At 44.4% G+C, this 61,286-nt stretch overlaps 2 protein-coding genes across 5 annotated transcripts; both read left to right on the top strand.

Moving 5' to 3' along the window:
- Window positions 1–2,809: 2,809 nt before the first annotated feature.
- On the top strand, window positions 2,810–16,022 carry COQ3 (coenzyme Q3, methyltransferase). Of its 4 annotated transcripts, XR_012041432.1 has the most exons (10): window positions 3,388–3,790; window positions 4,479–4,602; window positions 4,984–5,136; window positions 5,304–5,403; window positions 6,957–7,199; window positions 8,289–8,448; window positions 9,888–10,734; window positions 11,374–11,438; window positions 13,564–13,607; window positions 14,253–15,698. XR_012041432.1 is itself a non-coding variant. In XM_072855563.1 (7 exons), the coding sequence occupies exons 1-7, from the start codon at window positions 3,112–3,114 to the stop codon at window positions 10,082–10,084; spliced, it is 1,065 nt and encodes a 354-aa protein (XP_072711664.1). In that variant the 5' UTR covers window positions 2,810–3,111; the 3' UTR covers window positions 10,085–16,021. The 4 variants fall into 4 exon arrangements, 2 of the variants coding, with proteins under 2 accessions (XP_072711664.1, XP_072711662.1); XR_012041431.1 differs by having other exon boundaries at window positions 11,374–16,020; XM_072855563.1 differs by lacking the exon at window positions 3,388–3,790 and adding an exon at window positions 2,810–3,199 and having other exon boundaries at window positions 9,888–16,021.
- Window positions 16,023–22,954: 6,932 nt separating this feature from the next.
- FAXC (failed axon connections homolog, metaxin like GST domain containing) lies at window positions 22,955–48,606 on the top strand. Its single transcript, XM_072855544.1, has 6 exons — window positions 22,955–23,229; window positions 23,857–23,992; window positions 29,489–29,685; window positions 36,691–36,908; window positions 42,625–42,741; window positions 44,332–48,606. Exons 1-6 carry the CDS (start codon window positions 22,955–22,957, stop codon window positions 44,613–44,615), a joined length of 1,227 nt encoding a protein of 408 aa, XP_072711645.1. The 3' UTR covers window positions 44,616–48,606.
- Window positions 48,607–61,286: the final 12,680 nt, after the last annotated feature.

The raw sequence follows: 61,286 nt of genomic DNA, 5'->3' as shown, positions 1-61,286 counted from the left end.
TACTCTGCCAACAACTGGAATTCTGTCACTTCCTGTAAATATGAAAATTATTTTTTGACACAAATGCACTTATATGGGTAGTGACTGTATGCCAATAAAAAGAGCATACAATCTCTGTATTTAACTGTTTTGGAAATCTTACTAAACAGCATACTCAGCACACCAGTAATTAAAAACACATCAGTACTACGTCAGCTACACATACATTAGACTTCTTCATGTTGTAGTAACTCCCTTACAAATGTTTTTCAATGGGAAAGGCTGAAGTAACATCCAGTCTTTAATTCCATACATCTGAAGTGATCTTAATTAAAACATGCAAATATATAAAAAAATGGGAATGTATCATTTTGGGAAAGTCTAGATTGGGTTGTTGCTCTATTCTTTTACATTTTGAAATAAACACTGCAAAAATATTTCAGTGCACTGCAGGAGAACAAGACATACAATTTTGAATATCGTGCAGCAACATGACCTTCAGAGGCAATTCCCTTGAAAAAAATTTTTAAGAAGGAAGGGATGGTGTGGAATCAAGTGAAAAATGGTTTCCATGCAAATTGTTTTGAGGATGAATACAACAAAACCAATGTGAATATGTACCCCAAGGTACCTGTTATGCCATCTAAGAACAGGAACCGGCTGTGGCCATGGATAGGCCAAAAAAGAGTAATTGGGTAAAATATTCTAACTTTAAAGATTGAGCAACTACACACTTTTTGAAATATGGCATAATAACTGGTTTGGGAAAAAAGATCTGTTATTTGTGTCCTTGAGGCCCTGTCTAGAAAATGGAATAGCTACCTCTAGTTTAAAACCAGCTTATCCTGTTAAGTAAGATACTTGCCAGTGTGCATGTATTTAATTGCTTGTTACTAAATTTTTAAAAATCACAAATATAAAAGCAATGGCAACGTAAGGATTGGCTCGCTCTCTCCAGATTTTGCATTTGCTTTGCTAAATAAATGAAAAGTAATAAATTAATTTGCATAAGTAATATCGAGAAGCACACTTTGAAGGAAGGCTTAGTTTTGTGTCTTACGGAGACCGTGTGTCTTGGCATAAAGGATCTCTTCAAGCTCTGTTTCTTCAGTAGCTCTGAGGTGTTACTAGTGACTCTTAAGTCCACTGCATCGTGAGCTTTGCTGGATGGAAAGCAGGTGAGTAGAGAAGCAGAGCACATACACACTAAGCAGGTTTGCCATATTTTTAATTGCTGCTGAGACAAGCTTCTTTAAGATCTTTCAGTAGTCTTTATTTAGCTTTAAAAGAAAAAAAAAATCCGAACTTTAACTACTAGATGAATTATACTATATTTACAGGAGACCTGTAAATGGGCAGATTTCAAGCAGTAAGGGTTGTAGCACTGAGCAAGGTCAGTTAGTAAAACAGACTGGCATTAGATAGAGTGAGTCAAACCAGTGGTTGTACTAGTCCAAACCTCCTGCTGCCTGGAGGGTGCTCCTGCCCCGGCTTTGTGCAGGCCGTGCCCCCCGCCTGCGGATGCCAGTGTCCGCACGGCCGGGCAGGGAACCCGGCCACTGCCATCACCTGCCTGGAAAGCATGGGAGCACTGCCGGCTGCTGCTTTCGTGGCTTACCCCTGCCTTGCTCCGCACTGCTCCCTTCCAGCCAGCTGTGGTTTTCATGGGACTTTCTCATGAGACCTGCAGCTCAATAAAGTGTCAGAAAATGATTCTTTTTAAAAACTGCCGTGATTCTTTACCATTTAAGCGTGTTAACCTGGCTCACTATGGGGATCTGAAAATGCTGAAGCCCGCCAAGGGGAAAGAGGAGGGGAAGAAGAGCTCCCTGTGTCTGTCAGCTCTGAACCGCCAGAGCTGCTTGCGGCCGTGGATGGATTCAAACCCCTCAGCTGAACCTCAGTCCAGGGCCCGGGGCAGCAGTGCCTGGGCGAGGGAGCAGGGAAGGCAGCCTCGTCCCTCCTGGGCCGCAGCCTGGGCTGTGCCTGCAAACCGTGGCACGGCGGCCTCCGCAACAGGCAGCAAACCGGCTTGGATGGTTCCCAGGGGGAAGCACTCAGGAGTTGGTCTCAAGCCCGGCCATCTTGGGGGCCCAAGAGCTCTGCTCCATGCCACGGATGCGTAGTGCAGGCTGTCGGGTATCGCTTCTCTCCTGTGCCTCCCTGCTCCCAGAAATGAGGAGACTTGTACTTTGGGCCCTCCCTTGCAAGTCCAGTGGTTTACTTGGTAATAAAAGAGACTGAAGGCTGATAGGTAATCACTGTCTCATCTGAGCAAGCCTCTGCTGAAGGAGTGTTTTCTTGTTCCAAGACACTCAAGGATCAGGTCCACATGCAGGATTATAGGGGGCATAAATTTAAATAAAATCACTGTGTTAATTTCCAGCAGAGCTTCCAGGCGAAGGCATGGCGATATGTGCCACAGTGCACCCACGGGGCAATACGGGCTGGCATTCGTACAAGCCGGGTCTTGCAGGCAGGAAGGGCACCAAGCCTGCTCTATGGGCAGCGATACCGTGCCAAATGCATCGGGACACTGTGCGCTTTACCGCTGTGAAGGGAAAAGAAAACGAAGTTGTTTTTCTTGCTTGCTGTACCACATCTTCTTAAGCTGGAATAATTTTTAAAAAAACAAGCTCGACTAAGTGCTTGCAATGGTCTGTCCAGCGTTTTGTTTTGCTTCCTTTACATTTTATAAAATAAATACTTATAAAAATGTAATAATAGGTAAGTATCTATAAATAGATTTTATAAAATATTCTGAACGGCAGCGTTGCCCCCGGCCGGGCCCGGGGAGGAGAGGCCCCGCGGGGCGGCAGCGCCTCGCCCCAGCCGCTGCTGCCTTCCCCCGCGGCGGCCCCGCCGCGAAGCCGCACCGCGTCTGACACAGCAGCGGCTGCTGCCTCGGGCTGCGGCAGGAGACCCGGGCCGGCACCGCGGCCAAAGGCGAGCGCCGCCCGGCTGCCAGGCCGCGGGCTGGGGACCAGGCCGGGCCCTAGGGCCAGGCGGAACCAACCTTCTCGGCGCCCGCCCCCAGAGGCAGCCGGCACCGCGTCGCCGCCGCACGCCCGGCGCTGGGAGCGGAGCGGAGCGGGGCGGGGCGAGCGCGGCGCTTCGGCGGCGGCCGCGACGATGTGGGGCGGCGGTGGGGCGGCCCGCGCTCTCACCCGCGCCCTGGGGCGCCAGCGGGCGGCGGCCGCGCTGCTGGGGGCTGCGGGCGGTGAGCAGGCAGGCGGGCAGGCGGGCGGGCGGGCGCGGAGGGCGCGGGCGGGAGGGCGGGCGCCGGCCCGGCGCGGTGCCCGCGGGCGGCGGGGCCTGGCCGGCCCGCGTCGCACCCCGCGGCTGAGGCGGCCGAACGCGGTGTCGTTTCACCAGCCCCCTCACAGGGCCCCAGCAAATCTCCTACCGCCTTCGACCTGGCGGTCGTTTCTGGCAGAGCCTGGCGGCGTCCCACCGGCCCCGCCGGCCGGCCTGGGCTCGGCGTTCCGGCCGCGGCCTGCCCCGCTCCGCCCGCGGCCCGGCGGGTGCCCGGCAGCCTCGGCGGGAGCGGCCTGGCCACCGGCGGTCTGCTGGGCTACGGCACTGCCGCTCGCCTCCCGCACCGCACCGGCCTGTCTCACCCGTCTCAGCTCGCAGTCGTGCTGCTAATGCTGCTCTATGAGCCAGCCCAACGCCAGCCCGCCAGGCCTTGTGTGGCAGGCCCTGGTGGGCTCTCCGCACGTCCGACAGAGCTCTCCCAAGGGAGACGTCCTTCCCTCTGCCACCTCCTTGGGCCCCCGTGCAGCCCTTCAGCGTGATTGTATTCCCAGAGGTATCTGTAGGTCTCTCTATTGCTCACTGGGGCCTCAGGTCATCTTCGGGGGGCCGTTACTCGGGGGGCAGTGAGGTATTGCTGTGGTCCGGGGATTGCTGGTGACCAGGCAGCAGCTGGATCGTGAGTGACTGTACATTACGCCTGGCAGAGCTGAGCCGTACGTTGGCAAAACAGGCATGGAGAGCAGTTTTTAAGATGGTGTCCTTGGCCTGTCTCTGCACTGTCCGTGCGGTTTTCTTACCTATGTTTCCTTACCAATTCATATGATACAAAATGAGTGTGCAGACATATATTTCTTGTTCCAATATGTAATGAAACAGGAATCAGAGCCCTGCATTGATAACTATGAGTGTGTGCGTGTGTGTGCACAACTTGCGGTCAGAGTAAACATTTTGGTGAAATTCTCACTAACTGAAACATTTCAGCTGCATGAAGAGTTCCTTTTCATTCAGGCTCTGAAAAATGTCATTGTACATATTTTGAGAAGTAACTGGGATGGTAAACTAGCATGTGCTCTTTTATTTAATCCCCATGCACTCCCTAAGTACAATAGTGAGCAAATGTGTAAAGATTTGCACAGTTAGTATTGTTGGTCTAGAGCAGCATTGTTAAACTAGATTTTTTGCCTGTGAGCTCTCATGAAGCTGATGTTTTCCATTCGGTTGCTTTTCTTCTGTTTATGCAGATGACCGTGCTGATCTGTCTTTTCAGACAGGCCTGAGAGGTACCCTTCAGAACTACAACTGGAAAATACAGCTGAAATCCAGTAGTACTCCGCCTGTCTCTCTGACTGAAATAAAAAGCAGCATGTAAGTACTGTATCTAAAATAATCCTATGTGACAAGGGCTATAATTTTCTATAACAGTTTAATTTTACTTTGTGACAGTGTCACATGAAGTCATTTTTAAACCTCACAAATGTTTAAATGTTTGATGTGGCCTATTTTTGTTTTACTAATTAATAACTTAAAAATTACAGGTGTGCAGCCATCTGTTTTGGAAGATATGTTATACATACAGTGCATAAAATCTGTTTGTTTTTAATCAAGTATAACTAGAATCTTTAAAGGAACATGAGTTTTATCTTTTTTTTTTTCTCTCATTTTCTGATGCAGAATTTGTTTTTCCCGTATTTCAGCTGACATGAAATATTGGTATTAGTTTCATGACATTCAGCTTTCATTATTTAGGCTCACCATGAAGAGACTTTTCAGCACTTCACACTCATCGGTGGATTCAAAGGAAATGAAAAAATTCCAGCTCCTTGCGCATAAGTGGTGGGATGAAGAAGGAGAATATTCAGCCCTTCATTCTATGAATGATATTAGAGTGCCATTTATTAGGTATGATTTTGAAGACAGATTTTTTTTTCCATATATATTTACTATTTCTGCATAACCTCAGAAAACACTGTAAAAGAAAAACAATTATCAGTACTGAAGATAACTGCGTATTACATCTACTAAACCACCTTCCATGTTTGCCCTTAATCACATCCCTTTTCTTTCAGAGATACTCTGTTGAACATGAGCAGTAATTATCATCTGGGAAACCCACTTTCTGGAGTAAAGATTCTCGATGTTGGCTGTGGCGGTGGACTGCTAAGTGAAGTAAGAAACAGTGTGCTCCGGTTTCTCTTGTTAAAAAGAGTACAAAGTTTTTGAAATGTTTTACTGTTACACTGTTTAATTTCTAATCCTCAGAGGAGGATTTTTCTCATCTAGGATATATTTGTTACTGAATGTTTTGGAGTGCAGCGCATTCTACAAACCTCATAGAATATTTGGTTTGCATAGTGGTGGTGGTTTACAGAAAAGGAGGGAATTGGTAATGAGAAATTCTAAAATCCTGGGGTTCATCAGAAAAATAAGATTTCAAACACTGTAAAGAAAAGGAGAGGGGAAGAATGACATAAAAGTCTTCTAGCTGTCACAGTATGACAATTCCCCCCCCCCCTTTTTTTTTTAATTTGGAGCCTAGGCAAGAATACTTTAATCATGACAATCTTAATTACCAAAGAAGTATTTTCAATTATAAACCTGTTCTTAAACATTCATTTCTTTGAATTGCTTATCTTCAGTTTTTTATAGTGGGGTGGGGTTTCTTGCCTTTGCTTTGCTCTCATGGGAAAAGCATGGAATAACATAAAACACCTGAGACATACCTCCTCTCTGCCAGGAGAGATTCTCGTGGTACAGGGGCTGATGTTACAGCGGCCTCCCGAGGAGTCTACACAAACGTGGCACTGAGGAATAACTATTTGTGGTGGAACCCTTTGGCCACACAGGCTCTGAACAGTGCTATATCCTATCAATAGACTAGGGATGGTTTCCAAATTTAGGATTACAGATCTGGCTGAGTTACTCTGGGAACTTTATCACCATCTGAAACGAGGTGTTACAAAAGGACTTGAATCTTTCCCCATGTGTGTTTTTTTTTCTTGTCTTCTTTTATTCTGAGCAAAATCCTGTAGTTTTGCAAGAGCCTGCTCTCCAGCAAGGCTGGCAAAACTGGTGCGCTGCCTTACCTTCTCAGGCTGAACAACTGGTGAATTTCAGGTTGGAATAACATACGTGTGGTCATGTTCTGCAGCCTGTTTCAGTTTCAAAAGAGGTGATGGCTGAGGTGTTAACCCATGAGTAAAAAGACACTGGAGAACCTTGAGTGACAGCCAAGCCTGATGCTATCCTAGTAAACATCAGTGTTTAGTTCTCAGCAGTGAGAAAGTCCCAGAGATAATAATATATTAAGTAACCATTAAAAAGATATAAGGATTTACCATTACAGGTGGATGTAGAAGAAAGTAATGACAGTAATTAAATACAGCATTGTTTTCCCCCCTTTAAGTACTGTGTTAATTTTGCTCCTTTGTTTTTCATCTATCAGAGGGTAATAGTGGAGGAAATTTATTTGGTGTAAAAAAAAATGGATTCAGAACAATTTATTCTAAAAGACAGTTTAAACGGGTGTATTCCAGTATATGATTTTCTTTGTTTTAATAAACATTTCAAAGAAAACTGCTGGATCAGAGCTCACCATTTACTGTTGTTTGTCTTGTTCTCTGATAGATGTTTTCTGCACCGTGTAGGTACATTGCAAAGTTGCAGGCACCTTTAAGTAAATTGTTTTCATGCAGAGAATAAATTATACCCTGTATTATTAGCCTCTGGGTAGACTGGGAGCTTCAGTTACTGGAATTGATCCTCTGGAGGACAACATTAGAACAGCAGATCAACACAAGTCATTTGATCCGGTCCTGGCCAAGAGAATACAGTACCAGTCCAGTTCACTGGAGGAGATTGTGGAAGAGTGTATGGAAACCTTTGATGTAATCGTAGCTTCTGAAGTAGTGGAGCATGTGGCTGACCTTGAAATGTTTATCAAGTGTTGCTCTCGGGTGTTAAAGGTAAGAGGGTTTTTGCTTTCATTATTGGGAATATTTATTCTTTTTTATTATTAAGGTTTTCATTTGAAGGAATGTGAAAACACCTACATCTGCGTCCATTTCTCCACCTTGAAGTCTGAACCATGCTCCAGAGGTGCCTTCCATTCTCCTCCATGGTGCAAGTACATCTTCCCAACTTCAGTAACTAAAGTTAGAGGAAATTTATTTCCCAACGCTGCCTTCAAAAAGTGCTAATGGCATTACCTAGCACTGCAGTGTTGCTTTGCATCAAGACTTTAAGAAGTCTGGTTGCATCTGGTTTCACCTAGGTGTGAGAGAAGACGTGGCAGTGCTGCTGTTGATGGATGGCTATGACTCAGACTGCATTGAAACTGACTGTAATGATGTTTCTGACTCACAAGATTCTATTCCAGCTCTAGTATCACATCATATGTGCTCCTGGATTGCTTTTAAAGGGTCATAGTTATGCTTGGAGATAATCAGGTGTTTTTTAATTCCTCTTGATATTATTTCATTTGTAAAGAAGGATGGTAGGCTCAGTACACAAGCAGCAGCTTTCCTTTAATCTTTTGGTTTATCTTTCTGGTCATTAGAAGGAATATAGATTATTTGAATGGAACGCTTAACTAATTTTCAGCCTGCTGGGGACATAGAAATGATCCTTTATTTCTACCAAACAGTCTCTTAAGTACTTAGAATTAATTTCTGGCTTTGTTTTTTGACTCTGTAATCATTAAAACAAGCACGACATTCAGCAGTCTCAAAAATTAGGCAGTATTGCACATTTTACTTTGGTTTTAATTTAAAAAAGTATTTCTTTTTACAATAGGTATTGTATATACCTTAATATCTTTTATTTATCCATTTCCTGGGCAATGTTACATTATAAGTGACTTTGTTAGATGTTTTTTGGTTAAGGAAATTGTTATCAGACCATCCAAGACTTTGATTTTGTTGACTGTTTTGATTATGTTATGAGGAGCTTGTAGACTTGTAGATAGACAAACTACATGTTTTAATGCAATTAAATTTACAATTTTTTTAAAAATTAAATATTATTCTAATTGAACATTTTAATCTTTTAATTAGCCTGAAGGTTCTTTATTCATTACTACAATCAATAAAACGCAGTTGTCCTATATCCTGGGAATTGTGGTTGCAGAAAAAATAATAGGCATTGTACCGGAAGGAACACATGAGTGGGAGAAGTTTGTTTCCCCCGAAGAGCTGGAGCGCCTCCTGGAATCAAGTAAGTTCCAGGCCAGATGATGGGAATGCAGAGAGATACTCAAATGCTCCCTGTAGAAATGCCAAGGGGATAAGATAGGTGGGGTGAGTGCTGGCAGCAATACACAGCCTTTCCTGTGTGAGTTACTAGTCATATATTATGAGTATCATTTCTGGTTTAAAGACACTACTGCTTACTGGATTTTGCATAAAATAAATGAACTAAGTGGAGTCCTAAGAATGCAGAGATTACTCAAACAAAATCACCATTACAGGTGCCCTGCTGTTTGATAGCCTAAGCGAAAGTGCCAAGGTTTTCCATCCTGTTCTGGTGGCAGAATGTATGCTCTGAAGTGGTTCATATCCTCTAGGTCAGGCTTGAGAAAATAACTGTATTGGCACTCCAGAGCTGCACTGCTGCCACTCCATTGTTTGTCATCTTCCCCTTGGGAGAGGGCGTTTTTATTTTTGGTTGCTGCTCCATGTTCTTTATTCACGTTATGTTACTAAAATATTTCTTCAAAAATGTGAAGATGAAACCTACCACAAATTCATTAGTCAGCATGATACTGATTTTAAGAAATAATTAAATTGCCCGGGTTTGATTGCTTTTAAAGTAAACAAAGCGCTGAGCTGGGAAGAATTCTGCCCATTGCCCTCCTTCCCTGCAGATGTTTTAAAACCCTCTCATGGAATATTTCACTTTGCTTTAGTTCACTGTAGAGAAGCTGAAGTATGAGTTGAGCTATTCTCTTGGCAAGGTCTTCTCCTGGCACTTTGCAGTGATGCAGTAAGGAGCATGACTAATACTGGTTCACATGCTGGTGGTTCTTTCTGTGCTCCCTTCAGAAGGAGAAGCAAGTGCAGTGGAGTGATTTGTTTTGATAGGGTGTTTGTTTTCTGCCTTCCCTCATGTATCCTGCCATCTCCCAGCAGAGCCATGCAGTGAACTGAGAGCTGCTCAGCAGGGAGTGCTAAATCACTCTTTACTTGCACTGAGTCCTTGATGGCCTCTTTCTTATAGTTTCCATTCCTCAGGGGAATCTGCAGAATCCTTCCAAAGATATGCTTAGGTTTTAATTTTGAAGTGTGTGACATCAGTCTGAAGAATGTCTCCACCTACAGAAAACATTACCAGTGTGGTAACACCCAAATATGGTGGTGTGAAGTTGGGGTTTCTAGCGTACCACTTTGCTCACCATATAGCGTGCTGATGGTACGTGGCCTGGCACAGAGCTGTTGCTGCCACTGCCAATAGCAGGACCCACTGTCACCAGTGATGCCAGTGGTGATGCCTGTTGCCACTGTTTGTGGTGTCTGACGAAGGCCAGCTTGTGAAGCACTGCTCCCCAGCTCGGAGGAAGAAGCGTGTTTCAGACTTGCTGTTCTAAAGGGTTTGATGTTGCGGTGACTTACAATATTTAAGAACATCAGTTGCTTTATGCCGCCTTTCTTTTCTAGATGGCTTTTCAGTCAAGACTGTGAATGGGATGTTGTATAATCCCCTCTCAGGGTCGTGGAGCTGGATGGAAAGCACAAGCATTAACTATGCAATGCACGCTGTGAAATCTGGGGCTCAGGGACAGTCAAGCCCAACAGATGCCCTGTCAGAAATGGAAAGTGAACAGCCCTCAGCCACAGCTGGCACTACCACGTGACTGTCAGAGATGTGTGGTGATGGACTGCCACCAGGAGCAGAAAAGAAGGTTTTACGCAGATGGACATAATAAAACCTTTTGTAACAACAAGCTTGCTGTTTGCATTAATAATGCTTATGCTATTTTTGGCCAAATATTTTAGGGCAGTCTCAAAAAAAAAACAAGTGCCCATTATCTCGAAAATCATTTAAGTTTGAAATGAGCAAAGCTTTTAAAGAATAAGTATTTTTATAAGAAAGTAGTTTCAAATTGTTGGACAGGGAAATGCAAATTATTCTGTCAGTAGCTTGGAGGAAGCTCTTATATGTGATGGCATTTTCAGTCCTACCAGGAAAACTCAGATCTCCATAGCATAATAGCTTAAATGTAGACTGAGTTTAAAAATACAATAGTGTATGATAAATAAAATGCCTTAGATATTTAAGTTACTCAACTGAGTCAGTTAAATATACGAAACACTTAAAACCCACAAACACTTGTTTCTATATTATGCCTTCTCCCTGAGAGGAGGAAAAAAAAAAAAAGAGCAGCAAACCTTTTCTGTTGGGTCATGCTATTTCTACAGTTGATGTGAGCTAACTGTGCAGTAGTGGAAGAAGAGTCTCCTAGGCCAGAGTGCCTCACCTGTCAGAAGACTCTTCACCATCAAGGTATGTGTATCTGTGCCTATTATTTCAACTTTCTCCTTCTACCTGAATAAAGGGAAGTAAAGTTGCAGGTAAAATTTTACTAAGCAACCAGAGCTTTATGCTAGAAAAATGATAGATCAGCAGTCTGTCCTAGAATTGAAGTGCCATACCTGCTTGGTCTTAAAAGTCCTAGTGCCAGGTTAAGGAAAAGTGTTGATCTACAATGAAATAGGACTTTATAAATAAAATGTCTTGTGTGTGTCCATGGCTGTATCTCTTTCCTTCTCTGTTCTTCTCTTCCTCTCAGGTTGTATACAGGTAGAGAGGTGGGCCAGCTGTGTTTTCTAACTTACAGTTTGCAGGGATGAAAATTACTTGTTTGTTTGGGATTTTTTTGTTGTTACTTGTGCATTTTTCCTGCTGTAGATGTTTGGTGGGCTAAATTATTCTATTACACATTTGCATTCTTGTGGCTTTGCTACATCTACCTGTTGCCTTGCGATCCAAGTTTCATGAAAGATCTGATGATGCACCGAAGAATATAATTCATTTATAATGGAAATAATAGTAATTCATAGGTATTAAGACTGAAAAGGGTTATCTAGTGTGATCACTTCCATGACAGTAAATTCTGCTTTGTAATATCTGTTTGGGCTGTAGCTTGGCTTTGGGAAGAAGATTCATCTTCATATAAACAGTTCAGTGATGGAGAAGCCACTCTGTGGGTAAGTAAATTGTTCCAAAAGTTGATCAGTTGAAGTGGTCTAACCTCAGATCCCAGCCAGTGATGTCTTAACATCTTCATTTTTTTAGGTTAATGACCGCTCTGTCTTGTAGTTGGTGTAGTTTTGAGTTAAGTCACCCCTTAATTTTCTCTTAGATAAATGGACTGAGGTTATCTCTACAGTGATTACCACTACAGTGTAAGTTTCTGACTTTGTATAAAATTTAGTGGTAAACATCCTTTCTGAAGCATGACAGTGGAAATGGATGCAGTATTTCAGTAATGGTCTCCTAATGCTGTTTGCAGAAGGAACACTGTCATTCTCCTTGTGCCTGACCACCTTTTGCATGGGAGTCTCTGCTCCGTTGGTCATGCATGCAAAGCAGCACATAGCGTTCAGGAGAGGAGTGACACTGGGAAAAACATGGAGCCAGAGCAGATAACCAGCGGTCTTTGTTCCTAACAGTGTGTTTAGGCATGTGAGTTCCCTTAGCCAAGTAATCAACTTCTATCCAAGTTATTACAACTGTATGACTGTTTCAAATTTTACCAGCAGTGAATTGAAAGAAACAGCATCTGCAAAGCACTGAGACCTGGACAGATTCCTGGGGTAGCCTACTAGAAACATCCCCCAAGGGGGACAGTACCCCCTTCACCTACTTGTTTGGAGACCTGTCAGGTGAAATAAAACTAAGGTAGATAAAACTAGGATAGAACAGCTGAATTCTGTTTGCATTAAAAGTCCTAAATCCAGATGTTTATGTAACTAGCTGTTACCCTGGCTTTTTCATCCTTTCTTCCCACTTCCTTGTATTTTTTTAATTAAACTGTGAGCTACCTGGGGAAGGAACTGTTTTTTTCACTGTTATTTCTATTGCACTTAGCACAAAAAGCCTTTGATGCTGCTTGGGTTCTCTGTCCAGGCTCACGGAAGGGCTCACATACCTAATTAACAATGGGTTGCATTCAAGCAACAAGTACATGGATGTGATTGTCCATGGATACCCCTGGTTTTGGCAAAAACCTTATTGCAAGCACCTGACCTTTTGCTCCTGCGTGTGTATAGGAGCCCGGTCAACCTGGGAGGGTTTAGTGAGTGGCATGGGCAAAGGAGCGGGGACTGCTTGAACAGGTCCTTGTACCCATGGCATGTCTCCAGACGTCCCGATGGGATCTATCCTCAGTCTCTAGCCCTCAGTTTTCCTCTCCTGGTGGAGTGTCCTAACTTTTCTGGCTGTTTTTCGTCCCTCTGGTTAAAACAACCTCTTTTTAAACTAGAAAGTAAATGATTGAACTAGAGATCATTTTAGTGAGATATCAAACATTGCAAGAACATCCTACACCTTGTTTTTTAGCCAAATTTTTAAAAATCATTGCATTATTCATAAATGTGCATCTCTGACACAGTGTAATCAAATTCAGTACTGTGCACTGAATATGTACTACATATTCGTGCTGCAGAAACTTTTTTCTTAAAATCTGTGCATGAGAAACCAAGAGAGATTTCACGCTTCTCTTAGCCCAGTCGCTGTGGAAATTTAATATATGCTATTGAAATGGACAGAATTTAAGTCAAATAAATTTGCAAATCTTTGGCTTTCCTGTTGCAAGTTGTTCATGAGTATGGAGCCATAGCTTCAACGGTTACAGGAATAGTGGTGGTAGAAGGAAAAAAAAGTAATGTTATAGCACCAGGGATGCACCTGGGACTAGGTGTGAGGTAAGAGGTGATTCTTGCCTTGAGATTGGGAAAAAGTCATATTTGGGCTTACGTTTTTCAGCCTGTGTGTTTATTGGACTAGATGATCTCAGACGTCTTTTCCAACCTTACTGATTCTATGCTTTGTGGTTGTAGGCCCTTGACTCTCCTGTTCCCAGCCATTTGTTTCTGCAACACAAATCAGAGCAAGGAGCTGATCTGGCCAAAAAAATCTAACAGAGCAAACTACGTTGTTCTGGGTGGTCTCAGCTATTCAGCTCTGATGTGGCTCATCGTGTTGTCTTATCTCCCCCATTGGTCCACACGGTCCCAGTCCCACCCCCTTTGCTGAGACTGATGTTTGTCTGTTTTAATTTATTTATTTTTTTTTCCCCCTTGCGGTGCTGGTGGTGGTTGTGCTGTTCAGGGAGCTGAATTTTCCCACTGTCAAGGACTAGCGCCAGCCAGCAGGTAAGCAGTGGGAGCACATGGCCAGGGAGAGGGTAGGAGCTGAATGGGCTGGCTCACCCTGTCTTGTTGAATGGCACTTTCAGATAACTGAAACACTAATTGCACTCAAGCCCAATTTGAGTAGTATGAGAGCCTCAGAGGAGATTTGCATTTAATTTCCTTTTTAAATAAAAACAGAACTTGAAGTTTCCATGATGTCTCATTAGGGCATCTCATTGCCCATTCCCTGGTGGTCCAGTGACATTTCATGGCTATTTTTACAGAACTTTACAATTTCTTTACATATGTTTCCACAAACATGCTGTGTCGGGTTCCTGGGAAATGGAAAAGAGGAGGGAGAAAGTAGTAGGAACAGAAATGTGTAGTGGCTGTGAGTGGAGATAAGAATAAAGGCTATCTTGTAGAAAGTTTTTCTGAAAACAGCTTCTCAACTTCTTTTATTGCGTTGAATTCTCAGCTTTTAACTAAAAAAAAAGCTTATTTTTCACACACTTCTAAGAAATGCTTTAAAGGAATAACTGCATGCCGTCTAGAAGTTCAGAAGGCAAAGGGCTCAGCTTCTGTAATTAGCCAGCCTGATGAAGCAAATTGGAGGAGAAGAAGTGAGACAGAACATGAATCATCACGTCAGTGTTGATACTGTAGTTGCAGGGATTTGAGAGGCACCCAGGAGTACTGGGAATGGGGGACAGCACTGAAAAGCCAGAAGTTGTAGAAGGAAGAAGAGTGATGCCTGGAAGATAAATGTGATTCCAATGGAGACGAGAAACGTGAAATAACTGTATACAGGGCAGTCAGGTTCAAGTGTGTGTTCAAAGAGGAACTACAGATGGTTGGGAGAGTGGCTCTATCTCAGATGGAAGCATAACAGTTCAGGTATTCACAGCCTCCCACTTGTTTTTGGATGTTAACCTCCAGTGCCTTATTCTAAATGCCTACACCCTTGCCGATGTCCTGTAAAGGAAAGGTGGGCTCCTCTCGCTTCAAACTGAATATTGGTCACTTAGTACTCATGGGTAGCTGCCAGCTCCCTCATTCATGGTGCTCCCTATGTTTGTGTAGAGGATCTCTTAGCCCTGCCACATGCAGGTGTATTCCCACTGTACTTCTTTGCTTTTAATTCCCTTTTATCAGGAGCATAAGCTAGAGCAAAACTTCTTCACTATCCCAAGATGCCCACAGGTATGAATAACTTGTATCCTAAAATTGCAACACCGTTGACTTGAGTCAGCATTTGTTTAATAAAATCACTAGCATTATCTTGTTAAAGGGAAAAATGTGGAAACCCAAATGCGTAATTCACCTTCTTGTTGAAGTTCTCGAACTGCTCAATGGCCCTGCTTCTCCCTTACAGCCTCTGCTGGGCTTTGCTGAGCCTGCGAGGGAGTAGTAACGCTTGGTGTACAATTATCCTTCAGTACCTTTAAAGCAGACTTTGGGGTTTATTCGGTTCTGTGCTGTCTCAGGATAACTTTCTATTTTTCCAAATCGGGGTGAATTATGTTGCATTGTCTCCTGCTTCATGATGAGTGACCAAAAATAGTTCTTTTTATGTAATGCACTGTCTTGCCATCATGACCACATATTTTCCCCAGCCCCTTTTCCAATGGAAAGTAGAACACTGCTTTTATAACCCTTTAAAAATCATTTGATTCTGCTTAGACTGACCAGTACCATAAATTTGAATAAAAATAACATTATTTTCAGATTATGTTTTTGTGATAAAAATCAGCCTGTATTTCCCCTGGTTCCTCCAGGTTAAAGGACAAAATTCTAATCATTTAAAGTTTGTGCTAACAGTAGACTTTATTTGTATTGACACACCATCCCATTTTCTTGAAGCAATATAAAATGATGTCATGTTTTATTCTAGCCAGAAGGGCTGGGATTTCACCTAGGATGTAGAAATCACCTGACCTGTCTTGACTTACACATGCATTAATTGCACAGCCACCTCTCAGTGCATTAGGAATTCAGGATGTATACTCTGATCTGCATTTTATTGTGCTTTTATTCCCACATGGAGTCACTCCAGAGATATAATCAATATTCACTTTTTCTAAAAAATAAAATTGTTTTCTGCTTAAAAGCATTGTGAAGATCATTAGTGTTCCATTAATAAATCTGAAACCTCTGTTGTGTCCTCATGAGATGTGTTAACTTAAAAAAACAACCCTGAAACAATTTGGAGATTAAACTACTAATACTGCCTTGTACAGTAGTTGTATTATAAAAACTTGCAATAACAGAAGATATGGAAAAAGATCTGGTGTTTATTTTCCTGAATTAGAATAAGCACATACAATCTGAAGACATAAAAATGAAAGTAAACAAAACATACAATAAAAAGGAGACCTCAGAAGAATGTATCCAGCTCACATAGGTAACTGTAAAAGTCAGCAGATTCACCCTGAATGCCCTCTGATGAAGCATAGCCCCAGCATTGAAACTTGGGATTTAATTCCCAGCTTTGCCTTCCTGCTGTTGGAGAAGTGGCAGCTCAGCGCCTCGCCTCCCTTGAGCCACCTTGGAGCTAGACTTTACAAAATGAACGGGACCTGGCCACCCTGGGGCATCTTCCCTTAAGGGTGCCCCCTGCCCCGCTCCCCAGCTGTAACAGAGGAGGTCCTGACCTGGATGGGCATATCCACAGCCACCGAGAGCCTGCTATTGCCACAGAACCGAGGCGTCTGTAGCAGGTGGGTGGTTAGATGCGCACAAATGCAGTTGTGCAGAAGTCAGGTGGACAGAAAATGCAGTAGAAGATATAAACACAGACCTCAGAAGGCGGTGATGTCTGCAGGCAAATGAGAATTCACAGGCAAGTAACGGGCAAGCACAGCTGTGGCACCTGGGAAGGCTACCAACAGGTTTTACAATGTTTTGCACTCAACATCTGTAACACTGAGTATTGTGTCTCTCCTATGCCCAGGGATGTGAAAAACCAGTAAGCCCCAATGCTGTTCTTTCTAAACAAAGCAGTACCAGATTTCCTTTGAATGTCAAAAAGAAAGGTGCCCGCATGTTCATTAATCCCTCCCCCACCCCAGTCCTGGTGAGACCATCTGACCATCTAACTCCTTGAGAGTGCAAAGCTTTTGAACACAGGGATGCCTCCCTGATTGCAGGCTTGCCTGGAGGCCTCTGCTCTGCAGCCAGGGAACACACAACCCTTTGAATTTTGAGTCACCAGGACAGCATTTCTCAGCACGCCACAGTAAGAGAAGTCCTGCCAAAGCTGCCAAGAAATGTGCGTGGGGAGGATGAGATCTTGCTCACCCTGCTACAGCTGTTGACAAAGTACTGTGGAGGCACCTTGGTTTTTTCCTTCTCCAGAGGAAGCGTGAGACCCCAGGTGAACCTAGATGCTGAAGTTTCTGAAGCTGTAGTCAGATGAGATGATGTCCCATTGAAAGGACAAGAAAAGGAGGAAGCTACATGTACTGAAGGACTTCACAGCGGGTAATGGAAGAAACTTCAAATGGCCTGTCTAGGCAGGACAGCATTCCCGTGCAGGTTGTGCAGCATGTCTCCTTTATTGAACCCTCCTACAGATACAAAAAACCCTTCTGTCTACAGGACTACTTGACAAGCACCTTTTTCAGAACCAAATTCACAATAAACCAAAATCCTGCTATCTGCTATGGTGCTCATCAGTTCGCCTTCTCAGAGGATGCAGACAGCAGGCCATCAGCTCTGCCGCTGTCTCTCCCATCCGTCTTTATTTCCAGAGCTCTCGGGAGATGAAAGCACAGCCTCGGCCTCAGGGACGTGGCCTCTGAAGGGGCTCTCCTCCTCCCTGTTTCCATCCCTTCTCGTTCTCCTCCCACTGCCTTCAGCTGGGAGTTGATTTGTAGACAAATGTGTCATGCTGGAATGATCTTCTCCTCACATTTTATGGTCCTATTGCCCTGGATTGACAGGGTTTGTGCTCGCTAATGGTACATTGCCCCGTTTTGCAGGGTCTGCAGCAGCTAGCGCTTTTATCTCTGCCATTACCACCTTAGGCTAGTTGCTAGCTAATCTAAGGCAGATGCATTAAACAACTTGTTTTCCCACAGAAAACACCTCTTACTTACCAGGGTTATATCTGAAGACTGTATGCATCTTTTGAAAAGAGTAAATATGGTAAGGAAAGGAAATCTGTTTAAGGAAATCTGCAGAAACTTCATATATCTCTATTATTAATCAAATATGAACTGAGACGCCAACCAGGTCACAGCAGTATGTACTGCAAATATTAATTCTTCTGATCAGAGGATGCTGTAAATGGGAGAGGAAGAGCACTTACAAACAGGCAAAAATTGGGAGCCACTGCAGCGGGCTACGGCAAGCAATCTGTAGCTGGTTCCCAACACTATTCTGCTACTGAGCAAGTTTTACATGAAAGATCTGACTATAAAAGTGTGTAACCACCCCCACGACATTATGAGGGTTGTCAGTCAGCCAAAAAGCTTGTAATAAAATAAAAACAACTAAAGGATCGTGAGACTGTAGGTCTATCAGCTGAGTATCTTTTTCTTTTATCTGGCTCTGTATTAATAACTTCTGGAAGTGACCAACTTAGCAGTGAGCTGTCAGCCTGAGTATTTGCACCTGCAGAAAGCAGGAGGTTTCATGCAAAGCCTTTTTTTTTTGCGAAAGCAAGGAATGCTGAGTTATCTACATCATTTGGGGCAGCCTCAGGGTACGAGTCACCTCAGAAAGTGTCTTTGTTTACCAGAAAGTGCAAGGTAAACTCTAGGGAACTGCTGGAATTGCACATAATGTGTGCTTAGATATAGGTACTTCTGTACAGCACAGAAGTAGTTTAAATTCTGGATGTTTGGCACTTCCTATGTATTTGTACTCCTGTATGTCACTGAAGTTCTCATTAACCCCTTTTCTAAATCCAAGCTGAAATGCAGCATGACTGTTTTGCAGCTTTACCTTGGCTATTTTTATCTGAATAATTAAAAAGATGTGTATATGAAACTCAAGGTGCCCAGAGAGATCATTAATATTACAACAAAACCAATCCTGGCAGCAGTCAGCGATTATTTCAAAAGGATCCTGGAGAGCCTGTCAGTGATGAAAAAGCCTTTTTTCACCCTCTCATAAACTCAGCCCTCGCCACAAAGCCCTATTAAATTATGCCTTCTGCAGACAAAGGCTATTTCAAAGAGAAGGAAACCATTTCTGTACCACTGGAGGATGCTCCCCAGCACACGAAGCGAGAGCCCTACCTGGGCAGGGGTGTCACTTTGGCTGGGGACAGTTGGTCACTGTGCATGGGCACAGCGAGGCACTTCGCTTCCGGCAGAGCAACCCGTAAAAACAACCTGTACCCATTAACAGAGTTGCTAAAAGCTTTGTGCTGCCCAAACTCTGTCCAGTTGGAAGAGAGAAGGCAGTGAGTAGAAGCCGTGGGTGCTACTGGTGCAGGAGACAAGCAGAAAATGGGTGGCCCTATTTCTTGAAGTCCTGTGGGAGATTTGGCGCGTGAAGCTCCGCTGTTCAAACCCAGTTGGCAGCAGTATGGGAAAGCAAAACTCAGGGCGAGGCATTCAGTGTGAGCCCTGATTTTAAAAAAGCTTTGTTAGTTCTCAGCCAAAATACGGACAGGACAGCTTCTGCGGTGGGACTCCACAAAGACCCATCGCAACCACCAGGCTCACAGTGCGGTTTTGACACCCGCTGCCAGCTCCGCGGGCAGCCCGCTGTACTAACCTGTCCTGGTTTCGGCTGGGACAGAGTTATTTTTTTGTCCTAGTAGCTGGTATAGTGCTGTGTTTTGGATTTAGTATGAGAATAATGTTGATAACACACTGATGTTTTAGTTGTTGCTAACTAGTGCTTGCACTAGTCGAGGACTTTTCAGCTTCCCATGCTCTGCCAGGCACACAAGAAGCTGGGAGGGGACACAGCCAGGACAGCTGACCCCAACTGACCAAAGGGCTGTTCCATACCATATGACGGCATGCTCAGTATAGAAACTGAGCATGCTGTCATATGCCCTGGAGTTGGCTGGGGGTGGGGATCGCTGCTCAGGGATGGGCTGGGCATTGTTCAGCGGGTGGTAAGCAATTGCATCGTGCATCACATGTTTTGTATATTCTTTTATCATCATTATCATTATTATTTTCCCTTACTTTTCTGTCCTGTTAAACTGTCTTTATCAGAACACACAAATTTTACTTTTTTTTTCCCGATTCTGTCCCCCATCCCACTGCAGGGGGGGAATGAGTGAATGGCTGTGTGGTGTTTAGCTGCCTGCCGGATTAAACCACAACATACCCGCAGGCTTTTTTTAAAGAGGTGCAATGAACCCAAAGACATTACAGAAAAAAAATAGATTAATGTAATGAAGATCAAGCGTTTTTATACCAATATGCAGAATCCAGTAATACTAATGAGTTTATTAGTGCCTCCCTGCTCCCAAATCAGACTGCAGACTTCAGCAGAAAAACTTGACTTGGTATATAATGAAGTAGGCTTAGGTTTATGTTAACTGGAAAAACCTACTTATTTTATTCCATTATTCTCTCTTCCTTTAGGCAGCCACACTAGAACAGATTACAGATAAAAGCATACTTTAAGGTATAGATCTTGTTTTGCTCTGCACGATGTATCTGAGGGATGATTGTTCCAGACTGTGCCGCGCTCGGTGTGTGCAGCCAGACAGGCGTGTGGGTGTATCACTGCTAGCTCTTATTTTCCCCACTCAAAATAATGAAAACTGGTAATTTAGCAAAGATGCAGAGCTGGATTCCCACCCTCCCTGAGCGAGAGAGTGAGGCAGCTATCAGTCCGGCGTGCATCACCTGTGAACTTCTTTGAGGCAAAGTGGGAAAACCCGAACGTATGCCAGGAACCAGTCTGAGACTGCAGCACCTGCGATGTGCAGGAGCAGAAAGCAATAGTCACTGCTGGACAAAGTGCTGCAGCTTGGGTTCTTGGGCACGACTGCCATCTAATAAGCCTCTCTAATACAAGTCACTGGTCACAGGCAACAGTGCTGCCTTGCGAGGCTGTGCACCTTCCCTGGAGGAAGGGATACTGCCTTCTTCCACAGCCAGGGAAAAGGTGGGCTGAGGACATGCTCTTTGCTGTTTTGCCAGCAGATAAGCTTGGCTACCAGACTGCCAGGCCAAATGGATTCAGTACCTGCTGGTAGGAGACTTTGAAAGCGCGAGGAAGAGGCTGGCAGAGCACTGCTAGCGAGTCATGTGTGTGGGACAGGTACAAGGGTACAGAACTTGTGTTTTATCGATGTTCTTTATTTGCTGTTGTTAAACTCTGGCTACCAGATGTGACATTCGGACATGCACCTTTTAAATGGTCAAGAGGTGAATGGTTTAATACCTCTTTCACACCCTCCTCTCCCTCACAGGCCTTCTCTGCTTGTGCTGGTCACTGATTCAAAACAGGTTTGAGGATAGCTCATTTGCTTCTGGAAGTCAAGCGGTGGCAGCAGCTGGGATGTGGATGCCCAGGACCTTTCTCTGCCCTCACATAAGCTTAGATCCCATCTGTAACTGGATCCCTCTTATCTGTAACACAGCAAGCAATTCCCTTGCAATAGCAAAAGCTGAGACCAGCTACCAGGCTGTGACAGTCCAGATTTATTAGGCTGTCTGCCACTTGAAACAAATCTTCAGCCTGAGACTTGCAGGTGCTGTAGCAGAGAAAAAACGCTTTTCTTCTTTGTCTCTTTGCTGCCCTGTCATACAACTTTAACAAAACCTCACACTGCAAATGATCAGCCATGGCACGAAGCAGCTGCTGCTCTCACTTTCCACTCTTACTTCATTACCTGTGCATCATCTGTAGTGTGGAGTTGCCCAAAAGCTGTGAAGAAGGTGCTCAGCCAGCACCTCACTAAGGATAAGGGCAAAGGAGCACAGAGGGTTTTGGAAGCAGCAACCTGTTTGTGGAACAAGATTTACCAGGTCCCTGGGACCTCTCTGATCCCATTAATTCCTGAGAACGGGCCATCAGCACAGTATCAAACACATGCTATGTATCAAACACAGGCTCTTGCCTGTGGTTACTGAATACCTGTAAACAAGAAGTTAAAAGTGAGGGATAAAACAAAATGCTGCAAGGAGCTACCGCAGGAAAGTGTCAGAGCACAGCAGCCTTCCCGGTGAGTGCAGGCAGGAGGCAGAGACCCCTGCTCTCACTGACATTGCACACCAGTGCAACTGGCCACCGCTGGCACTTGGACAAGTTGGCACAAGATCTGAACTCCACGGCTTTGCTCAGGGCTCTCCTCTTCCTCATCTTCCTCCTTTGTCTAATCTGCCCCATACCCTGAGGTAAAGCGTCTACAAAGCCCTGGTCATAGACCCCATCTATCCCCTACCAGACACTGAAAGTTGCTCCGTTTGTGTGAAGAATCAGGTCACTTCTATTGCCCCTGATGGTGCAATGGAATATCTAACTTTAGGGAGCTTTTTGGAGCAGCTGTGTACACACCACAGCATTTAATGAAGGACTAAGTATTTGGGCAGTGGTATTAATCAGAGAACAAAGGGCATCGTTAGCGTTTTAGGGTCAGTGTGATGTGCAGAGCTGTGGATATTTGGCAGAATATGAGGTGAAGTCCTGCTCATACCAGCACGGGGCACCCAAGGCTCCCGCTGCAGCAGGGAGGCTGCAGGCAAGGAAGCACTGGGACCCTCAGTGCCAGATAAATCTCGAGGATTTTCTTTAGGGTCACTTTGCTTCCCTTTCTCTGTACCCTTCTGCTTGTAACGGTGTACTCCTCAGTCACCTCAGCGAGCATCAGAATAGAAAGAAAATTGCCGCCGGATGCCAGGTGTTTAGGGACGCGTGTGGTACCGTTCAGCGGCGGTCAGGCCCTGGGCCGCGATGGCGTGGCGTCTTTTGTCCCAAATACGGGATAAAACGCGAGGCCTCTGTTCCTCCGCAAAGGAACAGCGCAGTGATGCTCGGAGCAGCAGACCACGGATATTTTAACAGGACCGGCTCACACGCAAAACCCCAGGCGTGAAGCGCGGTCAGCAGCACGGCTTTTCGCCCTGAATTTTGGAGAACGGTTGCCGAGCCGCGGCGCGGGGCCCGTCCGTGCACCCCTCCCGCCCCGGGCCCGGCGGGGGGCCGCGGGGCGCCTCGGCAAGGGCAGGCCCGGCCCGCCCCATCCCCTCTCCTCCCCTCCCTGCCGCCTTGCGCAGCCGCGCAGCGACGGCTGAGGGAGCCGCCGGAGCCGCCCGGCGCGGCCCTCCCCGCCGCCGCGGCTGGGCTGGGCAGGGCAGGGCAGGACGGGGCAGGGCAGGGCAGGGCAGGGCAGGGCAGGTGGGGGCCTCCGCGGTGCGGCGGGGGATGCGGGGCCCGGGCGCAGCATGCTGTGGGGGGTGGGCCTGGCGGCGCCCCGCTCCTGCGTGGCGGACCTGAGCCGCAACCGCAGCCTGTCGCTGGGCTGGTGCGCGGGGCCCGAGGAGCCGCCGCCCGCCCTCTATGGGGGCGAGATCGTCGCCTTCCCGCTGGCGGGCGGGGGCGCGGGCGGCACCATGGCGGCGCTGGGCTCCGACTCCTGGTGGAAGAAGACGCTGTACCTGACGGGCGGCGCCCTGCTGGCCGCTGCCGCCTACCTGCTCCACGAGCTGCTGGCCATACGGTGAGGCTGCGGGGGGCTCCCGGCTGCGGCGGCAGGCGGAGCGGCGGCAGGCGGAGCGGCGGGGGGCCTGCAGCGGCGGGGCCTGCGCCGGGCTGGGCGCAGCCCGCTGTCAGGGAGCGGTGGAAGCGAAGGGCGCTCTCGCCGCGGGGCTGAGGCGGCGCTTGGAGGCGCTTACCTGAGGGGAGAGGGCGTTGAGGCCTGGTGGGTTGGTTTCTCTGCTTCACCGTGGTTTTGCCATTTACCCCCTTTTTTTTTTCCCCTTTTTTTTTGTTTGTTTTTCCCCATTGACCCTCGGCAGCAGTGCAGGAGGCGGCTCTGAAGAGGTGCCCTGCGCTCGCCTCCACAGGTGGCCCCGGCGGCCGCGGGGCTGTCAGCCCCCGTGCTGGCGCTGTGCAGGGCTCTGCCTGCTCTCGGCTGCCTGTGGTGCAGGCGAGCCAAGCCCGCTGCCTGCCACGGCCGCCTGAGTGCTTCTCGCTGGCTCTGGATCCCGTGAAGCAAAAACCTGCAGCAGTCCACTAAGGGAGGATGCGTGTGTTGCCTCGGCCAGGATTTCTCCTTTGTCTGTTTAATGTACTGATGTGCCTGTTCATGTGTTTTTATTTTTTAATTCTATTTTGATTTTGATAGGAAGGAGCAAGAGCTTGATTCGAAAGATGCTATCATACTGCATCAGTTTTCAAGGCCTACCAATGGTGTTCCAAGTTTATCTCCGTTCTGTCTGAAGATGGAAACTTACTTGAGGATGGCTGATTTACCCTACCAGGTACATTGTACGGTTTTCCTTTACATTGCAGCTTGCTATAATTGCATGAAATGGCAAATAGGCATCCTGTCTCTTCTCCCCCGCCAATCTGTCTCACCCAGGGAGATGTAAACATACACCCACAACTAGGTGGGTACACCGACACTTTTGTGTCTCCAGTTAAATTTGGTGTATAACCTTTAAAGATATGACTTGAATAACATTGGTCTGGAACAGCTCTAGCTTTAACTGGCAAAGCTAAATGAATTTTAGAAGCTAACTTGGCTGGAAATGCTGAAGTGGGAGAGTAGTGCGGAGTTTATATAATGCTAAATAACACCCCAAAACTAAAGCATAACATTATTTGGTCTTTGAGTGTAACCATGCTAAAGAGATCAAGATTAGGCAGCTGCAGCTTCTTATTTTCCTGGAGGGTTTCTCTTTGAAGCTCTACTGGGAAGACGTGCTTGCCTTTTGCTTTACCTCCCATCGCTGGTGCTTCCCCTCCAGTGAAGGAAGACAGGATTGCTTTTAGAGGTTGTGAATACTGCTCCTTACTTGTGGCTGGGTGCATCCCGTGCCATCTTCCTGCAGGGGACAGAGCCTGAGCTTCTCGAGTGAATGAAAACCAGGAGAGCAGAGATTTGAATCTAGCAGTCTTGCCTGTTTGTGTCAAGGTTTAGTTGTGATGCTGCGAGTCTGGCATGCGCCTTGTTGCGGTGTCGTCAAGCTGTACAGCATGCAAGCTCTTTGAAACATGGGACAGGTTTCTTTTCTGTTTGTGTAAAGCATTGAGTGCACTTAAGATGATACAACAGCGGTGATAATTATAATGAGGATCTTAGGTAGAAGAAATATCTCTATCTCTTTTTTTCTTTTTTTCCCCAAGTGATGTAAAATTGGCATCTTACTTTGTCTCAAAGAGGCTGAGCTGTGGGTAAGTTGTGTGCTCACCCCATATGGGTTCAAGTCACTTTTTACTGCTGCATACCGAGGTGTTAGGAAGAATGTTTCGTTTATGTCCAGTCTTTTACAGAGGGAAAACAACCATATTACGTTTTTTTTTATATATTTGTGGTTGATATTCATTCAGCTTTGTATGCGAGTAAACTCCTTTACGTCGGAAGTGAAAGGAAACCTAATTAGTACATTTTGCTTAAGTCTTTAAAAGCCTGAGTTTAACGTTCATTATCTTGAGATTTAATGGTGCTTGAATCAGATACTTTGGAGCGTTAAAGAGGGAGATTTCCATCCTGTGGGATGTATTTTCCTCATTTAGGTTTACAGAACCTGCAAGATACTGAAGTTTGAACATGTCATTGGAGCAGGAGGACTTAGTGCATATCGCCTCTCCACCCAGAGTAATTTGGGTAGAAATTGCACGTTTGAAGGGAAAAGTATTTTGATGAGATCTCTTTTCTTTCTAATGGCAGTTGATGTGGTTCAGAGGTTTGTGATGATCAAAGTTGCTCTGGTGGAGAGTAATTAAACAAAGCTGCAGTATAAAAGATGGTTGTCACAGGATACGGTCACTTCTAAAAGATAACACCGTGCTTTCATGTGATTCAGGATGGAGTCGTTTAGACAGCTAATGATGGGTAGAAGTGAGTCACCCAGCTTTTTGGAGAGAGAGGGATTTACAGAGGGTTATCCTCCCCTCTTTATTTTCGGTACTGAAGGTCAGCATTGCTTTTTGGTGTTGCATGTCTCTCTATCCATGCTCACTAACTGTGAGCACACTAAGCTGGTGTAGGTCAGCAGGACCACCAAAAGCAACAGTCCTACCTTCAGCGGCTCCCTCTTGTCCCTTCCTGCACATGCTTTTCTGTGCCAGATCAGGCTGGGCTAGAGCTGGCCTAGCTGGAACTATGAAGGTTTAGTTTATTTGGTTTTAATCCAGCTCGGTTCCCCACATGCTCCATGTGCCACACTGCAGGAGCAGGAATGGGTCCTGTGGGTGCTGGGAATGCCAGGTTGCTGCTTTTGGCCATGCCGGCTTATATGGGCTTACGGTGTTTGTGGGGTTACCTACCCTATGTAGGGTTTTAGAGGTAAGTTTGGTGGAGCTAAGCTTATGAGCTGAGGACACAGCTTTTTTTTCTGGAAAAGGCAGATTCTGTTTCTGTCCTTGTGTTAGGAGTATGGTGCTGCATTTGGCTCTGGTAGGCGGAGGAAGGTATGGATGCCATTGTGGGATTAAGCAGTAGTGGGAGGGGAGCCAGCAGGCAGTGTTGTTCTCAGCTGGAGTTAAGAAGTTTCCTATACTTGGACCACCTGGAGACTTTTACTTTGTTCCCTTGTGGCTGTGTTACCTGTAGGACACTGTAGGTGACAGAGACATCCGATGGCCCCCCCAGCAGGCAGCAGGGTGGGTGTGTAGGGGGGTAATGGCCAGATGCAGGAGGAAACGCCTCAATTCCCCGTGCGCCAGTGGGTCTGTGATGGAGAAGCGATGGCACTCTGGGTGGCAGCTGGTGCTGGGGCTCGCCTCTGGAGACTTGCTGTGGTCACCACCTTCCTGGGGAGGGGATGCTTCGAAGGGAGGGTGATGAAACAGGGTGAAGAAAAGGCAGCGGGGTGGTCAGACTGCTTTTACTCTTTCAATTCCATGTGTTTATACTTTATTATAGTGCATCAGGCTATTGAATAACTTGCTGTGTGTTACACAACATGCTTTAATGGCATGTAAGAAGTGGAATTGAGTGACACATTCCTACCTTACTCTCATCTGAATTTCTCCCAACAAATGCACCCTTGTACTGTGCTTACGTTTTCTTGAAGCTGCCTTTCTAGGTGCGAGTTCTCCATCAAAAATAATTCAGGCAGCTCCATCCCAGCTGAGCTGTCATAGTACCTAGCTGTTGTTTCAAAATGTGTGATGCTTTTCTTTTGATAAAGCTTGTTTTGAAAGAGCCCATTCTGGGTGCTTGTGGAGATCTTTTGGGTATTCCTTCTTTCCCTCACGAATATGAAGAGCTGAGCGTTTATGTAATCTGCTAAGTAGCACAGCAGAAATGTGCCGTTTTCATGCCAGGTCTGTGAAGATGGTAGCCTCCTTGGGAAGAGACATGAGTAAAAGTAAAAGCATAAGCAGCAGTAATTGAAAATGTGGAACCTAATTTCTTCCAGATAGTACTATAAAATTACCCCAGAAGTGGCCTATGCCATTCTGTTTATAAATTCCTTTATAAATGAGGTTCTGGGGAGCTCTTGTTATTGTTGCTTTGCAGGCTGCAGTTCAGTTAAATGTACTATGAGGTATGAGGGGATATTTTGGTTGTTTTTGTTTTTTTTTTAATGATAGGTTTTCCCTGCTTTGCAGCTGGAACAATTTTTAAGTGGAAAATTGATAAATATTTGATGGCAATTAGTAGCAGCCATAAGGATATCAAGGTTTCAAGCCTAAAAATACCCTTTTGAGAACAGTGGATACAAGAACAGTAAAACAGATTTGTCAAGAGACTAAGGTTTTCTCAGGTCATTGAAAGATGTTTCCTCTTTTGTTTGATAAACCGTATGTAACAAAACATGAAAATCTTGAGCAGGTTTTTTTTAAGTTTAGGTAAATCTACGTTCCTATAAGAACTTTAGCTCTCATTTGTGTTTTTGAGAGTGTAATATTAATGTACTACTAACAAGTTTTTATGCAATGTATTTATATATGTTATACATATATGCGCTTGAAGAAACATGCACTTGAATTATAAGAACTTGCCTTTTTTTCTGGGCTGCAAGTGATATGGACTACAGTAATTGCAATATGTAATAAACACATCTTCAAGTCTAGTAGCTTCTGCAAAACATCAGTGTTTGTGCACAAGAAGGGAAATCTCATACTGAAAGGGCTTAACAAAGATTAAGCCAGCAATGCTCAGTGCCATATAGACACACTATGTAGTTCCAGAAGAAGCTTATGATTCTGTAGTAAGTTCATAAGGAAAAATTATGGAAACCTATCAGTCAGTCAGAGCGCTGAAAGAGCCTTTTTGATGAAGGAAAGGTCTGGAAGGTGGAAGGATGGGGCAGTACTCTCCTTTCAGTTTCAGGTATTCAGCAGTTTTAGAGTTTCTGCCATGGACCAGAGTAATAACGCCAGTGCCACCCACACGTGCAAGTGGGGTGGATTCAGTTGCTTTATTCACCCACGCAGGGATGCAGTAGATGAGACATTATATAATCCGGTGTCCCTACCATGCTGTTTGTTTGGGCAGAAATCCCAGAAAAGGCTACAACCAGAAGGCATTGTTTTCCCAGCAGCGTTACCCATTTCATCTGTTTTCATCCACAAGGGAAGAGCCTCTGGGAATGGCCGTGCGTTCGTAGTGCATTGCACATCCGCGTTTTGAGCGGTAGCCAGGATGCTGTGCTCTCAGACTGAGCTGGAGGCGCATTGTGGTGTATGCGCCTTGCTGCGAGAGGACTTTAATCCATCTTTAGTGGATTCAAGAAGGGTAACTTGAGACCCAAACAGGTCAGTCCAGAAATGCTAACCCTAAACTTCCAGCAATTAAGGAGCTAGATCCCGAAATACTTAGAGTGACTGCCAGAGGCTGAGTGCAGAGCCTTTACTGTGAGCATTTATGGTTTGGCTTTCTGAGCTAGGGTTTTTCATTCATTAAATAACAGGATGCAAGGATGGGAATCACAAGAAAGGAAGAAGGTTCTGCCTTGTGTCTCTGTCTTCAGAAGTAAGAGAGAATTGAAGTCAAATGTCTGATCATGTTTTGAAAGCAAGCAATTCCTCATGTTTGTCAGATGAGACACAAGTTCTCTAATTTCTGTGTTTCACCTTTTCCAACTCTAAAATGGGGAAAATCCATTGCTACTTATGCGTGAGTGCTACGCTGAGCAGATACACCAGTATTCAGTGACGCAGTAGTGCTGTACTGGTGCTGGGCTCTTGGAGACCCAATTGTAATAAGTGTGTGTGTAAATGTATGAGATTTTTAAGTTTTGAAGTTGCAGAAGCATATGTAAAGGCAGACTTCCCTCCTGCCCAGTGAAAGAATGATATGCTTTTCATTATATGCTTGTGACTGTGTGTTTTATCCTTGGAGGTAACGCAGCTGAGATAGCTAGTGAATTAATCTTTATAAAGAACTTCCAATGTGAAAAGTGCTGCTCTGTCCGAGAGCCACATTTAGGTGTCAGTCCTGTGATTAAAAGCTGGTTTAGAATAACGAACCCAATCTTCTGGCAGATCTGAGCATCTCCAACCCCTTAAATAACCTGGGTATTTGAATAATACTGCATCATGTGGCATCCAACATAAAAGCATATAACACCTTGCAGGACCTGGAAATAATTTTATCTGAATTGTCATATAGGGTAAAGTTGTTGCTCTGATTGAACAGCTGCTACTAGTCAACAGTATTGATTAAAAAAAAAAGTTTTGTTGGATAATGTTGCCTTTAGAAACACAGAAAAATATTTTAAAAGCTTTATTCTCATTGAATCAGGACCTGAAGGGCCTTTTTTGTCTGTACGTTTGTTTGTTTACTTTCTTTTTTTTCTTAGAACTATTTTGATGGAAAACTTTCCCCTCAAGGGAAAATGCCTTGGATTGAATACAATCACAAGAAAGTATCTGGCACTGAGTTCATTATTGACTTTTTGGAAGAGAAACTTGGAGTGAATTTAAATAAACACCTTGGTCCGCATGAAAGAGCTGTTTCCAGAGCTGTGACAAAAATGGTGGAGGAGCACTTCTACTGGTAAGCTTGCATGGCAAAGCTAGCTGTGTTCTCGTGCTGTCAGATCTGCCCCTGCGCTTGTGCCTGGACGTGAATGCTTATTTTCTCTTGCAGAAAGCTTGGGTACCCAATTGTCAATTTCAAAACTCTCTTCACCCTAGAAAACTGCTGCTTCTTTCTGTGTATGCTGGTATGAGTCGGGGGTAATTCCCCTGAAAAGTTGTCATGCTGTGTAAGCAAGATAAGGAGTCAGGCCCTTCGCCTGCAGCTCTGCAGAAGGGAGCAGCAGTGGGCTGTTCCTCCGTCCTGTTTCATGTGACCTCTGTATAGAAACAGCCTTATTAATAAAGAACAAAAAATCAAGATGGCTGAATACATTTGTGATTTGGGGAGTGCAGGGGAACAAATCTAGTGTTCGTAGTGAATCTGGGATATTGTCATCTTACAGTTACTGATTTTAATTATCTGTGTGTGTGATTACAATATGAATTATTGCCTTTCCTGTAACACAGGATACACCTTTTAATATGTATTGTTGATGACACTGCCGGTTGATAGGATGCAGTATTAGTCACAGTGTCCTGAGAAGCTGAAGTATGTATATGAATGGAAAATATAAATATAACTTTGCTGGTACCCTATGCATTTTACTGACACCTTTCAAAATAATACCTGTGATTCCCTGCTACTTTACATTTCAGTCCTTTTTAAGTGCCCTTTCCAGTCTGGATTCATAGAAGTAGAGGGTGCACTTTTTTCTTCAGAACAATGTGTGATTTAAATTGAATGCATTTACCTACCTTTTCTTTCACCTTGTGATTGAAGATGAGCAGCAACATGTGTACATATAGTTCTTCAAATAATTTTTAGTGTTTTCTGGGAACAATTTTAGCATTCAGTAGGCAGATTTAAATGATATGGTTTAGAAATGAAATCCCTGCCATCCAAAAAGTGTGACCTTCACCAATTATACCCATCTGCAGTGCCATAGCCTCAAAAATCTGACTCAAGTAGCCTGCAAATGTAACTTTTTTTTTTAATTCATTTTTCCCCCCTCAATTATTATAGCTGCCAAAGGGAAGATGAGGCCTTTTAATCCCCTAATGCTCCATCTCCTTGCCTTACTGTCAGTTGTTTCACGGTCCGTAGACTTAACTGCTTTAAATGTAACATCACTGATGACAAACTTATACCACTGCTGTGTCTCAATTGCAAATTGTGCTTTCCTCTGTGAAGCTGTTGTGCATCCATCCAAGCTCCCTCTGAGCTGACTCAGCACTGCTGGGCATGACACAGGGGAGCATGTGGGACAGATACTGCAAATTCAGGCACTGACCCAGGGAGGTAGCATTGAAATGGGTGGACAAAGCTAGACCAAGTAAGAATAGAGATGTGCATGCCTGGCTGTATATCTCTATTGCCTTTCCTGTTTAGTCACACAGTTGAGTTTCCCTAAGGCATGTATTTTTGCTGCAGTGTAGTAAAACATCCAACTATAAGTCTTATTACATGTCCCTGCTGTGTGGCTGTACCAGAGGCTTGCTATGTTGGTGAGGTTACACCATGCCAGTTCTCTGTACTAGGCAAAGCCTGTGCTATGCGGCATTGGAGTTGTACTGCTGTAATTCCTGGATAACAGCTTTGACCATCCTGTAGTTACACTAAAATAAAATCAGGCTTTAGCTGTGTAGGACCACCTTCCTCCCTGACAGCATTGCATCTGTGGTTGTGGGATCCCTTCACGTTGGTCCTTGAACCTGTCCACTAACCACCAGAAGCTTAGGGTTTGTTCATGGTGTCCTCAGGTCCCACAGTGGGAAATTTGTATCAGTGATCGCCTTTCTGCAGAATAAGGTTTATAAAATCAAGCCTCCAAAGCAGTGATATAAAATGTGATTCATACTGTTCCATTGCCAGCAGCATGCAAAGTAGCTTCATCATAAATAAGTAATACTGTAGTAACATTTATCGAACAAAGATGCAAAGTACATCCTGTGGTGTGCTGTCTCTGGATGGAGCTAATCCTGGTGGATGCTCAGCATCTCCTCCTGAACCGTTTTACTTTTACCAGGGTAATTGCTCATCTTCACCAATTAGTGCCTCTTGCAGGTGGAAATTGCTGCTCTGGCTGGAGCTGAGAGCAATGCAGGGCTGTTGTGAACCTCAAGCCTCTAGACACACTGCCTCCACGCCAGGCTGCAATGTGTGGCAGGGGTCAGGCAGAAAGACAGCAAGCGAGTGAGCATACCTATTTTAGTGCCGGGATTAGAGCATATCTCCGAGATGCACAAGACTGATTTGGAGCTGGCACTGGAGCTCCTGTCCCTGGAGAATGCCATAACTATTAGGCTTTTGCTATGTTTAAATCAGCAAAAGAAAAAAAGCTTGCTAACCTGAATGGGTGTTGGGCTGAGTCAGCAGGGAAGAGATGGGGCAGACCGATTTTGTGGCTCTTGCCCCAGGTCCTGGATCCGGTGCAGACCTCTGTCATCTGCTGAAGGCTTGCCCTGGGTCACTTCCACTGCCTACAGCGACCTGTGGGCCCTCAGAAACCAACAGGGCACCCACAGCCATCTTCAGGATGCGTTGAGTTTTTGGTGTATCTGCAGCAGGTTCGTGGGATTGAACCTCTGTGTAAGACGGGCTAGAGGATGTCAGATTCTCACGTCCTTCGGGTTCTGGCACGCTGGGCTCGGTGGCACTGCTGGCATTCAAACCAGGCAGCTCCTGGTGCCTGCATGGCTAGCAGTTGCTGCGAGGTGCTTTCTGGCACTTTAATCTCAGGAGAGGGATCTCAGGTCGATGCCACTAATGTGTTCAGTGAGAAACAAAAGCCTTGAATATGCAGCTTAACCAAACTAACCTGTTAGATTGGTTTAGCTGTATTGTCAAACACAACCGTAGTGATTTATAAGAGTGTGTGTGTGTGTATATATATATGTATATATATACACACACACTACATATTTAAGTCATTTCTTGCTTTGTCTTTCAAGAAGACCATGTAAACGTCACATGTGTGATGAGTGCTTGAAGTACAGGAAAAGCATGGTATGGTATGAGAATACAAATGAATGTGACTTTAGTCAGTATTCAGACTTGCCATTTATTAAACATAAAATATGTTTGTAATATAAATATGTTTAAATACATCAAGCTAATTATAAGAGCGGCGTCTCTCCTGCTGTTAACAGTGCTGCCAGGCTTGAATGCCACTGGCAGCTTAAAAACCAGTTGCTCTGGGACAGTGCACAGCAGGTGGGGGTTTCTACAGCTGATTGTGGAATGAATTTGTTATAATCATTTTGGATATCAAGAAATTCCACTCTGCACAGGTTCAGATAGGAAAAATAACCCCCAGTTCACATCCTTGTGAACACCACCCCCTTGCCTTGCTGTTCAGACAGTTTGGGGATAATCAAGCAAGCCGCTGTTGATGAGTCACTTTATCCATCTCCTCTCCTTATTTAGGTATTGAGGCCAAAGCTGCTGTTACATTTAGACTTCAGATTTGCTTCACCCCCACAGCATTGCTCTTTAAAGCATTATTGTTTTATTTATACTCTAAGATTTGTACAGATGTGCTGGCACAAATGAGAATGTTAATGTTTCCCAAAATGCTCAGTTCAGGCCACTATTTAAAATAATTATGTCATCCTGCAAATACAAACTGTAGTTTAAAATGTATAGTTATGCTGAAGTAGATTATGTAGACTACCTGATTTCTGGCATTTTCTAACCTTTTGTAATGTTGATTTGGATGAAAACCTCTAGTAAAGTAGTCTGAGCAGAGGGATGATGGGTGGGATTAAAGGCATCTTTTGCTAGGAAGCATCTTTTGCTAGGAAGCATCTTTTGCTAGGAAGCATCTTTTGCTAGGAAGCACAGGTTAATGAACCTTTGAATAGAATTATTTTAACAAAGTGCTTGTAAAGCCAGTTTTAAAAGTGCTTTTAACTGTCTCTCTGAATCTGAGCCTGCTTTTTTCTTTGCTTTTGCGTGCTCAGAGCCATAAAATTTTAGGAGTAAACTCTGTGGTTGTCTATTTAGCTGCCTTCATTGCCCATGTACATTTGAGATTTGGGACATGTGACAACTTTACTCATTCAAGGTGACAAGCAGATATCTAAGATTGTGTTTGACAGTTTAGCAGGAGTAACTAAATCCTGTGCAGTTCTGCTCTTCCTGCGTTGCTGTCCTGATCGTCAAACACTTCATCTGATCTCTGCCTCTTCCAGACCCAAAGACCTTCTGCCCCAGAGCAAGTGAGTGCTAGGGAAATGTAATTTTGCTTTAAAGTAAAGGCTAATTAGTTTTGTGGGAAACCTTGTTCATCCTGTCTCATGAAATAAAGTCATCCTGGACGTGGTTGATCATTCTTGGTGCGGTGACAGCTCACTGGTGTGGCTGGAGTGAACAATAGTGATGGCAAGTTCATAGGGCCAAGTTAGTCTTGTGCAACTGGGGCGACTTTTAAAAAATGGTGCAGCAGAGTCTCCTCTCTTCTTTTTCTGTTTTGGCTTCTTTTTCTTGTTGTCCCTCTCTGTGGTCAGGCCTGTTGTCCTAAAGCAACTAAGTTGTGTTGCAGAGTTGCTGGGTGAAAGCGGGTCAGGTCCACGCTGGGGAAGGAGGATCTTTGCAGCGAGACACGCAGCAGTGCTCTCAGAGAGCAGGTTTTTCTTAGCTTACTGAAGTAATAAAAAATAACTTACAGATACAGATAGTATTTGTAATTATTTCCCAGTGTTTGCATCGAGACCGGAGTTTTTCTTCCCATTCAGAGCTGTACCTGCCCAAGGGATCGTGTCCTTTCTCAGGCCCGTGAAACACGACTTCTGAAACGTGACTTCCGCTCTATGGAGCGCCCTTATGCTTTCAGCCCAGTCTTCCTTCCATCCTTCTTAAATGCTGTTTTACCTTTGTCCTGGAGCAAGGCAGTCTCGCACCACATCTTCTAGCCAAAGTTAATACTTCTGGAGTTTCAGTAGCTGTTTGCTCCTGTGCTTGCTAGCTTCACGTTCCCCCTTTCGTGCTGGTGCCTCTCACTAAATCTGGCTTTGTTTCAAACTCTGCTGTGCTGAAACCAGCCCAATGACTTGAGTTGATCTATCCATTTTGAAAAACAAGGATTGTGCAGAACTCCCCCCATTCGAAGAGTGGTGCTGAAGCGTGTGAAACGTCAGCTGGATGCTTTTGTCATATTAATACAGTGCAAGAGGTTAGGGAGAAACCTGTTGAGGATAAAAGCCATCAGACACATAGCAGGTGCATTTTTGTTCTTCACTGTTCATGCATTTGGAGCAAAACCTGCACATGCCTCATGGTTACTGACTTTAATGAAATCAATTTGAGCAGAAGGCATTGTCCTGCAGTGGACAATTTTTAATAGAATTAAAATGCCTTTCACCCACTCTGTTGGGAGCATTCTAAAATTGAGCTGTAAGTGGATTTTTTTTCAGCTGTCATGCCAAATACTCTCCTTTTACCTCATGTTATTAGTAATTCAAGTAAAGAATCTCTTTAAGTAAAGAAAACTTAAAGATTAGAACATTTTCATGGTGTAAACTTAGTTGTTCCCTGATGGTACTGCTGAATTCAACTGCTGTTCATGACATACAGGAGTTTGATAAAACGTACGTTAAAAAAAAAAAAAATTCACAGGAGTTCTCCAGGAGATACTGCTTTGTTTTTTTTTTTCTTTCTTGAATTAGGCAATCCGTATCAGCACTAAGGAAATTATGTGCAATTAGAAATATGTACAATGATAAAACTGAAGTCATATTCCAAACTAAAAAAAAAAAGAGCTCTAATCATACTGGAAATGGAAAAATTTGATTATTAAGTTAATATAATTGCATACATGAACTTGCAGCTTCTGCTATTTCAACTTTTTGATCTAGCTTCACTAGTTTATCATGTCTCAATGAGCCTGTTTTCATACGATCTCAAATATGTAAATCCACTTTTAGATTTTTCAGTTTAGAAATTGCTATAAACATAATGGAATATGTGTATCAACTCCCAGTGTTTCCGAGACCCTGTTGGCTTCATATGTTTGTCATGTCTACTTTGAGATGTCTTTAGCCCTTTTTCCAACATCCCTTGAACTTGGTGACAAAAGTCACATGGTCTTTTTGGTTTTTTTGTAGTGTCAGAAGATGCTAGATATTAAAAAAGTTAATGTTTATTTTTTCATAAGTTTGTTGAGTAACGACAGCAACAAATCAATTTTTTGTTTGCCTACAATATTAGTAAAGAACAAAAATTCATGTAGGAAACAAATTTCAGCTGGTAAGACAAATTTTTATAAAAAGACCTTTCAAAAATAATATATTTGCCATTCAATAAAGCTGAAATACAGCCCAAATACAACAGAGTCCTTTAGAAATGTGTGTCTCAAAATCAACATTTTGAAGAGAAGAAAAAAAACCTAACCCAATAACCACCACCCCTTCACTTTTTGAAATTTTATTTTTAAACAATTGTGTCATTGTTAGTTTCTGAGCAGAGCAGAGATCTTCTGAAAAATGACTTCTACAATATTTATGTTGGGGCAAAGTTACTGCTTGGCTAAGTTTCAGCAGTATAGAAAGCAAGGAGAAAAGATTGGTGGGAAAGACTGGTTTCTTTGTGGGCTGTTTTGTTGTTGTTTTCCCAGGTCTGTGCAGTCAGTCATCTTGAGCTAATAAATCCTTTTGGCACTGCATTTTGTTATGCAAGTTTAGCAGAATTCTGCAGCTTTTATTTTATATTTCAATGTGAATCTCATTTTCTCCTGAAGTGAGTAATGATTTACTGAGAGAATAAGCACTGGGCAGTCTGCGTAAGTATTGCAAAGTCAGTTTTCTCTGATGTTACTCTGAGTTGCATCAGGGTCTACTCTTTACTGGAAACTACCTCTCCATCAGGGCACTGAGCACTCGACGTTAAGAAAGCTCTCTGCCTAACCTTTGTGCGAGCCTTTGCAGGGTGGTGATGGGCTGTCTGGGTTTTGCACCGCTATAACTTATTTTCGCATCCTTCTAGGACTTTAGCTTATTGCCAATGGGTGGAAAATCTTCATGAGACGCAAAAGATGGTTTCACTTTTTGGCCCCTTCAGCGACTTGCTGAAGTGGATCCTCTGCCACCTGACCAAAGGGATCGTGAAACGGGAAATGTATGGCCACGGCATTGGCCGCTTCTCAGAGGAGGAGATGTACACGCTGATGGAGAAGGACATGCGGACTCTAGCAGGCCTCCTGGGTAATGTACAGCGAGTTACGCGCATTCTGTTTGTTCACAGCCTGCTCTCCACAGGATGAAATCGACCGCGAGTACTTCCTGGCATCCTGATCACATACACAAATAATGTCATTTTGTCAGTAGGTAGAGCCCGCACTGCTGCTGTAATTCAGTGCCATCCTCACTCTGGCAGGGACAGTGTTTCTTTCCTCACTGTTTGTTACCAAATTGTGTCTCTAGAGGGGTAAGTGGCTTTCTTCTCTGAGCACCAGGTATGTGTATCTAGAGGAGCAGAATGTGGCCTGTGATTTTGGAAGAGCATTTTGCTATTTGAATTTAGGAAAATGTGGTGTTCAGTTCTACAAATGAAACCTCTTATTTATGTTTTTGGGGGGGGTCTCATTTTTTCTTCATGGGACTCATGGCTGTTTGATAGATCGTTATGAGGCTGCCATTTGAAAACCCTTTGCAGATGTTATTTTGATGAGCTGGACTTTGTTGTATTTGGTTGGTGTTAGCAGCTTTATTCAAAGCTGCTAGTAGGAGATGGGTCTGTGTTGTCCAAATAGGTGGTTTTAGGCTTCTTGGTTGTGATGGGTGGATCCTGTAGGTTTAGTCTTAAGGTTGACTTCCCTTAGCTAGAACCACATGAGCCTCATTTCTATTGTGTAGCTCAGGCTGAAATCCGCACCAGAGCTGTCTACGCTGTGCTTCTCGCCTTGCAGTCTGCTGAGAGCTAACTGTATTATGCTCCTGTGTAAAATTTGCATTTTGAGGAATTGGTTTGGGGCAGGTTGTTTTTTCCCTTGAGCTTGTGTCTCTCTTGCACGAGGAACCAAGAGAGATGGTACCTGTGTGACTGCTTTGTTACCTGTTGTGATTGCTTTAAATAGGTGGCTGAGTGGAGGGCAGGAGGGATGCCTCCCTGCCCTGCGCTCCAGAGGGAGGACATATTGCACATGCTATAAATAGATAAGCGTGGAGTGGATGGAGGCAGCAAGGTGAGGAGAGCCCAGCAGAAGGCAACTGAGTGCTTGCTGAGAAGGGGAAGGAAGAGAGATGCTTCTGGACTTCCAAGGTGTTTTGGAAAGGAAGATACTTGCAGAGGACCTCGATGGGGCTGTGTAGAGTTTTCTGTAACTTTGTTTTCTGAAACAAACCTGCTGAAATTGCTGTATTGGGAGCAAGGTGGAAAAAAAGGTGATGCATGGGCACAACGAGCAAGGGGGAGATTTGTTGATAGCTCTTCTTCTGTCAACGCTTTCTCATGCTGCATTTTGTTTGTTAACAAAAAAAGTTACCTATTCTAGTGCCTCTTCAAGGAGAAACTGGATTTGGAGCTTAAGAGGTCCCTTTTCTTTCTGAGGGAGGGAGCAGCTCATTTTAGAAGAAGAGCGTCTGGGCACATCTGCTGCAGAGCTGTGGCCAGCTCAAGGTGCCTTCAACTGTGGGACAACTGTTGCCGTAGCTTTGAGGTTCACGCTGCGTGGCTCCATGTACCTCGTAGAGAGGAATGGGGTTGGGATGGGAGCTGGAGAAAGTTCAACCTATGACTTGGGAGCTCAGCAGAGCCTCCTGGTTCTGGCTAGACAATGCTGGCAGGCTGAACGGAGCAGCAGTGGATGTGTCTATGCTGAAGTCAGCCCTGTCTGCCAAGAGTAGACGTAGCCTTCAAGAGAAAACTGAAACACATTCCCAAGTACCTGTAAAAGTCTCTTGGTTTGCTTATTTGAAGTCTGCATCCTTCTGTCTCTGGAGTCTGTACCGACACTCAGATTTGTAAAGTTTTGAGTTCAAAGGGATCATTAAATCATCTAGACGGATCTCTGTGAATTGGACTGCTTGGTTGCTGTCTTGAGGCCTGTGTCTTTTCTGGCTGAAGCGTGTCTTTCTAAAAGGCATCCATTTTAATTATGAGATTTCAGCAGGCAGGGGTGCTACCACTTTCATTAGTAATTGGTGTCAGATATTAATCACCATCAAAATCTGTTCAAAATCTGACCTGTTTCAAATCGGAGTTTGTCCAATTCCAGCCTGCAGGCAGATGCTCCTCCTAGTTCTTCCTTCCTCCCTGGGTGGCCTGGGTCATCTCCTTGTGAAGGTAAATGCTATAATCAGTCTCTTACTTTTGTTTTTGGTGGGAAAAATAACTGGAAATCCTCAAGGATAAGGTATTTTCTTCACTATATCAATTTTTTAAATTGGATGATACATATGTTATCAACAGGGGTTTTATTTTTACTTCCAGATTATTGATGAGAATGTTGTACCTTGTGTACTTCAAAAAGCCCTGATGGGCATCTGCTGTATTCCTGTTATTTTACTACATTACCAGCTGAATATTGCACATTTTTTTCATCTCCCCCTCTGAAATGGATGTCAGGTTAGTCAGTGTGCAGTTCCGTGAATCATTATATTTGCTCTTTTGATTATTGGTGCATATGTCTACTTTTCTACAGTTGCCATGATTTTTCATTAACAGCAGCATGCTCAGGTTTTCTCCAGCCAGCTGTTTATGGTTGGGTCTAGTAACTGTGGCCTCCAGGTAGTATCCTGGGATAGGGACAGGAGGTGGGATGAGGACCTCCAGCCTGACTGGAGACTCCTGTTTCACAGGGGGGAAGGAGAAGGTCGTCAGTCATCCTATTGCCTGCACAAAAATCTTTGTGAGATTCCTCTCCACGTATATGTGTCCATGTATTTTCCCAGAAGAGGAAGCAGTTGGGATTTTAGCTGTTAATTAGAGGGCAATCTTAAGAGCTTAAAAAGGATGCCTGTCATGCAGAAAATAGCTGCACATACCAAACTGTAGCTGTCAGTCATCACCTATGTCAGATGAATTTAATGCTCCCCATTTTTTAACAGAGACCATTCACATGGGAACAAGAATAACACTCAAATTCCAAGAGCTGCTTCCAGAGAATGATAACTTGGCAGCTGCCAGGTCTTGTGACACTCATTTTGACATTCCCAGTCACATCTTGGGTGCTTTTTTTCTTTCTTTTTCATTTCTGAAAATCAGTTTTCCTTCTCCCATGTACCTATTTCCCTAACAGACTCCTCCAGATCTCTTATAAACATGGAAATTGGAACTAATCTTCCTGTGATGGATCCGCCTGCCCCGTTGGTATCATCTTGCTCTCTGTCTTGCAGTCTTTAAACCACAAATGTAATTTCCTTGTGTTGTAGTAGTTTCCTACTGCCTGGTAGTAGTGTAAGGAAGTGGGGGGAACTGGGCATATGAACTAGCAATATATAAAAATCTACATTTTGGTAATTATTAAAAGATGCAAGTGAGTGAGCAGTGCCCATAAATCTGTTGATGCCCTCTCAGCTGTCTGCCTGCCTCAGGCTTTTGGGTAAATGGGGATTTTGAGCAGGGAGTTGCAGCAGTCAGCTGCCTGAACTGACTTTTGAAAAGCATTTGATGTTTTGTGGAGGGCAGGGGTGCTCAGAGCTGAAACACAGAGGTGGGACTAACCTGAACGTGAGCCTCTAATGCTAGTTGAAATGCCCTGCAGCAGCCTGCATGGGCTGTACGTGCTGCTGTGGAAGGGTGCAGGTCTCCTGCTGGCCCTGCGTCTCATAGATCTGTCTCTTGCCGGGGTTTCTTGACCCATTGCTGAAGTAGCTGCTTTTTAATCCTCTGGTGCATGCGTTTGTAAATAGTGGAGCTGTGTGCTCTCAAATCCCTGGGCAGTACAAATTTGATCCAAGTCCAGTGTGACCAGGTGATTGCATTTCTGTTGGATTAGCCAGGGGATGCAGTGAGGTGTTTGAGATGATTAGCACTACGGCAGCCTCGATGCGACAGGCTCTGTGTAATCTGGCATAAAACTAGATGCTGAGAGATTATATCTGGTCTGTCAGAAAGTCTTCTGGAAAAATGTTGCACTGGAAGTTTTGGGAACAGATGGAACTGGTAGACAGCAATGTGCATGGAGGCTGTGTTACGCAGTGCAGGGTGACCTAAAACCAGATTTACAGTTTTATGGAACCACAGCTCTATTTCCTCCTCTTCCCCTTTGTTTCCACGCGCCTAAAGGTGCAGGTGTTGTACCTGGGGAGCCACTCTGTTTGCAAAAGAGTGGGATGGTTCAGCCCTCACTCACTGCCTGCCTTAGTTGTAGCAAAATGGAAGTGGCAGTATTACTTCCCAGCACAACATCGTTATGGATCAAGTCTCAGACCCGGTTGTATGGTGCTAAATTCCTAGTGTTGGCATATAACTGTGGTTTGGGGACCAATTTCTGAGCTGCATTTGAGATCGATTTATGCTAGGCATCGTGTAAATACTGAAAAGACACAACATTACCCTGTACGTAGTTTTCAAACAATAGATTGATGCAGCCGTGAAAGAACTGAGGAGAGTTAACTCCATGTTAAAATTACATCTGACAGGCTAGAGGAGGTTATTGTTGCTGGTTATTCCTGAGCACTGCTTTGCTACATTATTGTACAGGGGGATGACAGCATTCGTTGTACCGTACTCTGGAATTTGATGCATCTTACTGCTGGACAGTTTTTTCTAAACGCACTCAATAACCCTAACATTTAATAACCTGCTGAATTGCAGGCAGCTTATATTGGGCAGGGAAAGAATGTCCTGGGGAGATGGGATAACTGGATTTGGAGAATTCAACTACGTACCACATTTCACAGAATTTATAGCACTTTGGGCCAAGGTGGGGACAGTACAACCATCTAACCTGACCTCTGCAATACCGCGTGTTTCAGCTGCGTGCCCTGTGTGTGGTCTTTGCTCCAGGTCTTGTGGCTGTGATGAGGGAACAAGTTTATACTGGATGTTTCTTTGCAAACGGAGGCTTTGAAACGTGATTTTCTTCCCTATCTCAGGTAGTTATCCATCTGTTTGTGCTGTGGTGGCCACTTAGGACCATCATGGCATTGGGGTGCTGAGAAAGGTAAGCAGAATAGCGTTATGGAGCAGACATGTCCCTCCTCTGACCCAGGCCAGTCCCAAGCAGCTGCTGTTTCACTTGCCTGCCCTTGTGCCTGACCTGCCTGTTTGTTCCCTGCCAGGTAGAAACCAGTGTTTGGGGGTGGGGGCACCGCACTGCTGGTGTGTGAGAGGAGCTGTTCACTCCTGCCTACGGCTGTGTCCTCCTCCTGGAGATGCAGGCCATTTCTGAGCAGTCGCTGCCAGTCTGACTGGTGCATCGGTTTCAGCCTGAACAAATGGTGGGAGAGGAAAGCTTTGGGTATGACTTTATTTTTTTTTTTTGCGATGAGTAACCTGAAACTGGATCTGCACGCATGAGAGATACAGGGTGACCAGCTTCTCTCAGCAGGTGCATTCATGATTTTGAACCATGGTTGAATGATTTTGGGTTTGCACCAAAGGACAAAATTGTGCTTTCAGGCACCTGCTGGCTGCAGAGAAGATTTTAAATGCAGCACAACTAGTGCAGTGTGTATGCACTGCCAGCTGTGACAAGCGGAGGAGGTTACTTGGCCAGTGGTGGCTTTGTAATTGGTCTAATTATAGAAGTGGTGAGCACAGGGGAAGCTGCAGTAATGGACCTGTGGAACCCTAGCAACAGCTTTTGAACCATATTCAATGTTGAATCCCTGTCTTTGAACCTGTGAACCTTTTCAGCTAAATTATTTCAGTAAAAAAAAAAAAATGCTGAAGGTGTAACCAGGGAATTTATTTTTTTTTTTAACTGGGGAGAAGTGACAATCAGTTGAGTAATGTTTGCTGTTGTATTTACAGGTGACAAGAAGTACATTATGGGACCAACCGTTTCCACTGTTGATGCCACTGTCTTTGGGCATCTGGCACAGGCAATGTGGACACTACCAGGGACTCGACCAGAGAGACTAATCAAAGGTAAGAAAGCTTAAGTGATCTCTCATGAAAAACTCTTGGTGGCATTTGCCGTGTTTAAACTTGGAGCACCTTGTAAGGGCATTTGAAGACTGCAGCAGCACTTCAGCTGCTTCGCAGGCTGTTCTTGCCTTTGATATATTATTTGTATCCTGTAATGTTGTTTTCTCTTAAAATTCTTGTTTGTTTTCTCTTTAATGTTCTACACAGTAATTGTTTCTATTCCTGTACTTGATCTTTTCCCTGTTTAACATAGCAAAGACTGAATGCCTCTAAGGAATGAATGCTGGGTAAAATATGAGAAGACAGAAGCACGGCCATGAGCCAAATTCTGCTGAACTGAGTAGTTTCATTGACGGTAGAACTGCAAGTGCTATTGTCTCACTGAAATTACAGCCTTTGCTGTTATTGAAGATGCTCGGCAAGGAAAAAGTCCAGCCTGACTTTGGAGTCACTGTGTTTTTGCATGAATTGGAAACCAACATACCCCTCCCCTCCACACGTTTTATTATTTTTTTCTTGTGGGATGGTATAGGCATGTGAAAGTATCTTTGCATCCCTTTTCAGAATAAAACCACACAGTATGAAAAATAGGAAGAGCTAAGGAGGAAAAGGATGTGAAATAGGTGTAAAAGGAATGAATCTGACCTGTAGATCTACTCAGTCCAAGAGAGCTACTAAAGCAACAGTTAGGAGGCACAGACTTGCTCATTATTAAAACTTTGAGGAAAAAAAATACTTGAGATGAGGACATAAATATTGTCTATACAGTTCTTCCCCCTGATGTCTGGGGAATCACAGATAAAATTCTGGAGGGTCCATGGCTTACAAGAAGGAATACTATGTTTGTTGAACTAGTTTGTCTCTAACGAAAAATAAATAGATGGTAATAGATGCAAATAGCCAAGCAGTATGGATGATTCTCTGTACCCATCCGCCTACTCATGCTATTGTGAGTGCAGGTTTCACATACACATTCCCTTTAATATGCTATTATTTCTTTGTTCTTTGAAGTTTTTTGTAATTTCTTCTCTAAGCACACTTGAAATGTACATGTATGAGGCATGAGGTACTAAGGCTAGGAACATTAGGGGTGAGCCAGTGACCATATAAAAGCTTTAAAATGTGAATTTATCTTGCAGACAACGCTGCCATCTGGTGGTGGAAAACCCAAATTCACCCAAATTTTTATAAACAATTGTATTGTGTATATATAGGATCAAATTCTGCCTTTAGAAACTAGGTTTCTGCAAAATAAGCAAGAATTTTACTATGAAAAACTTACAGTATTAGTATCTTGTCTTAATTTATTTCTGTAGAGGTTGAATTTGGGACAGTTATTTTGCTACATGCATTTATGTTCATTCCAGTGTAACCCTTCTTGTTGTATGTAGGTTAATATACGTGTTTTAAGTTACATGAAAGTTACAGAGCCGCAAAGACGATTGATGGGATCTTGGAATTTTGAAATCTCTTTGGAAAGAACCTGCACAATTTGTTTCCAAACAGTGCTAACATGTTTCTGCATCAGCAGGTGAGTTAGAGCATTATTGACTGGATGTATTTACTAGAGTCTCTTGTGCTGTGTTGCAGGTGAACTGATTAACCTTGCTATGTATTGTGAAAGAATAAGGAGGAAATTTTGGCCAGAATGGCACCATGATGATGATAACACTCTCTATGAATCTGAGGAAAGCAGCGAAGCAAGCAAGACTTACTCCCCTTTGCAGGACTTCAGTTTTTATTCAAGGACAGAAACATTTGATGAGGAAGGGAACAGTATTTCTCAAACCCCTGACACAGATTACACTGGACACTCCCTTTTTGATTCAGACGTGGACATGGATGACTACAGAGATCATGAACAATGCAAGTGATGCGTACAAGCATCTCCCATTTTGCAGACAAGCTGTTTCTTGGGATCAGTCTGATTTATTTTCTCCTCCAGGTCAGGAAGAGGTTTATATCACTTTGAAAGAGACCATTGTGCTTGACTCGGCTGTCACGTGCTACCTGGACTATTTCAACCTTATTTCATTTTGTGTAACTGTTCAGGTGGAACCAAGGTAAACAGTTATTTAAAACACATATGGGCAAACTGGAGGTCCAGAAGACAACAGGACCTTTCAATCTACATTTTTGTTCGCGTTCAAAAACCAGATCCCGCAACCAGGTGGGACAGACGTCCGGGAAGTGGAGCATTTGCCAGAGGTGGTTTGTGTTGATATCTTATCTTTACAGGAATGGGTTGAGGACAAAAATGGAAGAGGTCTGACTGGCACACCTTTCTCCAAGAGAAGAAAATGATTAATGCTGTATTGATTTGGTAGAGTTCCGGGGGGATTTTATTTGATAGCTACCTGTACTCTGGGTGCATATGTTATTACAGTGTCTGCAGGAAAGAACTGCTCCTAGGTCTTTCAGAGACAGTCAAGGAAGGCAGGAGGAGAACATTTTCCTACAGAAAGGAGCTTTTTAGTGTTTCTTGTTCTTTGCAGAAGATTGAAATTGCTACTTTAGAATATTTTTATTCAGAAGGGAAATGTCGGTTTTTTATGTATAATCTCCCAAACACTCATCTGGAATGTGTGTTGGCCAAAGCCTGCCTCAGGCATCTGAATTTCTTCTGTGTTCTCGAATTACTATGTTTTTACTTCCTGCCAATGGCTTTTGTCTGCTATTGCTAGGGAGTGGGAAGAATTGGGATTTGTTACTAAAAGTCTGGTGCATCGCAGCAGGGGTGCTTTATGCTCTTTACCAACAGACATGTCAAACCCATGAAGTTTGCAAAGTGATTTGGGGTATTTCCAGGCATGGGATGCTGTGTAAATGCAAGATGTTGGCCCAGGCAATCAAATGCTTTGGAGCTGCCTAGGAAGGTGCTTCAGTGGGTGCTGGGCACTGTGCTGGCTTACGGTGCACAATCCCTAAAGCTGGTGCACGGGAGGCAGTTGAGTTAGGACAGCTGTGTCAGCACCGCAGTCTGGGGGGCGTTTCCAGGTGCTGAAAGAGTGACCAGAATTGATTTTAAGGTGCCTTTGCTAGCACCTCCATGAATCTGGAACCCCAAATCCAGAATGATTGCACAGATGCTCACATGCTTCGTGTTCGTATCTCCCTAAATGCAGGTTAGAGTGAGAATGAATCTATTGGATTTACTTGCCAGCTTGAAGGTAAGCATGTACATCAGTGTTGCTTGGCCATGACTAGTTGGTTTTAAGTAGAGATAAAGCATATAGAAAGTATAGACAGCTGTGGTATTTGTAAACATGCATGTAAAACTGGGTATTTGCCTGCAGACTTTGGTGGTGGCCCGTTTAAAAATATTTGAATTATGACTTTCTCAGTGAGTTACAGTTAGATGAATCGGGATCCCTCAGCAAAATTTTTATAATGTGTTGGTTGTGCCATATGTTCTGGGAGCAGACAGGGCAGACAACTGCTTTAGGATGTTAATTGTTGGTTGTCATAATAGTCTGGAGGTTGAAATAACTCCAGCTTTCAAAGAATACCTCTCTTTCTTGGATCATGGAGTATCTTCTGCAGAGGAAATCACTTGCTCTGGGGAAACACCAAGCTAGCTGTGGCTCTGAAAGCAGGGGGGTCACATGTCTGCAGTGGCTTCCCAGGTCTCTTCATGCATGGGAGCCACCACAGTGAGAGCTGACAAGTTTGGTGTGGTCTGAGATGGATGTGAATTTGCACCTGTTTCCTCAATTCCCCAGGCATGTCCTTGGAGCCATGTTGCAGTCAGTGGTCTCTGTTGTGAGCAAGTGTCATTTGCAAAGTGAACCAAAACTGAGAAGGAGGAAGATATCATGCAGTTGCTTGGGACCCTTCTCAGGGGACTGCGCACAGAAATAGGGCACAAGAAGATAAGTCTTGGGCTTGAAAGCACAAGAGATGATGGCCTGAAATGCCTGTGAAACTTCATACCCAAGTCAGGGCAGATGCTGCCTGCAAAGATGTGGGTATTGGTATTCTAGATAAAGGCATCCACATTAAAAAGCTCCTCTTTAAAAACGTTTGTGTGTTGGAAATTCTGATGGCGATGTTCTCATTCATTTACCCATGCATGTTTGAAGGCTGTGCTTTCTCCATCTTTTCAGTGTTGGGAGGGTGTGCTTGCAGGTATGGAGGTTCCTGCTGACAGCAGATGAATCCCAGCCGTGAGTCACAGTAATTAAAAGACCAGCCTGAGTTCAGCAGACACTGTCACCTTTATAATTTCGGTGGGCTGACAGATCTGTCTGTGACAGCGGCCCTTGCGACATCCCGAAATGCGGGTTAACCAGAAATCGATGATGTCATTTTACCCTCCCGTCTGTGTGCAGACAGATTTGGATTTTGTGTGGCTGGGCACGGAGACAGGAGATGCCAGCACAGTGCACAGCTGGTGTTGTGCCATGGCCCCATTCTGCCGCCAGCACCCGGAGCTGCTGGCGTTGGGGTAGAGCTGGTGCTGCCGTGCCACAGCATGGGTACCTGTGCCGAGGATGTAGGTGCCACGCGGTGCCGTGGTTATGTTCTCACCTGGTGTTTTTTGCTTTTGTTGTGAATAATCAGCATGCCTCAGTGGAGGCTGAGCCTCACCCTGACCGGCCAGGTAACAGGCTTCACCCCTGGGGAGGCTGAAGAAGAAAGGATCGGAAGGGGTTGCAGAAGGGGAAGCATCTTTTTGCTGTTGGTTGAGGTTTTCCAGGGTGTTAATTAGTGAGGTGAATGTATTTTGCAGCTCGTCACATGCCTTCCCTTTCTGAGGGACTACTCAGGTCACTTTAGAGGAGAAGTTAGTTGGCTTTCTCCTCATGACAGCTACTCTTGATAAAGTCTGCATTTCTGTGTTTGGCCGTGTTTCAAACTAGAGGTGAAATTAGGAAACGGCATCTCTTTTAGGAATTTATAGGTGTAGTATTTTGTCCAGGTTTAGTAGGAAATCCTTGGGTTTGTTTATCCCTTCTGGAAACAAATACTGACTGTTAGACCTGTTTAAAAGGATTTAATCCAAGCTTTTTTCTTTTGGAAGCTGGTCTTGGTAAAGTGGTGGTGGGGGGAATGTTAAAAAAAGAAAATAGCTTTTTTAACATCTGTGAAAAAATGTTAATTCATTTTGGTTTGCATGGGGAAAGAGAAGACAAGTTTTCTTAAAAAAAAAAAAACAAAACAACATATTTTTTTGACTTCTCAAAATTCTGCTAAAAGAGCAACATTTTCTTAGTCCTGCAGTGTTTTGGTGTCCCCCCCTGCCCTGATCATCTCTATTTTTTTTATCTTAGTGCTGAGGGACTATACAGAACTAAAAATAGTTGGAGAGCATCTTTATTTCCTCTTGTTTTTGTTCTTTGTTTTTTCTCTCCCTCATTGATCAAAATTGCAAGCAAGTGTGTCATAGGGATGTGGAGGTCCTGGCCATGCTGCTGATGGGGGTCAGGGACATCAGGTGTCTCTGCAGCAGTGAAACCTGGGGCAGCCGCAGGGTGCCAGCTGCCTGGCGGGTGGGCTGGGATGGCCGCTTCAGGCTGGAGCTGGAGGGCGAGGGATGCCACAATGTCATGTCTGAGGCGACATGGACCACATAAGGTTTTCCCTGGCTGGGGGTCCCACCACTGCGGCCAGACACTCATTGTGGGGGGATGTTAGGAAGGGTTCAGGGACCCTTGTCACAAGAGTCAAATGTCCCTGAGGTCTCGGAGAGCATCACAGCTGCCAGCGCCAAACCTGGTTGTGGTCCCAGCCGCAGCTCTGGGCTGGTTTCGGGTAGACGGCGGTGCACGGTCCTGGCAAGAGGAAAGCTAGCTTGGGGCTCCTCTATGCTGTCTGTCCTTTCCCAAAATAGGGCAGGGGGCCCTTGGATGGTCAGGGGAGGAGGCAGCGGGTGGGAGAGGAGAGGGTGGGATGCGGGGAGAGTGCTGAGTGTCGGGTTGCCGCAGGAGGACACGGGCTGAATCTGCGGCCTGGCCAACCCGTTCCAGCAGCCGGGCAGGGGCCCTGCCCTGCTCACGATCTGGAGTGTGACCCCTCATCCCGGCGAGGAGATGGCGCGGTTCCTCCCGGTTACTCTACCTTAAATACTGCCAAAGGCTGAGTAATGCCTTTGTTTCCATAGTGCTGCTTTAAGAGAATGGATAATTGGTCTGCTCCTCATTTGGCAAATGGGAGTTTAAAGCAAGCCCTGCATTTCCAATAGAGTTAGATTTGAAGCAGTCTGTTGTTTTCTCATGTGAATTGCAGTGTTTGACTGTGTAACACTCTGTCATGTCAGAAGGGATTTGTTTACCCCTGTCGGACTCATTGGCTCTGTCAGCAGAGCTCACTGTTACCGAGTGGGGGAAACAGACGCTGGGACGTATAGGTCCTACAGAAATCCTACAAATGTGGTGCTTGATTTAAAAACCAAACCAAACCTGATGTTTCAGATCTGGAGGACTGTTCCCATCCAATTATAACACTGCAAGTCACACGTTTTGATCTTTAAAACCTTGGCAATGTCCCTCCAGATCTATATTATCTTTGCAAAAATATTGCCTGAAATAATTCTGCAGCAACAGTTCAGGCACAAATTTCCTTTTGTCAGTGATGTCTGCTCAAGTAATCATGACAGTTTCATACTGTTTTCATTGAAAGGGCTGTATCTGTCAGATACTAAGCCTTACAAAATATTGCCTGCTGGAAAAGTGTGTTATGTGCAGATTTATGCAGGGAAGCTCACCAAGTGAAATTTCTGTGGCAGAGGATGAATTCAAGTGGGTCATGTCCTTAGATGTTTGAATAAGAATTTGAATCTGTTTTCTGACAAGTAGCTATTTAGCCTAGCCCCCTCCCCCATCCCCAAATACTGCGAAATTATGAATTAGGCATGTGATCAAAATAAAGCAAGTTATGCTCTCTAAATGCAGAATTATGTTGGGCAGCCCAGTAGCTGGGGTATGGAAATGGATATACATAGTATAGGTGTGAGTTGTGTCATAGGTGTCAGTGGCTGTGATCTGGAAGAGCACCCAGGTAGTAGTGTCTAATCCCATGGACCAAGAGGGCTAGAGGTACCTTTGAATGACCGTGATGGTTTTCAGCAGTTGATTAGTGCTACAAGTGTTCGTGTATGCTGTGCTATGCTTCGGGTATTCGTTAGTGCTAGGTAGACAGCAGAGGGACTCCTTTTGGTAGCTGTGGCTCCAGTGAGGCTGCCAGCGTGCTGTCATTCCGTGCCCACGCTGCAGAGTCGTCTGAATCCTGGTGACAAAGGGCAAGGACAAGATCTGTTTGGATTTGACCGCTTTACAGAGCATTGCGGCAAGCACAGCTTTGAGCTTACCGGTGAACGTGGGCCGTTGTGTCCAGCTGGTGTCATGTCGAGGGAAGGCATTCTTCATCCCCCTGTACCATGTGGGTCTCTGCCAGGAGGGGGGGATTTAATTTTCAGGCTAGTAATCCCAGTCTTTATGGCTTTGCCTTAGTAGAGAGGTGTTGAAACACGAATCAGCTCTGTCTCAGTGGTTTTGGGCAATCCTCCCTTTGGTGGCTGTTGGGGAGGGCTTCTCTTGTGTTCCTTCCCTCTGGAAGTACCCTGATGCGAACTACTTCTCAGCAGAGGTTTCAGCAGCTCCCTGAGGAGTTTGGAAAAGAAATGGGATGTCTGTGTCTGTACAGCACAGGAATCTGTCGGTGAAACCGTTCAGTGTGTCACTGCAGTGCTAAACTCTTAGTACCATGACCTAGTTGCCCCACTTGCAGATTTCTAAGGCCAGAGGAGATTGTTAGGGGCATTTAGTCTGCCTTGTGCATAAAAGGGATTGTAGAATTTCATCTAATGATTTCTACATTCAGCTCAACAACGTAAAGCTGAAATGGAGTGTACGATTCCAAAAGGCGTACAACTTTTGCAGAACAAATAAAATCCTGCACCCTTTGAAATCGCTGACAAAAGTGCCATTTGCTTCAGCGGGGCCAGAGTTTCCAACCGAGCTTCCAAGTGACCCAGAATTTACCACTCTCTTGTTCCTCTAATTATCCTCACCTAAAAATTTGCCTTATTTGGGGCAGTAAGGCAAAAAAAAAGATGTGACTTGTTTTTTTTTTTAAGCTCTCTAAACAAAAAAAGTGCTTTTTTAAGCTTCACTGGTCGTGTTGACGTTCTCACTGGGCACTATGTTTGCGTGTGTTCTTCCCTCACTTCTTAGTCTGTTCTTACAGCTAATCTTTCCTTGAATGTACAGGTTTTTATTTTTCAGGATACTTGAAGAATACAAGTCCAAAAGTTTTAACCATTGGGGTGTGCAATCCAGCAAGAATAAAGTGTATGTAGATGGGTACAGGGGGAGGGATATATCCAGCTAACTGCGGTGTACAGGGTTTAACTAACAAAATGAAGCAACACATTGCTAAATGAGGACTTTAATGCTGTAGCTGCATTATGTTGTTTGTCTATGAACTTACATGAGACACACATTATTTTAGCACTGTTATTACTACTAGTTTATAAAGCCATATTTAAAATTGTACACTTAATTGTAACATAACTTTAAATTGTGCACTGTGTTGATCCGTGTGTGTATATATATGAAAATCTGTATATTTTGTCTTTATGCCGTATGTCATTGGTGTGTAAATTATAACTGATGGATCTAAAATATCTTTCTGGTTCATGTCCTTATTCTGAACGTGTCTCTGCTTTCCGTAGAGCTGTTAACTAATGGTGTTCTCTTAAGTGCGAGAGCGGGGAGTGCACAAAACTTTAATGGCCACTGGGTTAACCCGTGTCTCCCCAGGCAAATACTTCAGCTACCAGCATTATTTGGATGGGGTCACTCTGTCACTGCTCATCTCTCCCCTTGGCACTGCAGGAAGGATTTCAGGGGCCAGCACAGGAGGAAGGACTGCACTTAAACTTGGGCATAAGGAGGGGTCCCTGCTCCTCTCTCTCTTTATTTCATGGTTAATGCTACCAGTGTGAAAATAAATAGTCCTGGGAAGGGGACTCTGTCAGAGGAGTGCATAAGCTTTAAGGTCTTTGCCCAAAGCACTGTGCTGGCTAGTTTCATAGTACGATGATAGTTCGGAATTTTTTCAGGAAATGTAAGTCGTTAGCCAGACTTAGCATGCTGCCCCGAACACAGCATAGGGACTGCGTGACAGGAGACGTGACCTTGCTGGAAGAAATATGGGGCAACAGCATGCAGGTGATAAAGGTGCAAGACTATACTCAGTTGCCTTCAGACCTCGCAGAGGCTTGACGTCAAATCCTGCTTCGTAAGTGATGACGTCGGTGTTGCAGGCATAAACATCTACGTTTAATAAAAACCTGCTGGATGGGTGTGCAACCACCCCCTGCACTTAAATATAGAGCTGACATTTCTCCTTTCTCTTTGAGATGCGTCAGGCGCCTGCAGTAGGGAGCGCAGAGCGCAGGTGGGTGCTCTCGCCCCGGGGGGATGCTTGACCGATGCCTGCCGCTGGTGCCATGGGAAGCCCTGCAAGCGCCCAGCCTGCCCATGGCTCTCGCTTTTGCAGGTCCTGCTCTCATGTCCCTTCTGCCAGAGACGCAGCCCGGGGCAGGGGATGCTTTCCCTCCAGTGAGGATTGGGGCAGTACCTCAAAGCGCTGGCTGAGGGATGGGAGAAAGGAAGGGTGGGGTTTATGACTGTTTACCCAACTTTGTGTCTCGAAGGGGACAGGTAGGTGCACTTCACCCAGCTGAGCATTAAAAATGACAAGTCAGGCCCAACCCTCTAATACCATTCTGAATAGATTTTTAGCTCCTTTCATTGCCTTACAGATTTATGGCTGGTGAGGTTCATGTTTATAGACTTTTTCTCTATGAAGGCTAGAAATGTCAATGTATTTAATAAACGCGGGGGTCAGAAACATGTACCTAGGTTGCAATATGGGACTTGAATCATTAAATATTGCAAGCTCAGAAGAGCTGGCAGCCAAAACTGAGAGCTCTGTCAAGGTCAGGTCTCTCTCCATTCCAATGAACTTGAGTCTTGGTGAAATACTCACGAACTCTGTTTATCCTCCAGTCCCAAAAACTTTAAATTATGGTGTGTGAGAAATATTCTGGACATTACATGGTAGTTCTGGGCCATACAGGCACACGTGGCTGCTTACTGCAGTGTTGCTGGCAGGAATTTGGTCAATCATAGTAACTGGTGGTAAGCCTGATCCTTACTTCAGAGAGTGCTGCCAAAAAGGTGAGGGTGCCCGTGTTCTCCATGTGAGGAGATGGAGGCGTGTGGTCCGAGAGTGCCCAGGACAGCACCCGTAGGGAACGGCACAGTTAAGTTTCCTGAAAAGCCGTTTAGCCATCAGCCAGATCCTGGGTGGGAATATTGTTCCTGCTCATTGCAGGGGGTTGGACTAGATGACCTTTAAAGGTCCCTTCAAATCCAAATCATTCTGTGATTCTAATATCCCTCATTTTCCAGTGAAATTGTTAATAGCAGCTGATAAGAAGTGTCTATGCCAGCTCTGTCCCCACTCTGATGTCTGTTGCAAGACTGAGGTTCAGTTGCCCAAGGTAGGTGCCCAGTATCTCCTGAGATGCCCTGGGAGACCTGGGGCATCTGTGCAGTGCTGGCTGGCAGGATCCAGGGGAGACCTGAGACCAGGAGCTGCGGCCGGAGGCCAGGTAGGCTGTCCTAAGGCATCTGAATTGATGGCTAAACACCTGTGTTTAGCCAACTGAATGCACGCTGGATAACCACTTTAAAGGGAAAATGAAAGAAAGTGATGGTGGTGGTGTCACAACTAATATTATTCAATGTTTATGTCATGGTTGGGCCCAAATAATCTGACCAGCATGAATCCTTGCATGCAATGTTCTTCAGAGGCTCAGATCACCTACCATGATGTTTACAATCCCAGAAAAAAAGTGGTGCATCAGCAGTGAGAAGAGAAAGGCAGTCAAGTGGCTGTTGTTTTAATATTTGGCTCTGGATTTGGCCATGTACATTTGATCTTATATTAAGACCTCGCTAGGCATCTCTAGGTGTCTGTGCTGTTGTCATCCATGGAGATCTGCTCCGAGTGGTCTGTGCAGCCTTGGGGCTCCTCAGCAGAGCAGAAGTGTCTGCTCTCCAGTGAGCTGAACTGCTCCCGCTCCGCTGACTGCACAGCCCAGATCTCTGTGGGTCATAGTGGAAGCCAAACATTTAGCTTGCAAATGTACCCTACAGTCAGACATCAAAATTAACACCTCTTAATCCCAGGCTGAATCCCCCCCTAAAACATTTGTGTCTTAACCTGGAAGCCCAGCCATCACCTCTATTTTGATAGTTTTGCTGGGAAATGATGTAGCATTGCAGACACAAGAAGTCGTTCAAGGCACTTTCCTAACTTCAAGGTTAGGAAATACCAGAGTTCAATTGTCCGTATAGTTTTAATGCCACCTCTTTTTGAATAAGTATTGAGTTGCAGATTTCAGTTCTTTCAGTCTCTTACTAGGTTTTTTTTTTTTTTCCTTAAGACCTCTGCCTCATCTGGTGCAGGGGGTAGAGACTAGTGAATTAATGATGAGCTGGTGGTGATTTCATTTGAAGTGTGACCCCCAAGCCTTATTTGCTGCGCAGGATTCGAGCCCTACAATGGCAACAGAATGATTAATTTCCTCATGAGCTTCTCTGTGGCAGTCATTACCATGGTTTCTGGATGCCTCAAAAATACTAACAAGTTTATTTTCACAACATCCCTGTTGAGATGCAGTAATAGACAAGACGAGAAAGATAGAGTTGTCAAGAGCCTTGAAACTAAATGCAAGAAACTGGAATTTGATATAGGAAGAGCCAGTGGATGGACTCAAAGAAAGGAAAGATATAAACAAGCAATAGGCATCAAAAATATTCTTAGCAGATGCACTTTATGTGGGTTAGAGGGTCTTAGAGAAGTGCTGATTACTCTAGGATGGAAGATGAGGGTCTAAAATAGAGCCTTGTTTGTCAAAACAGGAAGGAAATGATTTAAAGGAGAAACGTGACACAGAAGTAATAAGATTTGGAGAGAGGAGGTGTGGGCTGTCACCAGGCAGTGGCCCTTTCTCTGTCCTTCACAGCAAAATCTGCTGCAGCTAAGGATGTGCTGCCCTTACGGACAATAGTGAAAGGAGCTTAGTTTTCTCTGCCCAGGCTTTAAGGTTGGGCCACGCTTTGCCATCGTTTTGAAGGCAGCATTTGTTTGGGAGCCACCTGAAGCACAGTTAGTTATTATCTAATAAGCTTTGATTCGTCAACTCCATCTATGCATGGAGAAATTGCTGTGATTTCACATACAGTGATTCACCGTGACAAAGAAAACCGTAATTATTCAGCGTGCAAACTTCACCGCATGCTAACGTGTCTCTTGTCGTCATGGCTTCTCGGCACCCCTTTTAACCTGTGAATACAGCATCACAGAAATAGCCAGTGGAGCAGGGAAAGGTGATTGCTCCCAGGAGGATCCGAATTGCTCGGAGGTGGAGTAACGTGCTCGCTGTCGCTTGGGAGACCCAGGGCTGAGCACAGGAAAGGTTCCCCCTACCCCAGCCTTTCTCTGTGCCCAGCCCTATTTTTGGTCCTGCCACTGAAGATCATCAGTGATTCATTGTCACACAACGATTCAGAAGGGGAAAATGCGAAGGTTTGCTGATGAAAAAGCATCACCGTGAAAGCAGTTGGCTCCCAAATGTGTGCATCTTTTACTCCTGAAAAAGCAGGGGGTGAAGTTTGCGCCTCCTTTCTCCTCAGTTGTTGTGCAAGTTGTGAACAGCCCATGCTTTTCCTCTGACAGCTCCAGAAAACTTTCCTATAATATTTCAGCTGTAAAGGTGGGACTGTAGCTATTCTGCCTTCTCAGGCTTAGTACGATCTGAGTCATAAATATTCTCCCAGCTATCTCCTGAAAGCCAATGCCAGCCCTGCTATTCCCATTAAAATAATTCAAAAGATTACATTTACTTTAACGTACATGTCCTAACAAATGCAAGTTGGGAAGTGCTTGGATTTCGATGTAGCTCATAACCAGCTACCACAACCCTGCAGAATACCAAAGGTTTGTAAAATTTTGAGGATGATATGAAGAATTTCTAGCTGCTATAAGTATTGTTAATTAATTTATTTGCTTTCTGCTGTAAGGCCAAAAGCAAACCTTAGCTGAAGATGGGAAAAAAGTAACTAAATCTGATACACCATTTATATAGCTATGGATAAATCTGGAACCCACTTGGGGAATCAGTGAATGGCAATCTTTTTAAAGCCTGCTTAAGCAAATGGTTCACAATATCAAATCCCTTAGATAAGTCATTAAAGAAGTCTTCAATCTTTTAGTGAAAGCCATGAAAATATTAGTACTTTTACAATGAGCCTAAAAATATGATAAACAAGAACAAATGATATGATTGTGAACTCATCTCTGTGTTTTTGGAGCTGGCAAACAAGGTGGATAAAAGTCAAGTACTTAGTAATTATTTGCCTTGTCTATTATTATTTTTTTAATAATCAGTAGATAGATTTCAAAGAGCTTTGGAAACACGCATTGCCTGAGCCAGACAGCATCAGAAAAATGTTAGAAAGGACCATATATGTAACACATGTTGGCAAATAGCTGCGGCAGGTGGAGAAAAAAGAGCAAACATTTAAACAAATGGGGTAAATCAGAAGATATCGATAGGAGGAGGATGCAGAAGATGAGCAATCATTTTACAGATGCAAACCTAATGGTTGTTATGTGAAGTTTTAAACTTCTACTAGGTAGAATTTTAAAGCTTCATGGGAAGGAAGAGGGATGAGACCCACAGGAGGGTGTCTCCATCATATTTAACGCTCTGATACCTGACAATAGAGATCCAGTGGCTGCAGTGGGCAGGTTCCTGTTCACAAAGTCTACATGAAACAGCTTGCTTTATTGCAATGATGGTTCAGTCCATCTCTTAAAGTAGCTGATGCTGGCAAAGAGGCCAGGTAGATTTTGTGATAAACTTTTACCAGTCTAAAACCAGGCCTCTAGGCTTAGTGGCATCTTGAAGGCTTCAGAATGGCTTCTAACAGATTATCTTCAAGTTCAGCATTTTCCATGCTAATAAGGTGAGAAACTTCTGGATTTGCTGCTGTTGTTTGAAGTTTCTTTTTCAGCACCAGGAGTAAACATAAGTAGATTCTGTGACAACTTCTACTTGCACAAATGTAAGTGCATACTTGTCACATTAAATTGTAAGCCAGGAAGAGGTTCATTCATCATCTACATGAAACAGTTTCTCAGCTCTACAGACAATCTTGTATTCTACTGTCTTTTGGTGGCTGAGGAGATGAGAAGAAGGAGAAGAAACTGAGGTGAGAAAGGAAATTATAAATAAAATAACATTCAGGTAAATATGTTTATAAATTCATAATTTGTACAGCCCTGATTACAAACATTGATGATTAAATTTCACGGATACCAAAACATGGCTGGAATGACATGGAGGAGACACAAGTCATTTATTTTGGCTTGAGTACTTCCCTGCAGCCTGCTAGATGCTGCCCTCCAGGGCAGCCTTTCTGTACGCACCATGCCAGTCAACAAGGCAAAAAATGTTGAAGCAGAATGAGTCGTCTTGCAGCATTTCTGCTTACAAATCTTATGCAACTTTCCTGTTTCCATCCAGATTCAAGACAGAAGGATGCTACAAAGTAAAAATATTTTTCGGGAAACGAGTTTAAGGCAGGCCTGGCCCAAACAGCAGCCTCACAGCATGCCCCTTATCTGATTCCCTGCTGCTGGGAGGCACCAGGGCCAGTTATTAATTGCACATCCCCAAACTTCTGTGCTGGGGTTAAAATGACAACTTAGGCGTCAATCACCCTGATTTTGATCTGGTATAACAATGCCCCGAATATGGAAAAGCCCAACCAGGTCCCTGTTTAGCTGGTTTTTCATTCTCGCTCTGTGTGTAATCTCCGTCAAACAGAAGTGCCGTTTTTAGCTGTAATCTAAGCCTATTTGCCTCCGTACTGGAGTTGAGGGTAGCTCATGTCATCAGGCCACTGCAAACACAAGCAAACGAAGCTTTGTTAGGTAAGTAAATATTTTTTCTCTTTGACATGTGAATGAAATGAAATAGATATGAGTGATTGACTGACGCTGGAGATGTCAGACCCCTCAGATGCCCCCCTCCTGGCCTAGTTTAGTCAGCATTTTGTTCCATACGTATTCAAAACACCATTAGTTTTTGTTTATCCAGAACTCTAAATGAGAGAACGATGTTTGTAATTTAAAGCGCTGATCCTTCCCGTCCTTTAACTTCCCCATCCTAAGCAGGGTATAGTCAGCCAGTTTAACATTCAAGCCAAGCCACGAGCTTTCAGTGACACGATTACATCATCTAACGCAGATATATCACGTTTCTAAAACATCTAGTGCTCCCTACTTGGTACTTCATCCCTTAGCAGCCATGTATGAGGAAGCAGAAACAAATCATCGACTTTGCATTCAGCAAAACATCTTTGTGGAGGACTGAAGTTGGGTTTCTACCTTATTTGTCTTCAGTTTGCTTCTGCAGTTCAACCTCCTCCTGGTTGTTCTGATGAGTCTCCAGCAGAGCCGGCTGCTCCCGCACGCGATGATGTGCACCCTCCTGTTCGTGCAGTCTGCCGTCTCACTAGGAGAGGATCCAGCAACGAATGTTTCGACCATAAATATTCCTGTTTTCTTTCCTGGGGAAAACTGAAAGAGACTCTGAAGAGATCTTCTGGAAGAAGCTGCAAAAAAGACCCTGACATCTTTCTTCAAGGGGTTGCCCATGTGGCACTGTTGTTGATTTTAGTTATGTACGTTACTAGAAGAGAGACATGAGACGTCCCATCTGATCTTGCCGTATTTATACATCAGGGAAACATACATAATTCTGTTGTTTGTGCCCCTTTCTTCTCCTTTTGCAGAATCCTTGCTGATGATTGATTGCTGTCAGCTGCAGGGAAGGTCCCCGTTGCATCCTGAATCTTTCCTCTGCAGGCACCCCTTCTGCACTTGCCTTGATGGATACGTGGTGGTAGCGCAGTATTGCCGGCATGCTCGGATGACTCCTGGATCCCCCCGTGGTGACAAATCTGCCTCCTTAGTTTCTTTTGTTTCCAGTTCCTGACCACCTACTCTTCCTTTTGTGGTGTCTGGATGCAGTTGTCCAAGTGTACTTGCTTTCTGGAGATGCTATGTTGTGCTGAAACAAATGCCTCCAGGCTTCACTGTGTGTCACCGACTCGGCCATCTCTTCTGTGTTCTGGTGGAGAGGAAACCAGGGCCCTTCCTTCTTCCTCGGTGTTGGCTACTTACTGTGGAGCCGTATTTAAATAGAAAGACTTGTACATTCTTCGAAAGTCCCTCTCCATCCCCTTGCTTAGGGGTTTCCTCACAACCACAGGGTCGCCGCGGTGGGTTTGGGCAGCGTGGGACATCCCTCCACCGGATTCTGCTGCCGCTGCATGGGGCGGCTGCCTGGCTCCCTGCCCTGGCGGGGACATCCGCAGTAGAGAAGCTGGCTCTTAATTATCACATCTGCACTGACACCGCCTCTGTGGGCAACCTGTCCTTCATCTGACCTTCAGCACTCGCCTCTGTGTGACAGCACATCTTCCCATTATTTTCATAGAAACACAACTCACCTGCGCAGTGTCGGCAATGTGGCAGTAATTGAGCAAGTTGTAGATTACTGACTGGTGAAAGTGGGAAATAGCTCATGCAAACAGCAGAAATTCTGAAAAACATAGTCAATTTTTGATTTAGGATTGTTGAGCATCTCTTAAACCTCAATCGTATACATGTTAACAACATATACACCACATGCCAAAAATGCTGCTGGATCAAAAACCACAAAATAACGCTTCCAATGCACTTGATGATCCCAATCCTGCCCCTTTGGCTACGGCATGGGAAAATGAGTAAGGCTTTGTAATCCTATCTGTGCCTGATCCAGGAATTTTTCAGGGACTCTTGCATTGTATTAAGGAAAAATATAGGGTTAATCTCAGAGGATACTACTATTATAGCAAGAGTTTTTATTGAATTTGTCAGAAGAATGCACTATTATATTTTTCTAAAAATTGTAGAGCAGTATTAATACATTAGACTTTCTCATGGTTTTTAAATTGTACACATAACATACCTTCTGGTTTTTTTATTAGTTGTCTACCGCTATTTAAGTTAAAAACCATCTTTCAGCCAACAGCCAAGCATTAAGTGCTGGGGAAAGACAACGTAAAGACAATCTACTAATTTGGCAAATGTATTTGAATGGACTTGAAGATAAGGCCCTCCTCTGCTGCCAAGTGCTTTGGAGGTGCTTTACACGCAGCCACGGGAGGGCAGTGGATGACTTGGATATGTGGTTTCTTTCTAGTTTTTATCTGTTTTTTAATCGTTTCGTTTCCCTTCCACTGAGCTCCTATCTTGTCAAGAAATAAAAATTTGACGCTGATGCGAGAAAGGGGATTTGATTTTCATTTCCCTCTGCGGGTTTGGCACATTTTCTTCCTATTCTTGTTAGTTCAGCTTATCATCAGTGTGTGGAGAGCGTGTGATACCGTCCCTGGTACCGCACGCAGGGCAAGAGGGGAGCAGGGGAAACGTGATTGTACAACTCCCATGTTTACACAACTTTCAAGGTCAGGACTTCCTTCCAAGAAAAAAATAACAGAGAGCCCACAAACAGTTTAATGGCTATCTGTGGTGCTCACAAGTTGTCCTAGTTGCAGTCTGAATTCTTCCTTCTTCATTGAAAGACCCAACCCATGTTCAGCACAGGTTTCAGCCAACAAGCAGTTTAATAACAAAATTATAGCTCTAGACCCTCCCGTGGTTTGCTAATGGGCTGGTGTATTTTTTTGTCTTAGCTTTTTGCTAAGCTAGCAAAGGGTAAAAGTTGTAATTATAATCAGAATTAAACATTTTTTGTAAAAACAAATGAAAACAGGTCTCCTCGTGATCAGTGTTAGTGGCCAGAGGGTCTGTGTGATGGACAAAAGACAACTAAAAACGTCAGGACAAGCTCTCCAGACTGACCCCGTGCCCCGATCAAAGGTATCGAAGTTGGCAAATACTCAGGATCAGAGGAAGTCCAGCCTAGCAGTAAGCAGAAACAGCCACATGCTGGCTGGACAAGCGCTCCATAGAGACTGAATACGAGTTTTACAGTTCACAGCAGAAGTGATGTTTGAAACATTTGGAAGCAAGTTAGGGAGAACAAAGGCTGTTTCTGTGGCGCGCTGAGTGCGGGGAGGAGAGGAGAGCATCCGCAGCCTGCCAAGGCGGTATGAAATATATGCCTGTGTCTCAATATGCCAGAAGCTTCTGGGCTTTATTCCCAGAACTCCCACTGATGTGTATGACCTTGTGCTAGTCACCCACGCTTGCTGTGCCTCAGTTTCCCTATCGCAAAGTGGGGACAAAAGTCCCTCCGAATGGCTGTCAAGGAGCTGATTCTGTAACTTTTTGATGCTGGGGAGAGGGTCTCTATTTGTATTTGAGTAGTATCCCCTCTCAAGCATTTTGGAGCTTTTTGATTTTTGCAGTAGAGTAGCCAGTCTTTGTGTTGAAGCATTGCAGAAAAA

The sequence above is a fragment of the Ciconia boyciana genome, chromosome 3 (genome assembly GCF_034638445.1).
Source record: "Ciconia boyciana chromosome 3, ASM3463844v1, whole genome shotgun sequence".
Taxonomy (NCBI): domain Eukaryota; kingdom Metazoa; phylum Chordata; class Aves; order Ciconiiformes; family Ciconiidae; genus Ciconia; species Ciconia boyciana.
This window is presented reverse-complemented; position numbering and strand designations above follow the sequence as displayed.

What these genes read in the sequence shown, in the direction of transcription:
- COQ3 (XM_072855561.1), top strand. Translation starts at nt 3,637, where the DNA reads ATGAGCCAGCCCAACGCCAGCCCGCCAGGCCTTGTGTGGCAGGCCCTG. An exon ending in ACTGAAATAAAAAGCAGCAT is followed by an intron (nt 4,603 to 4,983) that starts GTAAGTACTGTA and finishes TTCATTATTTAG; the next exon opens with GCTCACCATGAAGAGACTTT. An exon ending in GTTGCTCTCGGGTGTTAAAG is followed by an intron (nt 7,200 to 8,288) that starts GTAAGAGGGTTT and finishes TCTTTTAATTAG; the next exon opens with CCTGAAGGTTCTTTATTCAT.
- FAXC (XM_072855544.1), top strand. Translation starts at nt 22,955, where the DNA reads ATGCTGTGGGGGGTGGGCCTGGCGGCGCCCCGCTCCTGCGTGGCGGAC. An exon ending in CACGAGCTGCTGGCCATACG is followed by an intron (nt 23,230 to 23,856) that starts GTGAGGCTGCGG and finishes TGATTTTGATAG; the next exon opens with GAAGGAGCAAGAGCTTGATT. An exon ending in ACCAGAGAGACTAATCAAAG is followed by an intron (nt 42,742 to 44,331) that starts GTAAGAAAGCTT and finishes GCTGTGTTGCAG; the next exon opens with GTGAACTGATTAACCTTGCT.